Raw genomic sequence first — 72,089 nt, 5'->3', positions numbered from 1 at the left:
CTGGTTTGGGTAGAACGGAAAACATTTTACAACCCAAAACAAAAGAGTTTATTTTTATTTCTTTTTATGCATCACCTGAAAAAATCAACTTTTAAATGGAAATGTTGCTTCACAACTATAGTTTTTCCCAGTTTTGCAGCAACAACATGCACAGTCCTTTTCCATATTGTTTTCAGGTATCCAGAAAGGATTTCTTATGAAGAGGCAAATGACTTTGTTAATAATCACTATGTTCTGTGAGCATGTTTTTAAGGAGATCTACTACTTGCTACGAATACAGCTCCCCAGTCTGCTAGATTGTAAGAAGGGGAAAGCCATTTAATTTTTCTCCCTGTGCCAAAGAGGAACTCCCTGGAGTTTTATTCATTTTCTTCTGAGGAGGGGATTAATTTTATATTCAGCCGTCCGGCGCATCCCGGCAGCTCCTGCTCAGCACCAGCTTCGCCCAGACCCGCAGCGGCCCCAGCGGAGCTGCCCCGGCCGCGACTGCCCCGCCACCAGGGCGGGCAGCGATGCGGGGCCACCGCCCTGGGCAGTGCCAGCCTCTGCCCCTGCCCGTCCCCTACCAGCTGCCTGCTCCCGGGTCCTTTCGCCCGCCAATGCTAACCACCAGCAGCCAGCGGCACAGCCGAGCCCCGGGCCGTGCCTCGCTCCCCGCAGGTGCCGCTGCCCGACCCGCGAGTCCCCACACCCCGCCCGCAGGGAGACAAGATGGCGCCCGTCCCACGCCGGCGGCCGCGTTCTGCGCTGCTGCCGGGCCGCCTGCCACACAATATAAACCATCCTCTTGATCTCTCCTGCCACGCAGTGGCTGCTGTGGAGAACTGTCGGAAGACCGTGTGTCAGGCCTCGGATAAATCGGAAGGTCGGAGGGCCGATTAAGTTTCCCGCCCTGTTGTGGTTAGTTCGAAATACAAACTCACCCCTCACCCCCCCACTTTCTCAGCTCCATCTCCATCCAGGTTTGCAGACTGACACAGTGCGGAGCCAGCTCACAGGTTGTTCCCAAGCTCCTCGGCTGTTCTTTTCTTTTCGGGGGGAGATAAGCACTAAGAGTGATGAGTTTGATTTATTCCAACACCGTTACTATCTGTTAAACTGAGCAGGGGGCTGGAGCCGCAGTGGAAGCCAGGAGCGGCTGGTACTGTCTGTGGCGGCGGGACCGGGGCGGCCCCCAGGGCACCGCACACACCAGGGCTGCCAAGGGCACCGCGCACATCAGGGCTGCCAAGGACACCGCAGACATCAGGGCTGCCAAGGACACCGCAGACATCAGGGCTGCCAAGGACACCGCGCACATCAGGCTGCCAAGGACACCGCGCACATCAGGGCTGCCAAGGGCACCGCGCACATCAGGGCTGCCAAGGGCACCGCGCACATCAGGGCTGCCAAGCCCCCCTCCGCTCCCTCAGGGGCCGTGCGCTCCCCTCGCGGTGCGCAGAGCAGCACTGGGCTTGCGGCCTTAGCAAGTGCTTGTGAGCTCCAGTCCTAAATGAGAAATGGCGTTGCATGGCACCGACCCCGCTCTAGGGACTGCCACATTTGAAAGCAGAAACAACGGCTATCAGGGAGTCGTCGACCAAGAAAAGCAATTCCTATAGGTAAGTAAATAGCCCTATATCCTCTTATAGATGATTCAAAGGCAATTAAGCCTTCTCAAATTGGTTTGGCAATTTCAGCATACGTTGCTGTCAGTCAGGTGAGGGAACCCGCTGCGTCCCTTGTTGCAGAGGGTATGAAGGAGGAGTCTCTTTTGATCTGTAATTCACAGAAGTGGATTTATGGTGCCCACAGAGTCTTTGGTAAGGAGCCATCTGATGCATTTGTGTGATGAGCTGGAAACACCCAAACTTAATCACTATTTTGACCTACCTCACAAGAGGCATCAATTGGGAAATATTTCTCTTTACCAGCCCACCTTCTCTTACCTAAAGAAGATAAACAGAGAGACTACATTAGGCTAGTTCAAATTTACCCCATTGTTCAGGAAGGCTTTTAAGCCAGTGTCTTGCCTTCCATTGCATTTCTAATACTACTTGGCAGAATGCATTCCTGCTCTTCCTTGAAAACGAATTCTCTCCATTTAAGGTCACAAAGTGTACAGTCGGGATGGTATTAATTTTAATTTATATGTCCAAGAAAAGTACAGTTTAAAAATATGGCTTAGTAATGCCATTTCATTTGCTGAAAAAAATGAGTTTCCATGCTACTTGAAAAGGAAGACTGATGGCTCTGTGCTTCCAACAATTCAAATACACATGTGCAAAACAGATGGTTTCTGGGTTGACTTCTCCATCTTTCTAGTGTCCAGATTGACAAGAGAAACACTTTCAGTCATTTTTTATCCTTGAAATAAACACTTAGAACCTGTTGAGACCCTCTTTTCAGATATTACTCCATAAGGATCATATTCTGTATTACTCATTGGCACATTTTCCTTTGACTGACCAGTGGTCACATATGAGGGCCAGGCAGGAAGCAGGCCTCTGTTCTGCCAATTTCAGCTAAAGACACACAATAAAGAGGCAATACCTCTCCCAGAGAGCTTAGAGTCTAAGATAAGAGGTAACAGTAATCTGTCATTTCCCAATGTTCCCAACAAACAGTTTGAGGGTTCATAAATTTCAAAGACTTCACTGCAAAAAAAAAATTACTGCCATTTAACACAGAATTATAGAATGGTTGGAACATTACTGGGCTGATGAAGTTCACCTAGGACATTCTCTCCTGCATTTCGTGATGATTCCAGCATTAGCTGAGAAACACTTATTAGCACTAGGATGAACTTTAAAAATATTCCTTTTTAAATGGATGCACTCAGCCAAGCACTTCCCGTGTTGCCTTTGCTAATTCTGGAGCTAAGTGTATTTGAAGAGAAATGCATCTCCTTAACCTTTGTTTTCTCATTTGGCTGAGCCTACAATGATCCTGTGTTCCATGTTTGCAAAGTGAGCTTTGCTGCTACAGTTTTACTGCAGGGTCAAGTATGATGCAAATGTAGAGAGAAAGCCAAATTCTTCTTAAAACAGATGTCTTAAATTTTCCAGATGTCATCCATGTTTAGCAAATATGGATGCTGATGGATTGACCATGAGTGATCAACCTTTCACTGTGAGACCACTGGTCCTAAAGAAGCACAGAACAGTGAGAATTACCAATTACCAGTTTGTATTTGATTCTCTGAAGCATGCTTGCTGGCCATGACCCATTTCACAGTGAACAAATCTGCACTTCTTAAAAACCTGCAGTAATATAAGAACTCATTATCACAAATACCAACTTATACAAACCCTTTTTTCTTTCAGCATCAGATCCTTTAGATTAGGTTTGGGAGAGAAGCCTGTATTGTTCTGAAGCTGCACTTCTGTGGCTGCTAAGCAGTTCAGGCCTCAGGATGCAAAGAGAACACCCAGTAATGGCAAGAAATTTAGAAAATAAGAAGTCAGCCAGAACTATTTTATGAAAACTTATGGAGATTAGAGCAGGGGACACCACTGACCTTTAGATTTCTCTGATAGGGAAGGAGTGTGCTATTTACAGGAAGTACTTGGAAAGCTCTCTCAGCTTCCTTGAGACTGAGAAATTGGTTTGGCAATATGGACTGTGCTGTGACCTTCTTTATACTTCCCAGTGACTGCTTTCACTTGAGTTAGAATTCTCTTTAATATAAAAGTTTCCTTTATTTCTATTTTTCCTCTTCAAATATTCTTTTCTGCTGTTTTAAGTGGCAATTTTCCTTACTAAGTACAACTTACCACTGCTTGTTTTAGTTGTCATGTTTTACTGGCTTATAATTGCTTTTGCAACACTATGTTTGGCAGGCATTGTTCTCCTACACTGATCATATACCACTGTCATTATGACAACATGATCTTATTTTTGAGAGAGTGAGTCAACACACTCTGTAATACATAAAAGACTACCATTGTGCTTTGCATCAGTGTTTGATATCAGAAATTGAAATTCTGAGTTTAAAAGTCTTTTCCTGGCTATGTCAGAGGCATTTTTGGTAAATTAGAGACAATCGTTTTTGCCATATTATCTCATCTTCACCATCACACTGAGCCTGTCTGGTTCTCAGGCACATTGGAAATCAGCTTACTGACATTTTTAAAATACTTTAACATATTTGCAAGTGTGACTTGCAATTACTACTCTAATAACTCTATGAGCTGAGCATTGTAATATAGAGATGTTAAGGTGTTCTAAAGTGTGTGTTGTGGGAACTGTGGAAGACTTACTGCTGTTGTGACTTTCACAGTTCTGTTGGCTTAAGGGGCTGTTCTGATGTTTTATAAACATCTGGTTTTGTATGTATGTGTACATATGCATTAATGTGTACAGGACATATATTGCCTGTGCAGGGCAGTAGTGTCACTGCTGGTTGTATTCCTTCAGTTTCTGCTTCCACCTGTTGAACTTCCTCGTTTTGCACTTTGTTCCAGGATATTTGCCACAGATGACCAATTATTTCCTGGTTTTATTACCCTGTATTTGAAGCTGTTTCCTTTGCAAACCTGTGGATAAGGCTTTCCTGTGGGTTTGTTTGGCCAGCTGGTAGAACTGCAGTCATGTCAGCAGTGCATTGCTACACAGCTGTTCATGGTACAGGCACCTGCTTGTCCACAATTGGCTCCCTGTTCTGTAAGAAGGAGAAAATGCTAAGCATTCAGAGCTGACTGATGCTGTGATCTTTACTCGCTGTCTATAGAAGGATAAATATGGATACTTCTAAAAGAAATTACATCTTTAAAAAAATAGGGCTGTTAGTTATTTTCTTTTGATTTTGTTCTTTTCTGCATCTGGCCTGGAGTATACAAAACCTGCCATAAGTCCTTCAGAGGGAATAACGTACCTCATACCAATTAACAGTATGAGCAGATGATTGCAAGCAGATGTGTGAGGACTGCTTCAGATGCTGCTGACCCCTCCGTTCAGCTGGCTGTGAGCACACATTATTGTTTCCAAGGTGAAATGAGATGTGTTAACTCTCCAGGAGGAGAGACTGGCAGCAGACAGCTCTGGTTGTCAACATTTTTAAACTGCTGCTGCTGCTCTTCACAGGGTCAGAAGCGAAATGCAGGTGAATTCCAGCTCTGTAGTGATTGAAGCCATTGAGGCAAACTGCTAGTCCAAGGGGTGAAAGGAGACAGAGTCCATAGCCTTTACTCTCAGGGGGATCTGGATATCAGGAAAGCATTACCAGTAGCAAATTTAAAATGTAATGTATTTTTTTCTGTGCTAGTTACCTTAATGTACATAAGTGCACATTTGAGAGGCAAACTATTGTTTTGATTTTGATGATGACCACATGTCATTTAAAAAGTAGATTTTCTTAGGCATAGAATAATGGATTTTCTTTTATATGCCCATTCTTTATTGAAGTAATAGTATTATTAAATATCTGTTTAGTCTATTGAGAGAAGTTATCACACAAACCAGTTTGTGGTATGTGATGTACAAAATTTTTGAACTGAAGCATGCGATTCAGTGAACTGAGCAGAATTACTTAATTACATGTGACTGGTAGTGAGTGATCTAAAAATTTATGCTCACTCATATACTTGTCACACAGTTTTTCTATGAAAAATATAACTGGAAACATGCACTTGCTGTTGGACTTGGCATCCCAGCATGGTCCTGGGCAATAAACTCAAGGTGGTCCTGCTTGAACAGGGGTGTTGGACCAGATGCCCTTCAACAGTCTCCAACTCCAGCCATTCTGTGATTCTGTAGTCAGAAGTCTTTGTGTGTATTTCGAGTGTGAATTCAGCCTGCCATGGCACTGACTACATCACAGCAGCAAGCTCAGCAGCTATCAGTCTTGCACTCTGATTTTGGTTATGAAACTTAAATTTCCACCTTGAAAATACATACTTGTCACCTTTGATTAAATGCAACCTATGGCTTTCAATTTGGTCCTCTATATTCTCCACTCATAAATTTGTCTTTTTGCATAAAACACATAACTTGCATATGTAATTTCAGACTGAAGGTAATGATGTATATGAGGTTGTTTTCACTAGGATAATGGCCTCGCTGGTCCCAGAATTGCTACAGTACGTCTGCTTTCAAGGAAAAAATTGAATTTAACCAATTCAATCAGTTAGTAATCTGTGAAGTCTGTGAAGTATTTGACCAATTTAATTGCAAAGAAAGAATAGTAGAAGACTTCTCAAGGTAAAACATGTATTTTTCTAAGAAAACCAGCTATTACTTATATAGCATAAATGAGGAGAATAATATGGAAATGAGAAAGAAGCTTTTACTGATGTATAATTCTGGAGGGCTTGTTCCCAACAAAGAGATCGTGAGCAACAGCCATTCTTGCATCTTCCATTTGAAAATGACACAGGACAGGTGACACCCAGTTTTTCCCAGTGCATACGTGATTTGCATGAGTTAGAAATTAGTTTTAATGACAATGCTGACACACTGGTGTCACTAATTCTCTGTGTTACCACAGGTCTTGTGGGACTATTTAGATACCCTACTTATCATTTATTCTTTGTCTTGTCTGCCTGGCCTCTTTGCAAGTCCCTCAAAATTAGAGACCATTATAAGAGAATTTACATATTTAAATAAGGCTTCATTCACTCCCATGCCTTCATTCTTGATACAGTATTTTGCAGTTCAGTGCTAAGCATCTTGATGATAGCTAATTGAAGGTGAGGTGAATAGTGGCAGGTGGCACCTGTTTATTTCAAAGAGGTGAGTTGCAGAATAGAAAAAGTAGGGAGTGGGAAGCTAGAAGCTGAAATTTCCAGACACATGGATATACTGAACATGGGTGGCCCAGAAAAGAATGAGTGCACATTTTAGGGTAGGCCAAACAACTTTGAATTGTAACTCTGGAGCTTATTGCAGCTACTTGAATTTGACTAGGATGTTACCAGTGTATATTCTAAGAATGCAAAGGGATGTTTTTAAACAGAATGAACAAAGCTTTGATCTTCTGTATAATCAGAATAATTAGATCTCCAGCGGGGGGTGGTGCTGCTGTTTGTTTATGTTCAGACATTTCAGTTTCCTGACTAGGAGAATAATTCATGTGCTATTCCCTTGGATGTTTTTCCGAATGCTGACCAGATTCCATCTTTTTTGCCTTGGGAAGCTTTTAAGTGATGTAGCTATACCCAAATACAATTAACCATTCGTTTTTCCTCTTATTATATTTTCCTGAAAGTTAACTTGATTTATAGATTTATTTTTATGTCAAAGAGATTCTATCACTACTGATGTCTTTTTATTTTTCAGAGAATGATCGTTTGGCTGTGCAGCGCCGCCTAGTGCACAGAGCTGCTGCTGCATCCAGGGACAGCTGCGACACTCGGCACGGCCGGGAGGGATGAGGAGCCTTTCCCAGATGGCTCAAACAACGTTACTGACATCTTGAAAAAAAATAAGCTTTTTTATTTCCAGCTTTCCTTCTCCAACACATGTGTAGTATTTGCCTTTTTCTGACTTCAAATTCATTCCTAGCTTAAGTATAGTCTACTCTTACTTGCTTGGTAGTCTGTATAATATCTACGGGGCCATTATGCTACTACCTATTGATGCTTAATGTGGGGCTTTTTTTCAGCACAGGCCCATGTTGCTGTTTGCAATATAGGAGGCCACAAACTGGAACCCCACATTTCCAAGGTTTGTATTTCCAAACACCAGATTTTTACCACATGGAATGCTTTTTCACATAGTAATTTCTCTCTGTTTATGGAAATGAAGTATGTAGACAAAGAAAGTAACTTTAAGTGTAACATAAGCTTTTTCCCTTTTTTTTCCCCTTAAGTAGTGAAGATGCAAGTGGACCAAATCTGCTGTTATAACTGTTTTGGCAAAGTTTCAGAGGAACTTACAGAGGAAACAAGCTCAAAATTATTAATTTAATGCATTTTCACTATTTTGCAGGGTTTGTACTATTTCTATCCGTGGTCTCATTTAAATTGTGAAACTTCCTAAAATATTAATTATTCATCATCAGTACCATCTGTGGAAATTGATGTTTAGTGTGGAAATCCTTCATTTTAGGCTCTTGTAGAGACTATTGAAGAAGCTGTCTGTAAATCAGTTTTTGTTACAAAGAAATCTCAACAGGGAGAGATTTCTTTATAAATTAGGTTCTGTGTTCAGTCAGTTTAGTTTATGCACATTAGTTTACAGACAATTATGAAAATAAATGGCACTTTTACACTTGATGAAGTAGACAGGTACTCTTTCCAGAAAATATTAAGTAACTAAAAAGCAGTCTCTGCAGTGGCTCTGCCTCTAAGTAAACGTCATAATTCAGAGTGCTATTTATTAAACAGGTGTGGCTATCTAGTGATATAGGCAATTATTTTCAATTATTAAATCTTGAAGATGAAAAAATTGTGAAAGCAAATACATGTGTACAGTCACCTTCATGAGCGATAAGGGAAGCCTTTTTTTTCCCTAAGGCAGGTGCAGAATTTAAACCTACTTTTGTCATGAAGTGTGGCATGACAGCTACACAAAAAAGCTCCTGCATTAGCCAGTCTTTACACATATTTTGTTAATACTGTTTTACCATAAACATGTTCTCTGCAGAAACATTAATTCTTCCTGTTAGTAAGTTCTGAGTGAAGTTCCAGGTTAGAATACTTGATGAAGAGACAAGATTTGTAGAAAGCAGTAGTAATGTTCTTAATTAGTTGTGTAGCTGGCAGAATCAAGCACAATCCTTCACCTAGTTGAAGAGCAGCAGGCTCCAAAGTGTTACAGTGATACCAATACACAAACAAGGAAAGTGCAGTCTCTGACTGTGCTAACATGAGCAGTCATGCTTCATTACTTGCTGAGAGGTCATCAAAGACATAGCAAGCTCATCAGTCATATACCATATATTCCTTGTTCATCTGCTACATAATGCAGATGGCTGTAATTAAATAACTCATGTATTGTCACTGTATGAATTGAATCTTGACAGAGAGACTGTCCCTTTTCCCCTTCCATTTGTTGTAGTGTGCTAAGTATAATATTTAGCATAACATTGGCTTATATAGATGACATCAGGAAAATATAGATTTTATTCAGCTGTATTTTAATCTCTTCACTTCACGAAAAATAGCCTGTGTAAGGAGAGAATGCTTTAGAAGTCACTTTCTGTGACAGCACAGTGATTCACCAATCCAAGAGCTGATTTTAATTGACTGGTTTTGTACTATATTTTACCATGAAGGAGAATAAAATGTGTCATTATTTTTGTGTGGTGGAAGTTCTGTAAGAACAAAATCCACTGCTCCTCTGCTATACTAAGAAACCTATCAAGTTCAATGTACATACATAAATTTCACTGAGGGAGGTGTGTACTGATGCTTTAGGAAGAAGGAAATTGTGTATAAAAGATTATTGAAATCAATGGGAATTTTGCCATTATTTTTGCTGTGCTTTGAGTTGAGCCCTGTGTTTTCCAGCCTATAGATAAGTATACAGATCCAAAGCCCTTTATTCTTGTAGAACCTTCTTGAATTTATTACATGTAAGTATCCACTCCAGTCACCACTGCATGATAATGTACGTGGTATCTTTTCAAGTATGTTAGCAAAAAAATTCTACTTTGTTAACTTCTCTATTTGCTCTGAAAAGATTCTTTACTTCCCCTTGCCAATTTGCTCTGAAATTGTTTCTTTAGGTGTATGCCAAAGCAAGAGATGTGATTGAAGTACTGAACCTTAATTTTACTGTGTATCATATTAAGCAGAACAACTTTTGCTTCTCTTCATGTGATTATTTATTTCTAATTTGTTGCCTGTATTTCAGTTTTGTATGTTTGGAAACATTTGCCAGATCTGAGACTAACAGCAAGTGTTCTCAATTTGTACTGTGATCATTTGGGAGCTTTGCATCTAACTATGTTAAGTAAGTCAAAATCTGATAGGCTGGAAATAAGGTAAATGTTTTTAAATCAGTGGAGGTCAGCTGCCAAAAAAATTCAAGTAAGTGTTGTAAAATATCCTTTAAATCTGCAAGGAACAGTTTGCTTGTCATTGTACACAACTTCAAGAAGATTTGATTTCTTCAAGGAATTGATTCAAAATTATTGTTTTCAATTATTGATTCAAAATCCTTATTGTATGAAGAAATGCCAGGCCGTTGCATATATAGAGCAATGTATGTAAATTTTAAATGTATAAGCTGGAGTGTGTGACAACAGTAATGCAGTCAGAGTAAAATTCAGGTAAGAGATAACTATGAATCCTTTCATAGTTATGAAGGACTGGGTGCCAGTCCCCATTCTACCACAAAGAGAATGATTTGACCTTTGTATTTAGAGCCCCTCTTCAGTCCCCTCCAAACTGAGTGTGCCTGAAAAGGCTGCTTCATCCAGCCTGTGTGGCCAGGTTACCCTTGCCTGATGCAGAGGGCTTTGCGTGTTCACCTCACCCTTGGAACACATTAGTGTTGCTGCATAGGCAGACAATATTGTATTTGAAAAATTACATTTGGTGTAGTTGGCATTACATGGCAGTTCAGTTTAGCAGAGTGATACAGAAATCAGTTGAAATCACAGCACCAGCATAATTAGCAGTTGTGATATTCAGCTGTAGTTAAATCTCTGTTGTAGTGTGATTGTCATTACCGGTCCCTCTATGCTCACTGTCATGACTTTGGGCATCCCCAGTGACCTGGAAAGAATAAATGGATGAAAGCCAGCTCAAGCTTGTTGCTCTCTTCAAAATGTATCATTTGTCCAATTTTTATGCTTTATGTTGTGCCAAGCTACCTGTGCACTGCCCCACCACCCCCACCCCCATCCCCCAGTGTGGGTCTGGCTGGCTCACAAAGGCATTGCTCTTTATTAATGGTTTTGGAACTTGATCATTCACTGATGCAACTATCTGTAACTAAAAGCAAGGTTACCATCCAGTTTACCTGATACCAAAGTAAGTTCAGCTTCCTTTATATTACATTATTCTCTGACCTCACTGGGGTTTGCCCTTCTTTGACCTCTCCTCCACTGCAGGCGTGTGTGGGTTGGTTGCACAGCTGAACTGCCAAAACCCCTACTGAGTCCAGCAGTCAGTGCGTGTTGCTATCATGCATGGCTTTGCTTCCTTGAGCAACAGTAATAGACTAACAGAAGTCCTTGCTGAATCATGTCACCACACAGCTCAGGATGCTACAAGCAGCCTGATCTTGTTGTGAAGATGAAGGGATATCAGCAGCTACTGCTCTGTGAGCAGCAGCTCCTGCCTCACATTTCTGCTGAGCTTGTAACCTAAGCTTTTAAACTCGTGACAATTTCAATTTAAATGCATAAGCATTTCCCATTTATTTCAAGCATGCCTATAAATGTGATTATAGCTGTCTATAAACAAATAGGCCCTAAACTGTTTCTTTTTCTCTTATTTGTGATATGCTTTTAACATTGTTGTATAATCATTTGAGAAATCACTATAGTAATTAGTGGTCACTATAGAGGCATGTGGATCTGGTGCTGGGGGATATGGTTTAGTGGTTTAGGGATAGTGCTGGGTTTACAATTAAACTTCATGATCTCAGAGGTTTCTTCCAACCTTGAAAATTCTGTGATTCTATAATATATTAACATGTTGCCAACTACAAGAGGATTATTAGCACTTTAAAGTCTTCTGTGAGCTCACAAGTCACAATTTACTGCCCAGGGAGATGACAGAGTCACCAACACCAGAGACATTCAAGTGATGAGTAGGCTTGGCATTTCAATACCTCATTTTCTTTAGTGCTTATTCTGCTAATTCTTGGCTAGTTGCTCCTTTTTCTCTGAGTTTTTGCTTATTCCTTTTAGTTCACTTTCCCTGAGGCAACACTCCCTTTCAGCCAATTTCTACTATTCGGGCATAGCTTGTACTCCACTTTTCCCCACAACTTTGTTTAAGGCAGAGGCCCCTCAGATTTTGTCTCTTTCAGAAAGAAGCTGACTCTTTTTATATTGCTCTTACTGACCGCTGATTTCCATACCTACCAATACTACAAGTCTAGTAAATTTGTAACATTCTTATCTTCTGTCAACTCATAGTCCTGGTGAAGTTTAAAAGAGCCTTGTTGTAAACAACCCTTTCCAGCAAGTCAACAGTTCCTATTCCACGTGGACACAGTTACTGCCCCTCACTCAAGTATGCAACTTCTTAAGTAGCGGGTGCTTAGCAGATCACTGAATAGGTCAAATTAATAGAATGGAAGCCAAGTGAATGTAAATAACAGAGGTCAGTACATAAATAGAATCTTACTCTAAGAAAAAAATGTGTATGGTTTGATATTTATTGTGTGGAAAAAAAAATGTGGATTTTGGTGGGGTATGTGTTGTAAAGAAAGTTATTTCTGTTGGTAAAAGTTTGCATAATAAATTGCTTAGGAGGAGATTGTCTTAGTTACTAAGATAAACATCTCTCACCCAGACTAGAGAAGGGTAATTTTGCAGTAATTGGTCTTCACTAGTTAAAGTTGGAGTTTACCCTGACTGACCATTTGTTGAAAAGACAAGCACATGGTATTAGCAGTGTTCAAATCACTACGGAAACCAGTGTCTAGATACTAGAACTTAACATTCTAAATCAGGAGGAAAAAATACTTCAAAGACATATTTCTTAAAGATTACAGCACTTATGAATTCAGGTCCCTTTAGGAAATTTGCAAAATTTATGCACTTAGATCCCAAAGAACACCTTTGAAAATCCCAGCTCTCAGAGGAGACAAAATCCTGTCCCATGCATCTGATGTGATGTGAGCTACACTTAACCCATTGCGGGAGGCAGGAAGGAATTCAAGGTGTTCTTGACACAGCAGTCCTTTATCCTATGCTGAGAAAGCACCCTGCTGCTGATCACAGTAACACCAGGATTTACAGCTGATCATGATGGGAGTAGGTGAACTATCAAGATGTTTATATAGCACGCATAGCTTTCAAGAATGCTAAAATCTTGATAGTCAGTTTATTCGTTTCAGGCTCAAGTTTTAGTTTCAGTAATACCTGTCTGACCTTTCTGCCTCTTAAAGGAAAAACAAACAATTGTGCTGTTGCCACTGATGCTTGTCTACTCTACAAATATACTGACTGTCTTGCATTGTTTGCTTTGGCTGGAATTATGGCTGAAATTGTTACCTCCCATCCATAGAGGATGAGTCCATCCTCTGTGTATGAGCCCTTCATTCTGGATTATCACTGACTGCACTTTGCAGTGACTTTGCAGCCTAATCATTGAACTCTGGTCTTGAGACTATTGTTATTAGTCACTGGAGTAGGAAATCAAAACCAGTTCCAGCCATCAGCCAGGAACTTAGGACACTCTTCCTGCTGCAGTGTTACAGGTTGAACCACCAAGTTTCCTCACACATGCTCTATTTCTGGCTTCATTTCCCTGTGTAAATGCCCATGAGGAAGTATTTTTGCACTAGGAAAGATGGAGAGAGTAACATCTTCACTCAGCTTTATAAGCTAACAGTCAGGATTGTCTCTTGAGAAAAGGGTTTGGACTCAGGCTGTGAAGAAAGTTGAACATAGGGCTTGAACTTTCTGGGTGAGTGCTCTGACTAGTACAGTTGTACTGCCAACAACCAGCATACCCAGCAACAGCTGGTTTTGGAAAACTAAAATAGCTGCACACACATTTTAAAACTGAAGAGGGGCACCTAGGATTCCTTTTACCTAACTCCATGTGCCAACAAAACAGATCTCCTTAGGAAATTGATGTGCCACTCCACTTACATTTAGAGCCTTCTTAACTTTTGTGGGAGCTGGGAGGTTCCTTGCATAGGCCACAGCAGGCTTGGTAATGCTCAGACAAAGGTTGAAAAAACACAATGGCAAAGGAAATGGTCACAAAAGGAAGCACAGGAAATTCCATTTAAACATAAGAAGAAACTACTTCACTCTGAGGATGCTTAAATACCACTTGGGGACTCTCCATCCTTGGAGCTAACTGGACAAGATCCAGAGCAGCCCTTTCTAGTGGATTCTGTTTTGTGCAGGGGATTTAGACCAGGCAGTCTCCAGAAGTCCCTTCCAAATTCAATTATTCTGTGTTACTGTGAACACTGAGAATTTGAAGGCCAAACAGAAAGGCAAACTCTGACCCCAGACCCAGCTTTCTGTTCTTGAAACTCAGATAAATCCTATTTTTAGTACCCAAATCCTCACTGAGATCAAAGCAAAGAAAACCAGCTGTGAGAATTTCCTTTACACTTGCATGTATTTTCTTTCATGCATTAACATGGTTAAACTTAAAAAGAAATGCGTGTGGTGTGGGGGTGGATGGGTGTGTGTGTGTGTGTGTGTTAAAAAAGAAACAACAAAAAGAGGGAGGGAGCTGCCTTGTAAGAAAGAATTAAACCCAAGGGCTGGAAAGCTCAGAGCAATTCAAGTCAGAAAGGAAACTTTCAAATCTACACTTAGAACAGATTTTAAAGCATGAAATAAGTGGAGATGGAAGGGCTACAGACAAAAAAAAATTGTTAAATATCCTTCCACAGTTACTTTCATTTCCTTGGCTACAGTTCCTAGTTAGTCAGTCAGCCAAACTGGCAAAGAATCAATAACTGGTGTTGTGGAAGGAGAAGGCACCGTTATGATGAAGAAATTTTCCATATTCCATTCACATAGCTTTGAATAGAAGTAAGTTCTAAAGTGTGAATTATTTTTTTTTCTTTCCTTGGGATTTGCTTAAACTACAGAGTACTAAATACATATCTTTGCTTTCTTGCTCAATTTCACAGCTTATCTAATGCTTCAAGTGTTTTTAATAAACCTTGTTGTTGGCAATCAATTACTACTGGAAGTGAATGCAAAAGAGGACTGGGAATAAATGGATAGCTACATACTGGAATTCTCTGTTTGTAGCAAAGTCATTACATATACAAAATGCATCCATTACAAGCCATTAACCGAGAAAAAAATTAATTCTGATCAATAGCTTTGCTTCCACATTTTTTTATTCTGAATGGTTGTTCAAATACAAATTTTATTATGAATAGTTTTGGGAAATGGGAGAGTTAGTTTAGACTGAGTCAAAAAAAATAATTATTTATTTTACGTAGTGTAAAAGATAGTTATATAAAATTTTACTGAAATTCCCCGGTCATCTTTCCTCAGTCCTTGGATAGTATATTAATATATGTCAACAAAGCATTCCTCTGCATAATGAAAATTGTTCCAAAAATGTTATTCTTTATGAAACTTCAGGTAAAGGAAATGTCCCTCTTCTGGTTTTGGTTCAATCTTGTTACTTTATTATTATTTCTTATATTCCTTCATATCATCCTCCTGATTTCTTAAAATCCTTCATATCATCCTCCAAATAGTCCATTTCTTTCTGGTCTTTCTGTTTGATTCCATGGAGACATGCATTTAATTACAAACATCTCATGAGATGTAGTTCGGAAGGACTGAAGGAAATCAAACTATAGGCATTGAGTGAGATCAGTCTTTTTAAGTATGCCTTCTGATGGAATGGAACTACTTTGATACAAAAGGGAAATCTTAGATGGATAGTGGGACATTTCAAGAACTGAAAAGTAATCTGAGAACTCTCTTATGCTGATTCATCATAAGGAAAGGTTGTCAGTTTAATCAGTTAAAGAAATAGTAAGTTACTGCCAGAGCATGGAAAGGTCATTCAAGAATTTCAACCATGAAATTCCCCACTTGAAAACTGAGGTGTTTAACCCAACATTTCAATCAACCATGACAACAGAAGATGATAGACATGTCACCAGTCTATCACCAGTTTTTTAAAAACTACTAATCTCAGGGGTTATCTGAGGAACAACAATACCCAAGTCTGACTTTTGTGGGTGGCAAATTAATTGAAATTATTGTAAAATAGAACAAGTAGAAATTTGAGTAAATTAAAATATGAAGGAACAATCAATATGGTGTTTGAGAATGGAATTTTTATAGCAGATATTATAATCATGAGGCTGAGCATGTATTTGGATTTGTAAAATGCTTCTTTAAGAAAGGCACCTCACTAAGAACTTTCGAAGAAATTAACTTCTCATAGAATGGGAGCAAAGATAATCCATGGGCAAACAACTGGATGGGAGATCCAAAAAAATTCACAAATAACAAAGAAAGTAGGGTTCCTCTGGATCTACAGCTGTCCAGATCCTGCTGTACAAGCTATTCACAAATGACAACATAGAGCTGAATACTGAAGCAGGGAAGTTTGCAAAGATAACAGGTTGTGGATCAAAGTCACAACTAAAGCAGACAGCAAGGAGTTGAAGAAAATTTTAACCAATGCCAAGCAACAAGACAGTAAAACCTCTCATATAATGTATGCTTATCAAATTCAAACACAGGCACTTGAAACAAAAATACAAAACAGAGACCTCTTAGCTGTAGCTATTCATGAAAGGGGTTTGAATAACCAACACCATGCCCTGTGGCAAGAAAAGACAAACTGAACATTGCAATTATTTCCTTATGAAAATAATAGAGAACAAACCAGGAAAACATTATGATGCTGTTGTACCAATCTTGAATCTCAAATACACACTTCTGCTTATTGATCTCCAAGACCAGTATAGTAGCACTAGATAAGATACAGGTAAGTTAAGCAGTATGGATCAGAAATAAGGAATAGGTTCTATACAAGGGAAACCAAATAGCACATTTCTTCATGGAAAAAAGATGATTAAAGGTGGAGGGAACATAAAATCAGTCCTATAACTGATTCATTGTTTCTTAGAAGCAGAAAAGCTGTGTAGTAATTGAAATCAAACAAAAGGAAACACTTTCTTTTAAACATCACTTAGTTGTACAGAATGCTGAAACAGATGGACCTTTGATCTGACCAGTGTGGCAGGTCTTACTGTCTCATGACTGACACTTTTTCTCTGACTGTGTTCAGTGTCGTGTTGAGGCAACATCAGTTGAGCAATATGAGAAGCTCAGTATAAAAATAACATCCTTTTCAAAGTATTCTTTCCATTTGTATCCACCACCCCTCTCTACTGTGACAGGCATTGCCAATAGCTAAAAATATGCAAGCACATAAATAACATCAGCGCCTATCATGTGGCTGTGATCTGCTTGTATCATACTTGTCCACGTCATTTCTGTTACCACTTTTACCAATTCATAATTGGCAACTGCTCCTCCCAAGTACTCTGGTAAAAGTATGGCCTTGCCACATACACTGAAAACAAACTTTTTACATTAAATGTAGAACTATGAACTCTTCAAAGACAGAGGAATCAATGAAATGGTCTTGTGATCATTACTGTAGGAGCATTACACAAGGAAAAAGCCAGTTTTGAAATGAGTGGTTCCGAGATAAATTCAAACAAGTCCCTTTATATCTTTGCACTAGATTAATAGGCAGGAGGAGCAAATTTTGTAATGCAGATGTATCTGTCAATGCAATCATGGTATTTATTGCATTCTTTTAAATTACTATCTTTGCTTTGGAAGTTACTAATTTATTTTCACAACACAGCTATCTATTGGGTAAATCTATAACAATTGTGATTATCCCAAAAACCTTGTATATTTGGGATATGGTAGCATATATTATAACACAGAAGAGTGGCAGCATATGTAGGAAATCAATTAATTGTATTCCTCCAGTTCCACTGACTGCTGAACTGTGGCTACAGAAAGATACAGAAGATGAAAATGGTTTTCCTCTCCTCAAAGAAATGCGGTTAAAAAAGCTAAAATACCATTAGGTGGTGCCTAGGGATTGATGTAGAAAGAGAAGCACTTCCTTGCACATTCATTTTTCCAAAAAACCCATGAGCCTGTCTATTCTGTGCACGTTTATCTGAAGAAATTGTCAACAACAGCCTACAAATTTCTTCAAGGAGAATGCACTGTGCAGAAATAAATCAACAGCAAAATCAGACACTAGACTGAAAAAGTGCATAAAATTAGTCTATTTTTAATACATGCTAAAATATGCCTTTTGCTATTTAGGATGAATAAATTAAACTACTATTTTCCAAGTAACCCTATGACCTCCTAGGGGGTTATTTTCAGTACAGTGTTTTAGAGGGGAAAAAAAATCCCTCAGGATCTCTAAGTTCTTCTGCTATGAAAGATCTGAACTGAGATAGCTGGAGGCAAGAAACAGCATAGTTCCCAATTCTGATACCATTCAGTGTACTACTATTAGAAAAGTGCCATTTAATTGCCATTCCAAAAGCATCTCCTCTTTAAATGGCTGAAGTCTTGGTTTGCTAACAAGTTTTTGTTTCATTTTGTGAAATGCATGGATTTTAGTTAAAACTTCTATAAAATTGCATAATTTATTCTGTGCTTAAAATGCAATTGATTAACAAAACTTGTATCTCCTATTAAACTCAAATTTCTGATTTTACCCCATACTGTTACTTTTCCCATCCTTATGCCATCATCATAGTTTGTGGCTACAGGGGATTCTCTATACAATTATCTTGCAATATTGTCAGGGATCTTCTTTCCCACTTGCCACTCCTCATGCCTACAAAGAAGCTATACTGAACTAAATGACAAGCTTGTGTGCTGGAATCACCAAAATGTGATTGGGAAAGTTCCTGGGAAAACTGAGAACAATATTTGTAATGTGAAGAAGAAAAGCACCATACATGGGAAAACCAGAGACTGATACATGCCAATTGATAGGGGAAGGCTTTCAAGGCAAGCATAAAACAGGAAAGAGAAGAATAGGAAAAAACCTCTGAAAATGTGTTTGACTTGAGGGGGAACCAAGTTGTGCAGGACCTTGCCAGCTCAGAGATTAGTCCTACAGCAGGGAACATGGTACAGCAGAGATTTCAAACAAGTGATAGCTATGAGCAGGATGGCAGGTGAGAACACAACCTAAGCACAACTCATTTGGGGGTGCTGAAAGGAATTGGCAGGAACACAGCAGAGATATAAAGAGGGCAGCTATATGAGTAAAGGAGGGAGATGAGCTTGACTGGATCTACGGTTTCCTCGGTGAGAAGGTCAGGGAAGGGATTTAGGGCTGGTCCATGTCATATATAAAAGGTAACAGGAAAGTATAAATCATAATCCCTATGATTTGGGATTATAAGAAGTGAGAAGCACAGAGGAAAGCAGGAAGGGATCAAGGTTTCAGCTTTACTGACTGGAATTAGTCTTGTTTTCCTTTATCTCTAGTTGCCCCAGAATACTCTCATGGCTGCAAAGCACTGTAAGATCTTTAGGTGATCAAGGCTCTAGGGTGGCTGTTTCAGGGGACCTCAGCAAATGCCAGCTGGCAATCCTGTTGTCCCCATACAAGTACATTAAATTGAATGGCTATATTATACCACATATATGAAATTGTAGGGAATGTCTTGACATCAGGGAACTTCAAACACCTACCTACCAGAGAATAGGTGTTTACAAGATTTTTTTATGCAGAAGATTTCAGACAATTTAAAGAATTCTCACCATACTCTTTTAGTCAGTATTAAACACAAATAAACACATAGATCTGTATTCTTACAGATTATATGTTCTCTCATTATTATTTTCTCAGGTTCTGTCACTAATGAAAGCCATAAACATCACAAATAAATCCTGCATGTTAATTAGTTTAGACAATTGTTAGTGAATATTTAATATCTACAATTCTAATAATATAATATATTAACTAATTTCTATATAGTGACATGCTGCAATGATGATTAGTGAAATGGTATGCACTTACACTGCCTTTGGTAGTAATGTCCAAGTGTGGTCCTAGTTGTATTTATTTAGGACTATTCATTCTCCCTGTGGATTTAGCCCCACGGTCCTGCACCAGCCAGTGCACAGCAGAGCCGTGTCACTGCCATCACCCCACACTTCAACACCCTGGGGTGTGAAACTGCCAGACCCCCTTTGCACTTCACTGCTCCAGCCCCTCCTGGCACACACGCCATTCCCAACCTCCTTCCTCCTGCACATCCGCTGATAATCCCCACATGCCTCTAATGCCTTTGCCCATTAGTCACAGAAGTGTCTGACTTGAGAGCTCTGCTTCAAGGCCACCCGTGCTCTGCAAGAGACACTCCTAGTAGATTAGTACATTGGGCTACTAAGTTTGACTTCAGCATCAGTTTCCTTGCAGTAGAGCCCTCTGTCACTTTCTTCAATGAGCTGTGAAAAAAGAAAAATTATTCTTGTTTTGACCATCCCACCTACTTGCTGGACTTCTTGCTCCTCAGTTCTCGTATTGGAGGGGACATTAAACAACTGACCCTTGCTAACTTTCTTCATGCTTTTCAAGATCTTACAGATATTTGCCAAATCCTGTCTCGGGTGTGAGCCCAAATCCTATCTCTGGTGTCCACCAGAAGAGAGGTAATGTATACAGGAAAAGAGGAGGCTAGGCTGAGAATGTAGGATCAGAGGAACTTCTGTGTTGCTACTGAGGCAAACCCATTCCATAACAATTTAGGTTGTTTTTCTAGGTAACAATAATAGCAAAAGTTCTAGTTTTATATTTGGTCTACTTAGCTTTGCTTTTAGATAGAGCAGGGGTGGAAAGTGAGGACAGTGCACATTTCCCTCCCTAAATGCTTGGCATCTGTTACTGCAGAGCTCATCCACAGAGCCTGGTGTCAGGTTCTCACCTCTGCTTTGTTGGCTTCATCTGCAAAATGGAAGACACTAGAACCAGCTAAGGTAATTAGTAAAGTAATCTCTCAAGTTGTTGGATGTGCTCTCAATCTATTTATATTACTTAGTTGCAACTTGCATCACAATCATTCCTGTTCTGTGCAAGTCTTGAATTATTTGCATCTCTAAGACCATCATTGTCACAAATATTGAAGTGACTCATATATTTTAAAATTGGAAAAACCAAACTTATATTTGAATTGCTGACAGTACAATGGCTGATTCTAAATTACTTTCTTAAAAATACTTACCTGCATCCTTTTTTTTTTTTTTTCAGGACATTTTTTCAGGTTTCTGACCTATTTTTACATTTATTACACTTTATTACATACAGACATATTGTCACTTTCACTAGCTTTTGTCCAGAAACCTGATCCTAAATTTACATAGGTCTAGTCCAGTCAAAACAGATGACTGCTCCAATTGAAATACCAAGCTGCTGAGACTTTGTGTGTGTGTAAGGATGAGTGTCCACCTACCTGTGTCCATGTGCTGCTGTCTTGTTCTGGCTCTGATAATGTCCCTTCTCCATCCCTTTTGGCCTTTCTCTCTTTTTACTCTAAATCCACCTATATAGTTCTTATTTTTACAAACTGGAAACACCTTCAGTTCCCATACTCACCTCAGCATGTGCCTAAGGTGATGAGGAATTTATTTGAATGAGAGTATTGCAGCATATAGTAATTTTTTAGGTGATTAGGTAGAGATATAATAGAAAAATGGAGGTCGTTTTTACTCTTATGGGTTCCTGATGGACTTTCAAAACTTCCTGGAAGCAAAGTTATGGTGTGGATCTCATACTTCCTGCCTCTCTGCCCATTGCTTTCTCAAAAGACCATCAAATGTATGGGTTTAAGAGAAGCCTGTTGTAGTCTGAGCTACGAATGAAGCACTGGAAGCCGTATTTAAAAAAAATACATGGGAGCAAAAATTAGGAAAAGGAAGTCTACCATAGAAAAAGGAAAAAAGGACTCAATAAAGCTTACTAAAACTTTACAAATACAGTCAACAGGCAAAATAATACAAGTAAAAACACAAATATGTACTGCATAGGGACAGCCAGCACAATACAGATGTCTTGGAGTTCCCCTCGCAGAAGGAGGGGAATTTTCACTGCTGGATTAATAAATGATGCAGGCATGTTCTCTTCATCTGCAGTGCTTTGAAATTCTTCAGTCTGTTGATAATGAGGTCTACATATTTAGATAAAGAGTAGCATTTCCAGAGAGGCATACAGGAATTCAAAACAAATACAGACTTTGCATGACTGTGCAGTTGCAGAGAACTCTTAAAAGGAAGCTCTGCTTGGAAGACAAGGGTCTCTTCAGTACTGTGAAAATTAAGATGACAATAGGGGCTGAAAGAAAAGAGATGACATTTCTGTTGAGATAATTCATATGCACATTATGTAGGAGGAAGAGTCCCGGAATCTTAACTGCTGACCTTCACAGGTTCACGTTTGTGGTTCAGGTACAAGAACTGAGCTACTGCTTCTCAGGGATCTGTGGCAGGATGTGAAAGCTGAGTGGCAGCATCTGAGACGTGATTCAGAGGGTGTGGCTGCAAGAAAGTGCATGCTGCAGGAATCAGATTTTGGAGTGTGACAAATGGATCTGCAAAAAAATTAAAACTCTTCAGAGCAGTCCTTTCAGATCTATTTCAATTTCTTAAAATTTGTTAACCATGAGGACATGAGAATTATAGAATATGGTATTAAAGCTACTTTTATTCCTGATGTTACATTTTCCAGAGTGTGCTAGTTTACAATCTGTCCAAAAGGCATATTATTTATTATAGGCTCTTACAGACACAGAGCAGTATCAGAAGTTTGTGTTGGGTTGCTTGTTTACTATGCAGCCTTGCTTCTTTCAGAGCTGCCTTACTATTTATTCCCACAGATGTGACCCTATATTTGGCTGTATCTGAAGGGTCCTGTTAGAAGGTGTAGGTTAGAGCACAGTCAGGCCACAACCTGCCTGAGCTGCTCATCCGTCAGGTCTTGAAAAAACACTGTTTACAGCTCAAAATTTTAAGTGAAAGTGTCATTGCTTGCCTTAAATTACTGGTAAGCACTAATGAGCTCACAGACATTTGTAAAGCTGGAATAAGCCAGAAGCAGCTGCCAGTAACCTTCCCAGCTGCCCCAGGCTAAGCCATTCTTTCTACATCAGCACCTTCAGGAAGTGAACCTTTCTGTTTCTGACCCTTATGGCCTTATCCATTTCTTGTCATTCTTCCAGGCTCTCTGAGTCATACACAGCTTTTATGCACAGAGATTTTACATTAACTTTCTAAACATTACAAGAAATCCTAAACAGCATCAGTCCTACTCTTGATTTCTCACAATCATCTAGGATCACCTCCACAGATCAATAATTCCTAATAATACCAGTCACCTCAAATTTGACCCATGCAATGTGAGCTTTCTTCAGAGAATAAAATTTTAACTTTCCAGAAAAATACCTGAGAAATATCCATGTATATTATATCTGCACCATTACCCTTATGAACAACTTTGTAATTTAACAATAAATTGAACATTTTTTTTTCCTAAAGCCACATCAGCTGCTACTGCTATAAGCCCATCTTGTAATTCTTTATTGCATTCTGTGTGGGCATTTATTGTCTCTGACTGATGTAAGATAAACCAGTCTACTGTTATCTGGGTTCTCACTTGTCCAGTTTGAATACTTATAGTCAGTTTTCATGTCTTCCAGAATTTCTGCAATAATTTAAGCTTTATTAAAAGTTAATAAGGTTTCATGCTTCCTGGGATCACACATGCAAGCCTCTTTGGGACTCTCAAATTCAAGATTTTTAGGACCTGCATACTTGAATATGTTTCTCTCTAAGAAAATTTGTTTAGTATTCTTCTAAATAGTGACCAGGAAAGCATTTAGTCATCATCATATGATCTTTCAAGTATAAAACAAATTTATTTATCAAACAATTCTATTTTTTTTTTTTTGTATCACTATCAATATTTTTTTAAATTTTGATGTAATAGGCATATAATAATGTTAATATTTAGGAAACATGAGCTGTTCCTAAAACTACCAACCATGCACATTTCTTGACAACCTTATCCCATTCTTTCTGTGCTTCATAACTTGTAATGATTGCTAGGTTTGTTTTTTGTCTACTGTATGTGCTTATTTCATACTGCTGTGTTTGCTTCCCCACTACATTAGAAACATATTTTTTTCCCTCTTCTTGATCAAAATATTCTGACTCCTTTACAGACATCTTCTTTACAGCCTCCCCCATTATGATAATTTTTCTATTTAATTTTTTCTTTGCACTCAGTCATTCATTTTCCACAGGTTTTTGGGGTGCAAGTCAGAATACATGCCTTGGGAACAGGAAGACATAGAGAGTGTCCATGTGCGTGTAGTATGGATTGAAACCTGGCTTGCACATACTGAGTATAGCCATATCTATATACTCAGGCAAGCACAGACTTTAATTCCAGCAATAATCTTCACCACGATAAAGTCTGAAGTTGTTAGTTTCCCTAACTTTTTTTTTTTTTTTTTGTTCAGAAATAGTTAGCTAGGAGTTTTAGGAGCTCCAATAATGCCTTAGTACATAGAACCAAATTTATGTGTGTGACCTGAAGTTCTTCACAATAACAATGCAATTTTCTTTCCCAAAATTATTATTAGACACTGAAAGAAAAACTTATCTTGTTCTTTAGTCTTGACTGCTGTGCAAGAAAGTAGTTCTCTATGGTAAACCCAGTTTAGGCTTATTCCTATTGCATTGATCTATGTGTAGTTACTTTCTTAGGAATATGAAAGTTTAAAACTGTATTCAACACTCTATCTCATCATTTATTACTCAATTCCTGGTGAGCAAAAGTTTCTGTCAGGGCTAAGTCCTTTATTATTTACAGGAACTAATGGGGTCTAAACCTTTTAACTCAGTTAATAACAACCTCTTCTGATGCCTGAAGATATTTCCTTCTGGACACAAACTCTCAGACTGGTAGAAATGGAGAGAAGGAATTGAGGTGTGACCTGACAGACTTGCTGTCTAACTCATTACTCCAAGAAAAATAAACAGAATGTTTCTTTCTTTCCCAACTACTTTCTAGCATGGGAATTTGCTCTCAATGCCCAACCTTTTTTTCTGGAATGACTGGAGTAGAAGTGTTTGAAAAAATAAAATCCCCTTGCCAAACATAATGAGAACTGGGTTAAAACTGACAAGTGGGCACTGCTGTTGGATTGAGGTTTGTTCAAAATAACACAAGGTCCATTAAAAGAAGCTGAGCTGAAAATTTTCATAAAGCAAATTATGCAAACTGAAATCTGATCAAGTTCTTGTTTTTAATTCACAAAAACAAAACCAACCAACCAAAAAAAAAAAAAAAAAAAACCCAAAAAAAAAAAACACCAAAAAAACCCACCCAAAAAAATCAAACTGCAGTGAGCAGTGTGGTCTCTGCTTAATCTGATGGCCACAAGAGGGTACAATTTGTAAATGGTACGTGAATATAACGGTCTTACAGAGTTTTCTCTAATTGACATCAATCTTTTCTGAAGTCATCTCCAGGCTGGCCTGAGGGAAGTTTTGGCAGAGGAACAGCCCCTCGAGAGCTGCCCAGGCCACCAAGTGAAGGTAAGGAGCATCTTCTGTGCACGTGCTGCGTGGCGGCTCCCCTTCAGCCAGGCCCGCAATCCACAGCTCCCGGACATCTGAATCTCTTCCAAGGGCTCTCTGCTTTAGCCAAGAGCACCGCGCTGAGAACAACAAGCACAACAAGCTCTCAGCTGTGTCCTAGGCACCCAAACAACACTACCAAAGGCTCTTGTGTTCTTAACCAGCCCTTGGGCATCAGAGCAAAGGCCAAATGGCTTTGTCTGGGCAGATCAGGAATACCAGAATATTCTGATTTGGAAAGGACCCATCAGGATCATGGAATCCAACTCCTGGCCCCGCACAGGACTCCTCTAGAGGCACAGCATGTGCCTGAGAGCATTGTCCTGACACCTCCTGAACTCTGGCAGGCTGCTGCTGTGACCCTGGGAGCTTCTTCAGGAAGCTGCGGATCAATCCTGCAACCACTGCCTTTCCACAGGGCAAACAAAATAGAAGATGGACAAAGGAAAACAGGGCTTGACTAGAGGCTTCCTTGCGATATTAATTAATCCTGGTGAAGGCTGCTGGCTCAAACCACCCTCAATACAATTCACTTTGATAAACGAGTACCAGGACTTGTTCGAAAGCATAAAATAACAGAGAGCATGTTGCAGTGAGCTCCCGTGTACACTGTGTATCTAGAATGTACTGTGAAATGGACTCTCTTCTGCAGTGGTGCTGCTGGGGTCCCAAACGCCCCAGTGTTTTCACGTGTTTTAGGGAAATCTGTCAAACCTATGCTCAGCCATTGGCAGCAGCGGCAGAAGCACACAGCTTCTGATATGGGAATTCTTTGATCCCATCTATAACTGCGGAGATCCAACAGATATTCAACCAAAAGCTGTTTAACTTTGGGATCACTCGGCAAGGTGTGACAGGAAGAGGAAAAAAAAAAAAAAAAAAGACAAGAAAACCGCAAAGCCGGGGTCCGCCGGCGCCTGCCCCGGCCCGCGGTAACGGCGCGGCCACGACCACACGCGCCTTCCCCGCGCGGGGCCGCTGGCCCTTTAAATGCCGGCGGGCGGCCCGTGCCGCCGCTGGCTGGGAGACCCCGCGCCTCCAGTGAGAGGTGAAACCAAGATGGCGGCCGCGCAGTGACTGAGGCGGAGCCGGGGCCGGAGGGAGCCGGGCCGCATCAGCCGCTGCCGATCGCCCCCTCCCTCCGCAGGGCACAGCGTTTCTCTGGTGGACGGGCCGCCGAACGCCTGGAAGCGTAGCTACGTCGCAAGGCGCGCTGGGGAGTCGGGACTGAGCCGCCGCAGCACCGGGAGGAGGAGGAGGAGGAGGAGGAAGAAGAACATGGCGGCGGAGTCAGGCTGGGAGTGAAGCCGCCGCCTGCGACCGGAGCCCATGGGGAAGACGGGGCGCTGAGCTCGGCTGGCCGTTCACCCTGTCCCCGGACGGGCAGTATCTGCAGGCCCCGGGCAGCCCGGGCGGGAAGGAGGGCGGCTCCTTGGAGCCCCGCGCTGACGGACGGCGGAGCGAGGGGCTTCGGGCCTGGGCAGCTGCTGCACAATAGAGCCGGGCTACAGGCCGGGGCGAGCGGCCCCTCTCCCCCCTGCCTCCCTTCCTCTGATTCCCTCCGGCCTCACCAGCTTCCCCCCTGTTTTCCTCGGCAGGGCTCCGGCTTCTAGGAACGCTTGCTCCTGTCACGCTGGGCCGGCTGCAGTCCGCCGCCGCTTCCACTACCGTGGATCCCCTTCTCCTCCGGGATCCCTTCTTCACCGCCTCTCCTGCCTGCCCTTCACCCTGCAAAGAGCCTCTCACCTCTCTGCGGCTGTCCCTGCCTAGGCTTACTCGCCTTTTGTGCAGCGTCTGACTGTACCTGAAGGAGCAGCTCCCCTTTTCACGTCTTCACCTCTTGTTTCTCCCTCTTTCCCAATCCTGTTACCCTCGATAATGAGGATCCCGTTGGGACGCTGAAGAGCAGTAAGAAGAGCTTGCTTGGTGTGCCCGTGTGGGGCTGCTGCCTTCTTTCCCGCTCCCCTCCCCTGAGGGGAGCCTGGCCCCCGACCAGCCTTCTGCTCCTCCAGCGATTGCCGGCCAGAGTGGTGGCTGCGGTGTGGCAGGCGGCAGGATGACGGACACCCGGCGGAGGGTGAAGGTTTACACGCTAAATGAGGACCGCCAGTGGGATGATCGAGGCACAGGGCATGTGTCCTCTTGCTACGTGGAGAGGCTCAAGGGCATGTCCCTGCTAGTCAGGGCAGAGAGTGATGGTAAGTGTGTACGGCTGAAGGTACAGTCTTTCCTCGTCCTACCCAGAAAAGGAACTGGGTGTTGCTTTGTGTTGGTTGCGTTAATGTTTTGCTGCATAATTCAAATGGTATTCCTAAAAGCAAGTAAGCGCTAATCAGGGTTCATTCGTGCTAGGCCAAGTGAAAGAAACAGAAGATTGCCATCAAGTGCGAGCATAGTGGGCACTTAGTGAATACACAGTGTTGCATGCAAAATGCGTTCTCTCGTCGCAGATCTTGCATGCGTTTGGATATCTACTGGTCTGGTTTCAAAACTGATCACTGGATCTTTCTGGAAGCGATCCCCTCATGAAAGTTGTTCAAAACTTAGATTTTGGTTTTTAGTATTTGTTTTTAGAAGATCGTTGGATAGCTAACACCCTTCTGTTTCCACCTGCCCTTTTCTTTGGTAGCTTTTAGACTTATGTAAGACATTCTAACAGATATCAACGGTTTTCAAAGTACAGTTATGGTAATAAAGACAATACAATGGACAGAAAAGCATTTTCTGAGATGCCCTTTTTTTTTTTTAATGGAATGGGAGTACTCAGCCCTTCAGCAGTTCACGGTCTTCCTGAAAATAAATTTAAAATGATGGGTTATCAACTTCTTTCACGGTTTCTGAGAGCATGTGTCAGTAGTATACGTTAAGTAGTAATATCTAGCCCTGTAGCTACATGTTTGGGCTAGTCTTGACTATTGGTCAAGTGAGTTCGTGACTGCTGTGATCAGAGATTTTAAAATGTGTACTTCACAGTGTTAGCCTTGTACCATTCTGCTTTTAAAATCTGTCCGTGCATGACTTACTACTTCGTTAGATGTATTGCTACTGTATTTAGTGACTTGTAGATCTAGTTGTAGCTTTTGACTGTCAACAGACCTTGTAATTTTATTTATTAAGTTTTTTTATTGCAGGAAGTGGGATGAGAAGCAACTTGAGAATCATTAATCCTTACTTTTTGGGAAAGTTATGATAAACTGTACAATATGTAATCCCTACAGCAAAGATCATAAACTGATATGGAAGAATCAGTCATTTAAGGAGGATTTTGGTAATTGAGATTCTGATAAGCCCCCAGAGATATCTTGTAGTTTTTTGATTATACTTTGAAAGGTTAAACTGACACCTGATGTTTATTTATTTCACAGTGAGGAAGATGCATTTAAACCTTGAGCAGCCTCATATTGCAAGAGAAAACATTCAAAATGGAAACAGATTTAGTTTAATTTCAACATGAGGAGGGAATTAATAAAATTATCACTAAATTTTTTGGTTAATTTTTACAGTATGTTTTGTCGTAGATACTGTCCTGGCTGTTGGGGGCATGTTTAAAAACTGTTATGTCTCCTATATATTAAAATTTTTCTGTTTTTTTTTTTTTAATTATTTTTAGAAAAGAAATTGAAAGAACTGCAGTTCCTAACCTCCTTATGAAGAAATAGCTCATTAAAACTAAAGCCCATTTATTAACTTTCATTGGGATATATGTGGTTCAGACTGATTAGAGCCTGAGTTGGACTGTTGTTGCCAGCTCACTTGTAAATAAATGAATGTCTGTAAGAAGGAAGATACAAATTGGTATTAGAAACTAAAATTAAGTCATTGCTTTATCTTGCATAGCTGAGATACTCTAATCAAAGCAGGAACTGTCTCAAACTTACAAAAACACCAAATACACAGATATTTATTTGGTAGGATATACATTTTAGACCTCTGTCAGGCTGCATACTTTCTACTTCAAAGTATTGAATAATACACAGTTAAAATTCTTAATATAGTAGCTAGTATCAGTCCTGGGTAAATGTGCACTCTATTAATAGGCTAGTTTTTCTAACTTGCTTGTGTAGATACCTCATAAAATTTGATTTATATTTTGTTTACTCCCACTGTCTGTTGTTTGTGGGCTAATTTTGAAGGCAAATAGTCATTTTTACATGTGAGCAAATGATTTGGAAAAAGGTAATGCCATACCTCTGGTTTATATACTGTGCAATTTGTATTTCCTTGCATGCTTTTTTAAATAAATGAAATAGTTGACTGTGACTTTTAGCTTTTTTGCAGTTAACAAAGACCTACAAGTAGTATGAACTGAGTAGTAGAACTGACCTGTACACCATTTGTCTCCATGTTTCCATTGCATTCTTGTATTGTCTTTCTTTGTCAGCTCCTCCTCTTTGCACAATGAAACTTCTTCCTTCCTGCATTTCTAAACCAGCTTTTCCTAGCCTTTGAGCTGAGATTCATCCTGTGTACACTGGCATATTCTTACTGACTTACTCCAGGAAGCTGACAGAAAACCTTGGGATCTGCCTGAAGGTGAAGGCTCCATTTCCTGAGTAGGGGAGGTCCTGGGGATATGAGCAGTAGTTCTTTATGTGTGTGGGAAATTCCCACTCCTGTTAAAGGGCCAGTTTGACTATGCACACATCAACAGCAGAATTACCAGTGGTTTCTTGGGCTGACCATGTGGGCTAGCACATGGTTCAGTGTTTGGATTTTGCAGCTGTGACTTGTTGTAGTAGGCTGCTTTACAAGTGGTTGAGATTTTATAGTAGTCAGGGTGTACAGGTAAGGGAAGTACAATCAGTATGCCACATCCAGTGTAAGCTGTTCATTTGGAATTGGAGTAATAAGAATTGAGTAAGAGGGGTTTTTATCTGTAGAAGTGGTTTTTTTAACTTGTACTGGTGTTTAACACAATCATAAAATAAAATAATTGAGAATAAATGAGTGAGTTGTTTTGCTGGCTGCATGTCTAATGTTGCCAGGAACTAAACTGTTAAGAGTCATTGCAGACAATCTGGAATAATCAATTTTAGAACAGAAATACTGCTTTCATACCAGGTATATTACACTTTGAAGCATGAAACTGTAATTTTTTTACACTATAATAGCTATTCACTTTTTATTTAAAACCCTGAAAAGTTTCTCTGTGTGATTCCTAGTTGTAATGAATTCTACTTGAATTGCAGCAGAGCAAGAGTGAAATATTTTCTTAGAAATTATTACCTACCATGTGAGTCTGTGTGTAATCAGAAGTTTTTGATTTCTTACCCATTTATGACATGGTGTTTTAAGCTACTGTGGCCTACCTTATTCTTAAAATGTCTTTGTGCTTCTTGGGGTTTACTGCATGGTTTTAGATCACCTTGTTTTCATTCTGAGCCCAGATGACTGAAGTGACCTCTAAAGTGAACATTTCTTTCCAGTAATTTTCCAGTAATTTGTGTTAATTTGAAAGCTTAAACCTTTAATTAAAACTTACTGGTCCTGTATCTAAAGTTTTTGACAAGTGAAAGTTAACCCCTCCGTTGCAGGCCGTATTTGTGAGCTCTCATTTTCATTCAGAAGTTGTCATTTGCTGCTTATTAAGTCTGTATGTTAATGACTTCTGCCACAGGGCAAGCACCTATCCTTGGTGTTTCTGTAGTGCAGGTATCAGTAAACCTGTACAACTGGCAGGCTTAGGTGAAACTTGGCTTAAGTTTTTTTTACCTTGTGTAAACTCAAGGGACTAATTTTATTGACTTGTTTTTAGGTAAGCAACACAGTATTTATTTTAGATCAAAATGAAAAAAAGCATGGGGGAAGATGACTTGGGGTTTTTTTGTTTCTTTTCTCCCCTTTCCTTAATATTTGGGTTTGTCCCTCCAGAAGTGTCTTAGACTCAGGAATATTCACTTGGAATTGTAGAACACTTTCTTGGGCCTCAGTTTGAGCTGTTTCTTGAGTTTCTGAGGATTAGTTTCTGTGATTGGGTTGCAGCAGAACTGATTGCAGAACTTAAACCTCTGTGTGCATCTTGCAAGAAGCAGCTCTTGAACTGAAACTTTCATTTAAATGTAAACATGTTTATACTGGTGAGGGGTGACGAGAAGCACTTTTTTTTTCTGCTTTTGAGGAAGACTCCATGTAACAGTTTGGTGGGAGAGCAGCAGTGTGCCATATTAACTGGTCTCTTCCGTTTGCATGTTTGTAAACAAAGCTGCAAATTTGCTGTTTAAGACTGTTGAATTGGGATATTTGATGTCTCTAAATATAATTGAAAATAGCATTGAATATCTGTATGTAATAATCTCTTTTGAGCAAGTCTTTCCCTATACACACATTCCTTCTGCAGCACAGAATGGTGTTTTCTACTAACAAAACCCCCAGCTGTGCTGTATTGCATTACAGTGACAGGTAATAGAATTCTGCAAGTCAGCTTTCTTCTTTATAGGTGGTTTCAGATTTTTTTTTTTGGCTTCAGTATTTTGCAGTTACCTTTATAAACTAATTCACGGCTGTAATTTAAAAAATAAAAAAAAACTAGATCTGCATCATTTTGGAGCATTTACTAAAAACACAGTGTGCATTAAGGTGAGTTTTCAGCTCTTACCTAACTTTGAATAGAATTATTGGGTCAATGAAGATGAAATTTTGTGGGTGTATTTTTATGTTGGTGTATTTAGACTGGATAGTCTTAACATTTTCTAGGATAGTACAAATGGAAAAATGCCTACATAGAAAGTAATACTTGTGATAAAAACTTCTCAAACAAGTGATAATGACTTTGAATGGAAGTTTGTGGTGTTATATTTCTGTAAACTTTTTCTGAAGAATATATCTGTGTTTCAGCCATCTGTTACTGCTGCCTAATTTCAACGTGCAAGTAACAAAGACTTAACATTGCTATTACCAGGAGGGGCCTGATCCTGTAAAATTTAGTATATGAAATAAACTCACTGAATTAACTAGTAGATTAATCACTGATCTTTGACTTGTTGAACCCTTTTTGGGGAAATTATTGCACAAATGGAGCATCATATTCTCCAGAAGGATAGATTTGGAGTAGTTATTAGTTATAGAGCACAATTTAACTTTCAGTATGTTTCTATCACCAGATCAATATTATTCTTACTGTCCAAAATTGTGAGGAATGAGTTGAATCATGTGGTAGTGAGAAGCAATTCAATCCTTAAAAAGCTTGATTTGTCTTTTTTGCAAGCATCGGGCTTAGGAGAGAAGAAGAAATGCTCTTTTTTGATAAGTCTAGTAAAGAAGTGATTCTCTATGGTCTGCTTCTAGCTTAGAAAATGAAGTGTCTGCATTCAATTGCTTTCAATTTTTTAAAATAGTATTTTGTCAAACATGACATTTAAGTTATGTATGATATTATTCTAATGTTGGAATTTAGATCTGTGTTCAGCCATTAAAATATGGTGTTGAACTTTTGATTCCTGGAAGATTCTACGTCATACTTGCTGGTGTTAAATATTTCTAGACAGTAAAGTAAAGACTTTCTAGAAGTTTGTCTCCCACTTTAAATAATATTCTAAGTCTTCATGTAGTAGAAGCTGGGACTTCGAAAGCATGACTGACTCTGTGTGTCTGATGATTGTAAAAAGGAAATGCTGGGTTTAGATATTCTTTAGGCAAACCCTAAATTCAAAGCTCGAGACTATGGCCAAAGTTTGAGCAATTTATTGGATCCATCTGTAAACCTCCCCTTAGATGTTTTCCTTCTCTGTCCTGCTCTATGGTTTGTGATTGTTTTTTTTCTTTAGTTATGCACTTTACACTTAAGCAAATAAGCTGTTTTGGTAACAGAGCTGATGTGTGTCCGAAAACTGGAAAAACTAAGAAAAACTGAATAGCATATTTGGGCTTGAGGCAAGAGAGCTTTTCCTGTGTGTCTTGTTTTCCCTTGAAAGGGTATTTATTTCAGTTTTGTTGTTGAGTTGTATTGGGTGTGTAAACAGCTTTTACTCCAAGAGCAGTTGAGACAGGGTCATAGCTTCTCAAGCCAACTTCTTTAGTGAAAGTTGCCTCTTGTAGAGCAACAGACTTAGAAATTGGGAACAAGCAGCCTTCACAGGTACATTAATTTGAGAAAAGTACTTAATTGTATCTGATGATCACATACATAGTAAGTTAGTGGATATAAAAATCATTGGTAAAGCTTGTAAATTCGTCAGGTGGTAACCTTTCTTATCAGACAGCAGAATGTTCTGATAGTTCTGTAATTCTTTAATGATACACCAGTCTTGATACAAAGCAAGCGAAGTTCTGTGATCAGGTTCTTCCGTCTCTTCTTCACATGCCCCAGCCTAACATCTTCATCAGTGTCAGACAGAGGGATCGCATGCCCCCTCAGCAGTTCTGCAGGTGGCACCAAGCTGCAGTGGTGTGGTTGACATGCATGAGGGATAGGACACCATCCACATGGACCTGCACGAGCCCTGAGAAGTGTGTGAACCTCAGGAGGTGCAAGGTGCTGCACCTGGGTCAGGGCAGGCCCCCGATATCAGTCCAGGCTAGGGAATGAACAGATGGAGAGCAGCCCATATTTTAGTAATATATTTGTCTTAGAACTATAGTGATGGAACTGAGATGTTAACACTTTTCTTAAAGTTTGGCCATTTCTTAAAGCCTCAATTTAACCAGGTAAGTAAATGGAGAAATGCCACTTTAAAGGGGTGCTTGCAGCCTTACATTTTAATTATATGATTGACAGTGCAAGTTAATTTATCAGTATTTCTTTGTGTAAGCTGAGTGAAGCTCTGCAGATAGGTAAGTTTAAGTCATGCACTGGCACTAGTGCAGCTGAGTAGCAAGGTTGATGAGGGAGGTGATTGGTCCAAGAATAAAATCTGTTTAAAAGTTGTTTTTGCATAGATCAACACTTTGGATTGTTTAAATGTGACACAAGAATGCTAACATGCAAAAGCAAGGGAAAGAAGACACAGACATGAGAATGGAATTGCTGTTCTGTGTCTTAAATCAGTAAAACCTGCTGTGAAACCATTGTTCCTGAGTTTGTGTGAAGTTTTCTGGTATTAGCAGTCACAGTGGTTACTGTTCTAAGCATTAGTTTCTAGATATGCTTCCCAGTAAAACAAGAGTTTTAGCTAACCTTTAAGAACAAATGCCCCACAATTAGAATTTTCACACAAAACAACCGTAAGTAATCTCTGGAATGCAGTTGTGATCTTTTTGGTGTGCTGACTTGCAGACTTCATCATGTCTAAAAAATTTTCTGTAAAAAATTCATTACTCAGAAAAAGAAAGGTTTAAAATTCAGTCCTCAGAGCTTTATTCTGTACTGTGTGAACAGTATCTCTTCAGGGTTAAGATAGTTATTGTTGCTCACGGAAAGAGTGATCAGAAAATTCATGTGGAGGGTAAAATTTTAGCACACATATAAATAAGTGGAACTTTTTTTTTCTAGGCTCTCTTCTTTTGGAGTCCAAAATTAATCCGAACACTGCGTACCAGAAGCAACAGGTAAACATACTTTTCTTTTCCTTATGTTTAAAGGCAGGGTCTTTAATGGTATACAACCAACAGTGTAGCAATACAGTAATTTTTTTGCCTCTTGCAAATTATATTTTATGTTCTTGTGCCAGAAATAGGCAAAGTAGTTTGCACCATTTTTGTGCATTACATGGTCGTGTGTTATTTCTCTGCATTTTTGGTGAAGTTATACAGATAAATTGCACTCTGTTTTGCACCAGAAATTGCTTTGGGAGAGACAGTCAAAACGTAGTTGGGAAAATCACAAAGTAGCTGAGGTTCCTGAGAGTTGTAGTATCTGAAACTTAGTATCATCTGGCTTTTTTCTTCTTTACATTTCAGATGCTTTAACTTTAAATGTATTTTTGTTCAGGGAAAGACTAGAAGGCTTTGAAGTTATTTACATGTTTGCCTTTGTTTGTCTTTTACTTAGAAGGTGGGTATGGATTACTATTGCTCCAAAGCATTCTGTGCTCATAAAAGCACCTTCTCACCTTTAGTTTGCACATTGCTTCGATTATTTAAACCATACATTGTGAGCCCCTAAAGAATGCTCCTGAGATGAATGAGAACTGTGTAGACTTTGTACTTTACTTGCTGTGCTTGTTTCATGGATGTTGGGAATTGCCTTTGCAGGTTTAAAAATGCTGAACCAGATTGTATTTTGTTGCCTGTTTGGTCAGCTCAGGCGTGTTAAAATCTTGTCAAGTACAGTTAATGTATTAAAACACTCTTCAGTCTTTCACCTTTAATAGTTTATCACAGGCATGGACATACTGTTGTTTTGTTCACAGGCAGTCCCAGTAGTTGTGTCACTGCGGCTGTTTGTAGAATTGTATTTTGAACTGAATGGGGAGAACCAGTATGGGCTAAAAATAGCCTTTCTTGAGAAATTTTACCTGTATCTGTCTCTTGATACATTCACAGTGCACTGTATAAGCAGTTGATACTGAGCAACTGATAAGGGCAGTGTGGGTCTGGAGGGTCAATTCCAGGGAGTAAGGACAAGACCAGCGAAAATGCTAAGCAGACTTAAGTTTTAGCTGTAATCCTGACTAGCTTGAGGTCATGGTTCTGTGATAAACTTGAGCTTTAAAACTCCTGAAGTGACACTGAATATTTCACAGCTCTATGGCATAAAGTGCTGATCTGGTGTAAGCTTGCTTTGCTGGCTTAAATCGGTTAAGAGAGCACTGAGGGGTGAGTTTTGTACCAATAGACTTTGTGCCACATCAGACATGAAACCTACTTCAAGGAGGCATAAAATTGCAGGATTGGAGCAAACCAGCAGATGTGCCAGTCAGTATAACAGCATTTCGGGCTCCAGGTCAGACATACATTGTAATCTAGTGTTGCATTAATTGTAGTGGTCATTGTGAAAACATGGTTAGAGAAGTAAAAATAATTAACATGAATCTCATCAGAGCAGCTCTGTACATTCTCTGTGCTGGGGAAGGAAAAGTGCTGTTTATAAAGCTTTCAAATGCTGCATAGACAGAAATTTATATTTGCAGATGGATTGTTCATATTTAACCAAACCAGTTTCTAATATAAATTGAATATGAGGCTCCACTCTGAGCCTTAGAAATCCCAAATGTTTCTTGGTGTGTGTATTAAATCTGCTCTGTAGCCTGTTTTCTTTCATGTGAGGCCTACTTATCCTTTCCCTTAGTAAAAGGCAAGTTCAGAGTTTAAACCTGATTCTATATGAGCTAAGCTTGGAGCTTAGCAGCTGAAGGAATAGGTTTTTTTCCAGCTCTGCTCCTAGAACTCTGAACAGCTTAAACTTACTAAACCACAATAAATCAGCTTGGTACTTTAAATCCTTTTTCAAAAACTGGTAACTATCTTTGCTGGCAGAACTTTCAAACTACCTTACACAAGATCCATTGTGGAACTGAGATGGAAGAGTGAGTGAGATCTTTCTTTTTGACTGCAGAAGGTCACTTGAATCACCTCGCCACTAGTCAAATTGCAGCCCGAAATAAAAGACTTGCTTTTGAGCTTGCCTGCTGTTGTTAGTTGCACACAGATAATTTCAAGAAAAATCTCCGAGAAATCTAGGGCTTTAAACTTCAAAGTCGCTGTGTAGTGTTGTGATCTTACCAGGCTTTTATCTCAGAATTTTGTTGTGAGGATGAACCTATTTTAAGAGGTACATCGCAGTATCCATTTCTACTGTGAACACAGCATGCAGCTTGTGGACACTTTGAATATCTAATGGAATAAATGGATGGGTTCTGACTTTTGTCTGGGCTGACATGAGGTTTGTGAGAAGAAACAGTCTTATTGGGCTGACTGAAGCAATCTGTGGTTGGAAGCAAGGAGAGATAATGTGTACCAAGCTCTTGGGGAACCTTGCTGTGCCTGTTGCTTTGGATCCTTCAACAAAAGAAGCCTATAGATACCTTTGTGATAAGCAGTGAAGTCCTTCCACTGGTGTAAGAACCTTCTGCCTATGCTGATCTGTTAGTGCTAGTGTGAAGTAGATTGTCTTGTTAATTGTTGATATCACAAATTATGCAATCTCATGGTTTACATATGTGTGTTTCAATAACTGCATAGCTTAGATAATTATTTATCAAAATACTAGTGCGAAGACCTGAGGACAAGTTTGTCTTGCTGCCTCTGTTCTCTTGGAAACTAAAGCCAACAAAACCAACCAAACCCCCCTCCAAAAAAAACCCAACAAAAACTATACCTGTGAAGCTGAGCTTGTTAGTATGATTTTTGTCCCAATTGTCTGCTTTATGTTGGTGTTGAGTGTTGAAAGCAGTGACTTCCCTTTGTGGTGGTAAATACAACTTTCTGCCTTTGGAGAGGAAGATTACTTGGGAGATCTTGAGTCCTGCTCAGGGACTCATTTTTCATACGTCGGCCTGAGATACTTTTAGTTTGCACAGTCTACTTCTCAGTCTTCCCAGACTTACCTGCCATCTGGAGGTTTGAAATAATTCATTAAAGCATGAAATTCACAGACAGTCTTTTGACTACCTTTTCAGTAGTCTAATTAATTAGTCTGTCACAATGAAGAGTTGTTTTCTGCTATGTTCAAAAAGAAACATAGGTCTATATATCTGATTCTGCAACATAGAATTGCTACCAGTGGAAGTTCATTGGTGCTCTGAATCATGCAGTTTCTGGCATCAGGGCTCATCACTGTTTATACTAGAACTAGAAAAAAGTAAGCTGTATGAGGAAAACAAGCTGGAAAGAAAACAACTTGAGAAACTAATGTCCTGTGGCTCAAAAAAAGGACTTAATATTTCTTAAGTTAAAGTACTATTTGTAGGCAGAAACTTCTTCAGAAAAAGCAAAATTTGCAGAGTGAAGTAACATGAGCACCTGATTTGTATTCTTGTTTACAGCTCTGTGTTAAGTTTTTTGGCATTTTTATTTTAAAATGTTACAGTAATGGTCCTGTAACTTTACCAGGGAATATTACTGGATTTAATTACTGGGTAAGTAGTAGCATTCACCTGTTGTGACAAATTCTCTGTGTGTGGAGACACAAGGCTTGACTCCATTTCAGAAGGCTGATTTATTATGTTATATATTACACTAAAATGCTACATTAAAACTATACTAAAAGAACAGAGAGAAAAGAAAGATCAGAAGGCTACAAAGAACAGGAATAGAATAGAATGCATAACGAAATCCTGTGACTGCTCACAGCCTCGGCACAGGTGGCTGTGATTGGTCATCAATTGAAAACAATCGACATGGAGCAGTGGAAGATGCACCTGTTGCATTCCACAGCATCAGATAGTTATTGTTTACATTTCTTTCCTCAGGCTCCCAGCTCCTCAGTAGGGAAAAAAATCCTAGGAAAGGATTTTTAATAAAATATTGTAGCTACATTCACCTTAAAAGCAAATTTTGCTTAGTAAGTGGAATTTAATTATACAAAGCATTGCTGGGTCACACATGGAATACTTAGGTTTTTTTCTTGTTGTTGGTTATTTTCTTAATATTCTAGTAAAGGTAGAAGATATTTAATTGTGGGTTGGGGGGATTAAGGCATTGAAATTTCAGAATGTTAATGACAAAGATGCTGTTTTTTAAAGAAGTGATCCTTATACAGAAAAATGAATAATTGCACCAGTATATTAGGACAACACTATTTCCTACACCAGCCCTAAATGATTAAAAGCCCCTCTATACACATAGCATTTACCTAGGGAGAAACCTGATACAGATGTGGATGGGGTAGAGCTTTTTGGTATATGTTTGCAGTGCTTTAAAAATAGAACAGTAAAGACTTGTATCCTCAGCTTTTTAGATGCATCCATGTGCATCTTGTAATAGAGTGATGAAGTATGTATTGCATCCCTTTCTGTGCCTGATACAAAGACTTGAGTTATTTACAGCTTCCGCTTACAGAGTCTTGCCTCTGCCCTAGAGGTGTCTTGTGTCCTTTGCTTTTGCAGTCTCTTTTCAAGTTCCTCACAAGAATAAAAAGCTAAAATTCATCCAGAGTACTGTCTACTAGCTATGTATCATGAAGGTGGCCATTCTTGAATAAAGGAGAGCAGACTTATTAATAAAAAAGCCACGTTTTGAAACTATCCAAAAGGGCACTGACTGAATGCTCAGAGAAGATGAACTTCGCACCTTTGCTGTCATGACAAGCAAGCCAACAGTGAAACTATTACAATAAAATTTGTGCATATTGTAGCTAAAATAGTAGTAAGGAAGAGTGTGTGGCTTTGTGGGGTGAGGGGATAAACAAGGGGAAGGGTGGGCTGCTCTTGGGTTTGGGGTGGGGTTCATTTATTTTAAATTAACATAGGTTTCTTTTCCTTCATTTCTGTTTTCCTGTGTATTTTGATTTTTCTGCTTTTGCTGAATTTCCTGGCTTAGGGACAAATTTGGGAAAAAACTTCCAAAGGGGTCCTTCTAGAAAGCAGATTCAAGCAGCCTCTCCCCCAGCTGATTTGGGAAAAGATTTCCTAGGTGAAAAGTGGGGGAAAAACCATTTATTTAACAAGCAAAGTATTCACAAGCATAAAAAATGAATAATATTAAACAATAAAACCCCTCGCTCTTCTGCAGAGACGGCTTCTACAAAGCAGATTCAAGCAGCCCCTCCCCCAGCTGATTTGGGAAAAGATTTCCTTGGTGAAAAGTGGGGGAAGAACCATTTATTTAACAAGCAAAGTATTCACAAGCATAAAAAATGAATAATATTAAACAATAAAACCCCTCGCTCTTCTGCAGAGACGGCAAATTCAGGAAGTCCTTGTCGTGGGGTGTAGCTTGGCTTGCTCAGTCTCTTATCAGTCCCTCCTGTGCAGGGAAATGCCGCGGCCTGGGCCACAGGTGTGAGCTCACGGTGTTCTTCTGGGTTTTCAGTCCAGAACAGGGCTGAGCAGTTCCAAGAAAAAGAAAGGCCACAGTCTGGGGAACATCTCAGCCTCAGCTAGCTAAAAACTAACTGAAAAGCAAAAGAGAGTTCTCTGCTACTTCTCTGTGCTGCAGGCACGGCCTGGGCCCCAGCGGGCCACAGGTGTGAGCTCATGGTGTTCTTCTGGGTTTTCAGTCCAGAACAGGGCTGAGCAGTTCCAAGAAAAAGAAAGGCCACGTCTGGGGAACATCTCAGCCTCAGCTAGCTAAAAACTAACTGAAAAGCAAAAGAGAGTTCTCTGCTACTTCTCTGTGCTGCAGGCAACAGAGTCTGTGAGAGAGAAAAGCTGAAGCTCTTACGTCTGTTTTGAATACAGCCACCTCAGACATTCCACCGCTGCTTCTTCTTCCCCCCCTTCACTCTCAGATCTAGTTTAGGGGTGCAAAACTTAATTCTGGGTTAAACAGACAAATGAGGATATAATTCAGCATTATAAAGTCACCCCAGGACACTGAGTATGGCCAGTTAAGTCCAGTTTCTGCTGCAGAACTAATAAACTGATTTTATTCCGTGTGATTCATGGGAATACAGCTATGAAATCACTAACTGAAACGTTGTGTATGACTGTTGAGCTTTCACAGAAGCTAGTAGAACACATTCTGAGTATGCCTTTGACATGCTAATGAGTTTTTTGAATAAATTGTTAGCACATCCAGAAAACCAGATTCTAGGTGAAAAAGTGCGTGAAACCAAATGCAGAATTGAGACTTTATATTACATTACTTGGGTGGGTTCTTTTAGCTTGAAGGGGGTGCAAAACTTAATTCTGGGTTAAACAGACAAATGAGGATACAATTCAGCATCATAAAGTCACCCCAGGACACTGAGTATGGCCAGTTAAGTCCAGTTTCTGCTGCAGAACTAATAAACTGATTTTATTCCGTGTGATTAATGGGAATACAGCTATGAAATCACTAACTGAAACATTGTATATGACTGTTGAGCTTTCACAGAAGCTAGTAGAACACATTCTGAGTATGCCTTTGACATGCTAATGAGTTTTTTGAATAAATTGTTAGCACATCCAGATAACCAAATTCTAGGTGAAAAAGTGCATGAAACCAAATGCAGATTTGAAACTTTATATTACATTACTTGGGTGGGTTCTTTTAGCTTGAAGATTCTGCCACGACCTACCACACTAACTCTAACTTTAAAAGTCTGGGTAGTACACATAATTTATTTCATAAAGGGAAACCTGAAATTATGAAGCTGTACTTTTGATTGGAAGTATTTAGATAGCAAGATGCTGAAGGGTGGGTTGGCATGTCCAGGGAAGTGTCTGTGACTAAACAATCTAAGAAATTAGATGCGGCACTAGCAATCAGGCAGTCCAAGAGGGGAAGAGACAGCCTGGCTGTGTTGAACCTTGTGTGGGCCAGGAAAGTGTCATAAGCCTGAACCATGTGAGGGCTAGTAGGAAGAGATTAATTTGCTTTTTAAGGCTGAAAGCAATAATTTATGAAATACTTAGTGAATTTAGGGCATCACTACTTCTTGAGTGTAGATTAAATCTCATAGAGCTGCAAAGAGAATGTTTTGGAGCTATGGAGAAGACCTGTCCCTGGACACAAACAGTAGTGAGAGTCCATTGTCAAACAGTGGCAGTTTTGTTAATTTAATCATAGCAGAGTCAAATCCTGAATACTAGTTGCTCTGAAATTTTCATGATGAAATCCCAGAGCTTGCTTTGGAGATTTGTGTGAGTGCTGTACAAGACACCTACTAATAAGCTTTCTAATAGTTAATTAAAACTGATTTAATGTCTAGTAAAAGTTGACCTTCAGTGAGTGCTGTGGCAAGAACTTTAGACTGATAGTATGTATAAAGAACTTTTTACTCTTGAGGTAAGTCAGAAGCCTTTTAGCAATAGTTTCAAAAAAATAAAAAGTCATAGGGTAAATAGTAAACCCTGTCTTTCTTCAGTGCAATTGCCACTGTTTCCTGGGTTAAACTATTGCAGGTTAGCTTCTGTGGCATGATGTCTTAGATAAAACTGTAGCCCACAGCAGTGCCTCTGCAGAACCTCTGACTAACCAGAACTTGCTTCATTGTGGGCTTGATGCAGCCAGCAGAGAGAAGCAGCACAATTGTGTTCTCAATTTTTGCCTCGGGCTGTGCCCTTACAAGAAGCAGAGTGTACAAAGCTATCCTCCACCTACAGAAATGATTGTTACCTCTTTATGGGAATGTTAAGTACATAGATCTCCTAAAAGGAGGCCATACTCAGAACTTCTGGTTAAATTTTAAAATTTCCCATTTTATGTGCATAGTCATAATGGCCACTATTGTAAGAGGCAACAAATTCATGTAAATGGTCCTATGGAGACAGCAGATTTTGTCTAGGCTAAGATAGTGATGACATCTCCAACTGGCACTATTGCCAAGATATTTTTTTTGCAAAGCAGCAAATGATTTTTCAATCTTTGAGTAAGTTCATGAACTGTACATAAATAGCTCTTGAATATCACCCTATTTAAAAAAGATCTTGCCAAGAACTGTGATGCATCTTGAAAATACAAGGAGCTAGAATGCTGAGGTTGTCACAGAGAACTCAGTATAAGATCCTTCAATAATAAAACCTTTGTCCAGGTTTATGGCAGGTGACACAGTGTAGCTATGATTTAATACGGCTGTTTAATATTTTAATTCTTTACAAAGAACAAGATAAGAGAAATTTTAAGACGTTTTAATTATCCCATCCAGTTCCTTGTGTGTAGATGTGTGTAGATGCTAGTATTTTTATATGAAATGCAACAACAGAGGATGTGTCTTTGCCCTGTCGGAGCCAGAAATCCTATTGTGAATCAAATGAAATTGAAGATTTTGTGCTCATCAAGATGTAATGTGCAAGACTTATCTCCTTACCTCTCTAACCAATAGCCACTATTACTAAGCATATTTATCCTTACTTCTGTTTTCTCTTTGAATGGAGGAGGCAGTATTAAGACTTTTCAGTTGCTTTCTGGTAGTTTCAAGAAGTGATATTTGACATTTGGATGCAACAGATACTCCAGTTGCCTAGCTGAGAGATCCAGAGTAGTTAGTGGACTCAACTTACACTGAGGAAATGTCAGATCAACTATGTACAAAGATTTCTTTCAATAAAATAAACAGAAAGTAGACTGTTATTGATGTGTTCTTTTATCCTTAACTCCATCTAGAATTTCCTTCAGTCATTTCTTCATACATGTCTAAGACTTGTACTGTTCTTTTTTATGGTTATAAGCTTTGTAGGATTAACAAAATGAAGTTATAGTCACAATTGTCTGTATTTAACAGTGAATTTAAGTTAGACAAAACTATATTGCACAACAGAGTGAAATGCTTTTTGTTTCATGTTCTCTTTTTAAAAGCCCTTTGATTCAAGAAAGGTTGTACAAACAAATACAGTTTACTAAAGATCCAGAGAGTAGCAATTGGTAGATTTCTGTTGAGGAGCCATAGTAGATGAAATCCTTCTGTGCTAAGACAGCAGATGCTAATAATTTCAAATTTTAATGTTGGCAGTTGGAAAACACTTTTCTAATACTGATAAAACAAACTCGAAGATGATTGTTCTACTACTCAGATGATTTCTTTAAGCAATTTTTTGTTTTGTTTTCCAAAGAAGAAATAACTAAAAAAAAAATCAGACTGTATGGAGGTGTGAACTTCCATGTTTAGTAGTAAATGATCTTGTTAAAGGGAAAACTTGCTGTGCTATGGCCAAATAAACTTTTCTACATCTGTGACTCTAATTTTCAAAAGCAGGTTTAACTTTCTATCTTCTCTTTCATTTTTCTCTGCCTGCCGTCCTTTCCGTGTCTTGATCTGTTGCTGGATTTTATTCAGAGACTTAGAGCTTTTGTTTATTGAACTTAAGCAGTTAGTGTAAATAGCACTGCCCATAATAGTGTACTTTTAGTCATTTCCCGATTTGTTAGTTGTGTTCTTTATCAAGAAGAAAATACATTTTGGTCTTTTGGAAATGACTTACTTAGAAATCTAACCGCTTTCACCTGGATGGAAATGTAATTAGATGGGAATGTTGCAAGTTCTGCTAGGATCTACTTAAAATTTGGTGTTAGGGTTGCTTGTTTTTTTTTTAAATTAAATAAGCTCTACTCAGTGTGAAGCTAAGGAGAGAGTGTCCTTGAAAATTACTGCAGTAGAAATACAGTTGGAGAGATAAATGTATTGGAATTTGAACCTCATACCTATACTTAATATGCAGTAAGGTGCATACTGTTTTTTAAAGATGGTAAAGAGAAAAACTTTTTCTTTTGGACCTTCACTTTTCAGATTTTTGCAAACTGATTTTTTTTTTCTCTCTGTTGAAGTCAGCAGTACCGGGTGCTGTCAATCTGTTATTACCAGAGAATTTGCTCCATGACCTGTTTTGTAGAGAATAAACTATTAATTATGATTTTTTTCTTCCTTTTGTATTTTGGAGGTGGTCTTCCTAAATCCCCTTCTTCTGTGTACCACCTCTTCCTCAACCCTTTGGAAAAGGAAAAGGTAAACTATTTGCCATTTACAAAGTAAAGCCATTAGTGCCTCTGAAGCAGTTATAGCTGCTCTGGTAATGGCAAATTGATTATATTGTATTGCTTGACAATCCCATTGGAGCTGGCTGATTGTGCTGTTTAGATTACAGTTTAGTTTAAGGTGTTTTCTAGTAAGTGCACATCAAAATCTAAATGAAAGGTTTCTTTTTATTGTCACTATTCATTTTAATATCACTCTAAGCAAAATCTGTACTTAATGAAGAAGAAATTCTGTATGTTATGAATAAGAAAAGATTCTCATGTCTCTTGTCCTAGTGAGCGAATGCATGGTTTAGCACTTGGCTGAAATAATGCAGTTTCATGGAGCTATGTGTATTTACTGTGGCTATATTTCAGCTGTTACAGGAAGACAAAAGACTAACAATAAAACTCAATTCAGTACATGAAAACAATGCTGATTTTATTTTCTTCTTTTATTAATTGAGTTTTATTTTCTATTTAGTTATTCTTAGAGTTATTTAGTAGACTCTCTGTAAACTACTTCATCAAATACCTTGTCAGTGTGTGGCATTGCTGTTTGCAGTACAGCTTCCACGTTCATGTATTGGTTTTGCATGCAATATGAGGGCTCTGATAAATTCTTGAACTATCCTAGTAAGTTGATGAGAGCTTCAGTGTCTGGGAAGTGAACATAGCTAAACGTGGTTTCAAGTAGTTTCTAGAAGTCTAGGGCAAAACTTCCTTCCAGAATTGTAGTTCGGAATAAGTGAAACTCTCACGTGTGGTTCAGTGTGGTGGGTGCCTGTAGTCCCAGGCAGTGAACTGTGGTGTTTCTCCTCTTTAAAGTTTGTAGCCATGTGGGGACTAGCTTTTAAACAGCTGTTCTGTGCATTAGCAGAGTGTCTTCTGGGGCCTACAAAAATGAAAAAAAAATTGTGACTTTCATCCTACAGAAAAAGTACTGTTTTATGTGGTCCAAATAAAACATTAAAGAAACCCCTAACATAAACCCCACAAAGCCTGTTGCTTTTGTTACTGTATTTTATTAGAGAATACATTTGAGGTAGAAGTGCATTTTCTAGGTCAAACTTTTTGATATTTACAATATTATGATCACATAAAATAAGAGCAGAAAACTTTGATATCTTTCTGGAACTACTTCTGATTTATGCAGGAATGTTTTTAATCATATAAACATATAAAAATTTAATGAAGTGTGATGGTTACATTTGTATTGGAATACTGTCCCATCATAATAAGGTGTCAGGCTGTTTTTATTTTAAAATTTTACTCTTTAAACACTATTTAGGTTGATAAAATCTGAAATATATTGCCTGAAAATACTTTTCCTCTCTTTAAAGGATACCTTGATTGTGTGGTCTGAAGCTGAAAATTATGATTTGGCACTTAGCTTTCAAGAAAAAGCAGGTTGTGATGAAATATGGGAAAAAATATGTCAGGTAAGTTTGATAAATGTAAGATTGAGACAACCTAATTAATCTAAATGTTTGTGTTCAAAACTTACAGGCTGTTCTGAGTTGGAACAATAGTAGATGGAAAGTCAAAACTACTGTTATAGCCAGCTCTCCCAGATTTTGAATTTTTCAATTTAAAAACTTTCTCCTTCCTCCAGAAATTTAATACAGACCTAATCTAAGTTTTAGGTACTTTGTTAGAGCATTTTCAGGTCTTTCTACTCAACATAACTTTTTTGATTAATCTGATAGTAGGAGATAGCTCATCCCTGTATCACTTCAAGATAGTGTTTTAAGAAATCAAGCAATGTATACCTAGCATGCATATATTTTAACATATGTTTTACCACTACAACCAGATGACTTTATAGTCATTGAATCAGTGTTGATTGTGAATAATATTTATTTGGATATTAACTATTGACATAAAAGAGTTATATCAATATATTCACTGATGTTAGTTCACTTTCTCAGTTCTTGTTTGGGTTTTTTCTTTCCTTCCAAGCATTACAACTTCTCTTAATTCTGTGCTACAGTATGTGGCATTTCTCTAAATTACTCTAAATCTCTCTCTGCACTCTCTTTCTGTTCTTAACAAACATCTAGCTTTCCCCACTCTGTCTTTAGAAGTTTGTTCTTAGTGATTTCAGAAACAAAGCAAAAGAAATCTGGTTTCACAATTACATGTGTATAGATTATTCCTTTGTTTTAAGAATGAGTCTTTTCAGCAGTTTACCACTTATGTAAATAAGTACAGAAACATTTCCAAGAACCTTAGCAGTCAATGGCCCAAAAGCTGGAGACAGAAACAAAGTAGGGAAAGGGGGAAGTTTTGTTCTTAGGAAACACCCAGATAAGAAGCCCAGTTTCCTCATCCTCATGTACAGATCTAATATTTTTGTAGGAAGCCAGTGTCTTTATATCCTGTTTTGAGGCCATGCTTTGTAATTGTGTCTAGTGTACTTTATAGATCTTAAGCTTCCTCAGTCATTAAAACTTCTTCTAAAAGGAAAGCTTTGATACCATTTATAGAGAAAGTGGCTGCTGCTGTATTAGCAGAACAATATGTGGGGTTTAGCACCATTCTGAGTATAGGCTTGCTGATATAAATGAAGTATTATTTCTCCCAGGGGTTTTTTGCTGAATTTCAAGATTAAAAACTACAGCACCTTCTAGTGTTCTGCACAGCAGTGCTTTTCTGAATTTGACATCAGGTTCCAAGCAGATGCTAAAATTAAGCTGTCATTAAAGCTGATACACTCTGGTACCCATGCATCTGTGCATTTTTTTACTAATTCATGATTTCCACAGTTTCCTTATATCTCTGGAGAGATCTTTGTAAGTCCTGTGCATTATTTTTCCAACAGTCAGTTTTCCTCTATTATTTTGTCAATGTTGGTTTGAGCTTTTTTGTTCTTAAGAGAAGATTCTGTGCCTCTGTTGAGTATTTAGAAAATACACAGTAACAGATTTTGACTTGCAGCTCTCCAGAGCTGAGAACAACAGATAAATTAGCAAGACTGGCCTCTCTCCCCTGTTTGAGATAGTGGAAGCTTTGAAAAGCATCAAGAGCAGTTAATAGCCTAGAGATAAATGTTTAAAGCTATCACTAGAATAATGTAATACTGATTTGCATTTGAAAATCTGTCTGCAGAGAATAAAGACTGGAAACAAACAGTTCAGTGGTCTCTTAAGAAGTTGCCGTCCATATTAATAATTGCGAATTTCTGGGGTTTTTTTAAGTACTCAGAAAATGTAGTTTTTTTCCTTATTCTTCCTCCAATTTTTAAAAAATAAATAAAGTTAAATGTCTAATGTAGAAACAGTTGTATAAAGCTTTCTATTTGAAGAAATCTTCTCATTATCTCTTTTCTTTTCCAAACCAGCTATACTCAATGTCAGACTAGATTTGCATTTCTATTTTGCCCATACAAATTAAAAATGTGTGATACTTAAAAGGTATTTTTTTAAAAGCATTCAAATAACAGTACATTTAAACTCCACTTTTTGACACATTTTGCAGGTTCAAGGCAAAGACCCTTCTGTTGATATTACTCAGGATCTTGTTGATGAATCTGAGGAGGAACGCTTTGATGATATGTCATCACCAGGTCTAGAATTGCCATCCTGTGAACTCAGCCGACTAGAAGAAATTGCAGAACTCGTGGCATCTTCCCTGCCATCACCCTTACGTCGTGAAAAACTCGCACTAGCACTGGAAAATGAGGGTTATATTAAGAAGCTCTTAGAAATTTTTCATGTGTGCGAAGACTTGGAAAACATTGAAGGACTACACCACTTATATGAAATTATTAAGGGAATTTTCCTTTTGAACAGGACTGCACTTTTTGAAGTCATGTTTTCCGAGGAATGTATAATGGATGTAATTGGATGCCTAGAATACGATCCGTCTTTATCACAGTCACGGAAACACAGGGAATTTCTGACTAAAACAGCAAAATTTAAAGAGGTGATACCTATATCTGATCCAGAGCTGAAGCAAAAAATACATCAGACATACAGAGTACAGTATATTCAAGATATGGTCCTACCCACTCCCTCAGTTTTTGAGGAAAATATGCTATCAACACTTCATTCTTTCATCTTTTTTAATAAAGTGGAAATAGTTGGCATGTTACAGGTAAGTTTCAAAAATTCATATTCTGTTACTTGTGCTTGGGCAGAGAAAGTTGGGTGATTATTCCTGGAAAGATTGAGGTACTTCGGTGGAACCTCCTCTTCTGTGATTCTGTAAGTGATTGTGGAGTGCGACAGAAAAGGCATGGATTTGAGTACTGAGTTGTCAAATACACGTCCTTTAATTTCTGGATTTGGACTAGATTCTCTCTAAGTGATTTAAATGGAGCAAATCTGTAGAATATTGAATGAGGTTCTTTGGAATGAAGAGTACTGTTTGCACTTTGAATCTTTGATTTTAATAGGAGTTTTGAGGGTTGCTGTTTTTCTATTTTGCGACTTTTTAGTCACTAGACTTAGGGATATCTTTTGTCATGTTACCATGAAAAAATTACTTTGCCTAAATTTCACAATATAATCTACCACGATGTAGCTGTTGCTAATTTTGAAGTAAATTAAATTGGCTGTTTGGAAAGTACAGATTCAGAACATAAGACCATTTTCGGTGCTTGAATGTTTTCTTCGTTTGTCTTAATAAATCCCTAAATAATTCTGCTTGGAATTACCAGTTTTTCATTAAATATGTCTTACTGCAAATGTAAAGAGATTATTTGGTGCTTTACATATCTTACCAGTGTCTTAGGTGTTCTGCACCAACCGATGAACTTTCTGAACTGTGCTAGAAGTTGGTGGCACATCTCTGTAAGGGGAGCTTTCAGCTAACTCAGCAAAGTTTTGCAGCGCATGTATTTTAGTTTGTAGAAGTTAATTATCTTATTTCTCCCAAAGTTTGACAAATGAATAGTCACTGTCTTCGTGGGGGCTGTCTGATCTGGAGAAATGGACCAAGTGTTAGATGTTACTGATTACTTTAATTATGTTTATATTCAGTTTGACTTTCAGGATGTACCCTGTATAATTTCATGGAAAGTATATAGCAAATGAGAGTGAAAATTCCTTTTGCAAGCTCATAGAACTAATAATTGTCAAGACTAGGCCTCACAACTTTTCCTCCATTGCACTCGGTTATCAGAATACTGATATTCCCTAATCCACTCTCGTGGAGCTTTAATCTGTCAGGTGAAACACCTCAGGCATCTAAAGTAGTACCAAGCTCCAGCTTATGCCCAGGTGAACCAAACTGTTCATGTCTGGATGTGTGTCCTTGATAAACAAAGTCACAGTTGCTTATCTAAAATAGTCAGAAGGCCTTACGCATTTTGGAGTTGCCACTTTGAAGAAGTTTACAAGTGTGACTTTGAGAGAATGTTCAAAAAGACTCAGTTAAGGGGTCTCAACTGGAGCATCCAGTATAACTTGTGTCTCAAGAATGTCTTGCCCTCTTTGCAAGTGTTGCTAAAAGCAAATTTCTGAAGAATATACATTTTGACTTGAGGAGGAGGAGGAGGGGAAGAATTTTTCAGGAGTCTTGGTGACAGTGGCTGATTCTGAGAGAGATCTTGGTCTTCAAAAAAGAAAACTGGGCAAGGAAAAAGAGGGTCTGATCTTGCAAAGTCATTAAGGGTGTGTTTGGCAGACATCCTGAGATAACTTTATTGAGGACTAGAGTCTGATGAGTTTCCTTTTTTCTATCTCTTACAACTTGTGTTACGTTAATAGATGTAGGATAGGTTTAAGTTACGATATCAAGGTTTTGTGTTGTTGCCAGACTTGTTAGCTGCAGTTCACAGTTGAAATAAAGTCTCAGATCTGATTTTGATTTGTTGTGTGACAGCAGATTTTGGACCGTTATCTTCACTGCTGTTCTCTGTAATTGAGAATAAAGTCTACTTCATGTATGTTGAACCAGAAGAATTAACATTGTATTTCAAAGTTAGAGAAACATTTGGAATTGTTGAAGTGCTTCCCACAGCTTTGAGGAGCCCAGAATGAGAGCACACAAGAAAGATAATACACCCTGTGCTATACTGCATTTCCTTGTACTTTCACAGTACAGCTCTCTAGCAAGGAGGGAGAACTCCCTGAGTTCATAAGCAAGAATCTTTTTTAATCTGGGAATTGAAAAACACTCACAAATTATGTGTCCGTTGTGCATAACCCAAGGTTTCGGCTTACTTACCTGGGATTTATTTATTCATAAAGCAATAGGCCAGGTTGCACCTTTCTTTAATCTCTGCACTCTAGTTTCATTTCATCCCCCATTCCTATAGTCTGTGTATAAAACATATGATACCATTCCTTCCTATTTCTTTACACAGAATAAATAATGCTCTAAGAACTGAATTAAAAGACTGATTTTGTTGATTTCACTTCTGTAACTAATTCCTAAGGGCTTTCTTCCATTCGTGTGTGGTTTAACATCATGCATTCCTGTAGCTGGTATTACAATACTTTTGTGTGTGGAGGGGGTGTTATTGCCTGAAGGATGTCTAGTTCTCTGTAGTTCCTGGAATTTGTTATTTTAGGTCTTCTGAGATCTTGGTGCTCTTAAATACACCTTACATGTGTATTTAAGAAGTGATTTCTTTCAGATGTCATTATTAATTGAAAAGACTCTGGGTTGCCTCATGGTAGTTTGTTGGAAGCCATGGACGAATCTCAAGTTCCTAGTAGATTAATAAAAAAGGCTTTTAGTGCCTCTGCTGTTGACTTCAGGTTGTCTTTCTTGGACCATTGAGGATGTGATGAAAGAGATCTCTTTTTGGAAAGTTTCACTTGGCAGGATAAAAGTAAACTCCCTGAGTAGCTGATATGCCATGGCATCCTGCAACTCTTCTGTGTACAACTGACTTGTTGGGTATTCTGTTCTTTTATATCTCTGGCTGTGAAGGAAAGGAAAAGAAAAACCTTTAGCTCCTTCATGGAAAAGAAGTGAGCTGTAATGAGACTTTTCCATGTCAGGCTGTGTATTAACCAGTGGCACCTTGCAGTACTCTCATCTCAGTTAACTCAGCCAGACTGTAGTTTCAGAGAAGTGAATACAAGTTTCAGGGAAGTTTGTACAAGACTGTACAGATTGTGTCTTATGCTTCTTGACAACCTGAGTGACTTTACTCAAAACTACCACTGTGTTTTATTTAAGGCATTTACTGTCAAGATAGGCCATTTATGGTCATTAAAGGTCACTGGCATTTAAAGTCAGTTTTTCAGTTACAATTAATATTGAAGATGAGAATATGCTGATTCTTCAGAGTTCTTGCTTTATTAGAGAAACTTTGCATGTATTTAAAAAAATTAATTCTGTGGTCATGGAACATACTTGCTTCAATCATTTTGCATTCTTTGGTAGGTAAAATAACTGTTGTCCTTTTGTGCTAAAACCAAAAGCAGAAAATAGGTAACCTTTGGCATTAGGTTATGAACCATATTCTTCCTTCCTTCTTCATAAAGGTTAGCTTTCTCATAAGCTTTATAAAAATACTTGTATTGATGGGCTTTTCTGAGACCTGGAGGTAAGTTTGTTTGTGGTTTAATTTTATAAGATAGGTAATTTTAAATGAGCATGTCAGCATCTCACTAAACTAGATACTGTTGTTGTATGATGAATAGTAAAGCCATGAAAACAGTATTCCCAGACTGCAGAATTAACTGCTGTGAAAATTACTCAATTACAGATTTTCTCAATCATAATGTGTTAGATATGAATTGCATTTTTTTGCAATTTCAGCCCCTCCTAATATGCTCTTACTGCTTGGGGTCCAGCCTGTTCTAGTCTTGAGATATCATAGCCACCAAGAAACTTGCTGAAACATGGAGTTGGCCAAGTTTTGAGAGTGGGGGTGGGACAGGTAAGTGGTGTTTCTTGCTTTATATGACGCTCTTTTGCAATTTAAAAAAATATATATACTGATGAGCATACGGGAGGCCACCAGTTCTTTCCCTTTGTGTTATTAACTAGTTCATAAAAAAAAAAATCTTGCAAAACTGCGCCATAGAGTGAGCAAACACTATTTCCTTCTGTTCTTTCCCCCTTATCTCATTGGTGTGTTATTTTTGTCAGCAATATCATGCAATATCTTTATCTTCCAGAGTAAAGAATATTGTTAGGATTACTTTTGGGTATGTGCATTTAAACTTCAAGGTCTTTAATTTTCAGGAAAGTGGAGAGCAGAAGGAGAAAATTGGAGATATTTAAAAATAGTTTTTGTGCCTGGTAGAGCAGTGATTAGATGGTATTATTGTACTGGTAAATCAGAATTTTTAAATACAGAAGTCATATTACTGATAGTCCCTATATCCCTTTTCAAGAGCTAAAAAATTCCAGGTATTTAGGTGTATCTGTATATTTTACCGTATTAATGTGTAATGATAGTTTTTAATTTTGAAAGTAGTTTTACAGATAGTTGCTTATTCTTAACAGAGTCCTGTGGATGCAAACATAATTATCTGTAGTTGTTTTAGGGGAAGAGTTATGTTAGTCCATACTGGTAGTTTTGCCCAAATCTAGTTGGCTTTCTTATACTAGTTCGCTCAGGAAAACTGGAGATTTACTTCCAGCAAAATTCACCTTGCAATAAAGTGTAAAACGATACCACTTTCAGGGGGAAATGACTTGGTGAAAGACATTTGCAAGTGGTGCATGCTTATCATTTTTGAGATTAACTTCTTCATTGTAGAAAATTATTTTTTCACGTGTTGAGAAGCTACAAAAGTCATTTGGCGGATCTCGCTACTTTTCCAGCACGTTGATTCAAGTGGAAGTAGTGCATGATGAAGGCATGTGTGGAAAGGCAGTCTGATATAAAGGAGATTTTAAACTAAGAAATCTTTTATGTGGTAGCAGGAAGGAATGTGTGTTTGAAGTGGTAATTATCTGTTTGCTAGTAATATTTTCTGAAAATTTCACTTTATGGTCTAAAATACTGTTTCTGCCCAAAATGAATATTGAGGTGGAATATAGGATGGAATGTGTGCTTCTTTGCACTTTAGGTGGTGTTGAGTTTCTTTGATTTTTTTTTTTTTTTTTGAGAAAAGTATGTTTTATATCATTTATCTGTAATCACAGACACAAAAATACCTGATAACTGAATGTTAATTACATTTAAGAGAGGCCTGGTTTTGAGGAATCCTTTTTGTAAGTGCCTTTCAGGAGGAGGAGGGCTACTTTGGAAGTTGAATCACAAATCTAAATAGTGTCTTTTTTTGTGACCCTAGCTTATCTGTGGATTTTCTTGTTTTTAAAATCATAAATGGTTGAGTGAGTAGTTGGCCTGGCTTGTTTTTATCTTCATGAGCTTTGAAATGTATTAAATCTAGAAGCATCTACTTAGATCTTGCAAAACATAAATGAATATACTTAGTGTCTGGTATACACAGTTTAAGTAGTGCACTTCTGATAATTTCTGTGGCTGGGGAAAGTACCTAGAATCCACAATTGCATCATAAACTATTGTTTGCAGTTTGGTGTTCTTGGAAAACAGTTGTGACCTTCACAGCTTCTAAGGTACAGCTGAATGTGTTTTGATACTTGTCTGTGTGAAAAGACCGCATACTGCAGAGAATTGTGCATTTGCTCTGTGTTCACAGACATACATTGAGGGATTTTTGCAGGTTAAAAAAAAAAAGAAAACATTCAAATTCGTGTAATTCTATCATCCTGTGTTGATGCTTTGTGACTTCTAAAATATGTGAACTCTGCTTTCAGACTGTGCATTTCCATGGGTCTTGGCAGTATTGTTCAGGAATGCTTCTTTAGCTATATTGCCCTTGTCACTAATTTTACAGCTTGAGAAAAAGAATCTTATACTTAGAATGTTCTTTGCAATGGCACTTTTTCTATATATGTGAGAGGATTGGGTCTTTTCTCATGAATGGCAACCTGTCTGCCTGTCATTAAGCATCTGGAATGAGATAAATGCTGAATGCTTTTCAGGGCTAAGCCCAAAGTGTGAAGTTAGTAATAAGTTGTTTTTGTTTTCTTGGAGTAAGTGCCATTTACTGCATATTATCCACGCAAGGGTGGGATGTTTCAATCACTCATATCCATCTTAATTGTCTGATTTTAAAAAGGTCGTGGTTGTTCCGGAGTCTAGAGATTTCAGGTAATGTTGTTAATTTAAAAGTGCAAGGTATTTAATGGAGTTTGGGAGAGGACATGACATGGAGATATGTTTCAGTATTATATTTAATGCAGAATTGTAAAATACTGTAGTCTGTATTTGGAATGCTGGAAGATAGTTATGTACTGAACTTCTGCAAATTCATCCTGAAACATTAAGTGCCAGCATTGAAGCCTTTATCACTTGCCAGTTTTAGGTTCCCTCTACAAGTCCCATATGTTTGCCAGCCCAGTACCAGGGTGAGTGGGTTGCCTTCTGCTGCAGACAGCCACATGTTGGACAGGTCAGGGATGTAGCAGGATCTGGTCAGAGAGCTGAGCTGGGGGTCCTGCCCAGCCAGCTCCTGCCTGTGCTGCTCTGGCATGTAGTGCCAGATGTGCAGCTTCCCCTGCTGACTGTCTCTGGGATGCTGAAGTGGGTCACAGTATCTCTCACAGTACAGGGTCTCTCCTCCTTCCATAACGTAAAACCCCCAGTTTGATGCTTTGAGTAATATTGTAAACTATGTGGCCTTCTCTTAAATGCACTGCTAATCATGGGAAAAAACCTGCATATTCTTCAAAAGAACTGAGTTTTATGGGGTTTTGTTTTGTTTGGTTTTTTTTTAATATCAGTGACTGAATATGTCAGTATGTCTACTGTGGGTTGCTTAGGTTACCTGTGATGTCTAATGAGTTAAATATTAGAACTGAAAACTTACAAAGCCATATAACAGCTGGATAGCAGGTAGTCAAACACCCTTGCATTCTCCCATCAAAGCTTAAGGTATGTTTCTTGAAACCGAATACCTTAATAGTCATTTTGGATGTATTTCACTGTTGATACCTGGAAGTCAAAATTTACATCTGTGCTTGATCCTCCAGAGTGAGTTTTGGTATACTTCAAGTGAGGCCTCTCTTATCTCCTTCTGTTTTGATTTTGGAGTCACTGAAACAGCACCTGAACTTGTGTCCAGAAATCACTCTTTTTCATAGTCTGTTGGGTCAGGTTAGGAGCACAGCTCAGCATCAGACAAGAGAAAACGTGGCATATTCTAAAGATAAGGTTTACTTTACAGTGCAGTGAGGATATAGTAGCTCATGCCAGCCTGTTGTGGGTTTATCGGTGTTGTGCAGTGCCATGTAGAGATGCTGGTTGTGTTGTGGCAGTGTTGTAGCAGCCTTGGCATGGTGTGCTATCAGAAGAGAGGTATGCACTTCCTCAGCAAGGCTGCATGGTGAGCCTGAATGAGGTACTGAGGTAATTCACAATATAAGACCGTTTTTGTGTGTGTATCTGAAGTACTTTCATGGGTTTGCTTTATGCAGTGCAAACATGAGCAAAGACAGCTTGGATTTCTGGCACTGGTTTTGGGATGGAGGGATGTTGCATATCGGTGTGTTACTGACTTCACAAGAAGCAACAGTGGCAGCTTTGTGAAAAAATGTATTAGTACCTGATGTACTGGAACCATTCTGAAGCAACTGCTGCCTTACAGGAGAAGATTTATTTCTGTCTTAATAATCTCCTAGTTGTTAGGACTGTAAAGGTTATGGAAAGCTAAATATTGCTCTTTCTTTCAATCTGAAATACACATTTTTGCAGTGTGTTTGGAGCCAGAATGTCCAATAAATTCTGTATGCGATAGGAACAGTTGTTTTGATTTGGTCTCTAGAATTCACCCTTTTCACAACATTGAGGGGGAGGAAGCTCACTTCATTCCTGCTGTTAGGCAGCTTTCCCTTCATTATGTCCTTGCTTTTGTTCTGCTTCAGAGATCTAGTAGCATTCCAAAGATATGCATGTGTGTGTGTCTGTGTAGGGGTGTGTGGGGGACGTTGTTTATAAATGTATGTAAACAGCTGACCAAGGGTAGTGTGATTTAGGGGGACTGGCATGTGACAAGGGGGAAGGAAGTTGAAGAAGTCGAGGACAAAACAATGAGAGTTGCAGTAGAAAGTAGGAAAAGGGCAGCTAGACGGCAGTGCAACAAATGTAATTGAGAGTGAATTGTTCGGGGGTGGAGGGATGCTGAACATGATTAAAGCTCAAAAACAATATGCATATTAATGTACTTGAATTAGAAAGTTGATACTGGCGTGATTAATTACAGTATACAAACATATGTTCTCTTCATTCCAGGAAGCATGGTCTAGAAGAATTTTAGATTAGACTTGGATGCCTTTTTATATTGTCAAATAAACAAATGGTATTGTTTTGCTTTTGTAGGAAGATGAAAAATTTCTGACAGACTTGTTTGCACAGCTAACAGATGAAGCCACAGATGAGGAGAAAAGACAGGAATTGGTAAGAAATGCGTAAAATATGTGACAGTTACCACAAAGTGACATGTGAATCCTTTTTTTTTTTTTTTTTTTTTTTTAATTACTAAACTAGAATATTCTTGGTTTTCAGGTAAATTTTCTGAAAGAGTTTTGTGCATTCTCACAAACACTGCAACCTCAAAACAGAGATGCATTTTTCAAAACTTTGTCAAATATGGGCATACTGCCTGCACTAGAAGTCATATTGGTAAGTCATTTTAATTCTATTTGTCATAACAATTTTGTTTATCTTCAGAGAGGCTTTTTTAAAAAGTAGCTTCAGCACAAACTTCAGCAAGTGGTTTTCTTTTTGTTTGCTTTATTTGGCTTGTCCTAGCCTAAGATTCAAAATGTTCAAAATATTTTTGTAAAACTTTAAAAGCTTTTACAATGTGGCATTGGTAAATAGCCTGGCATTCTTCAGTTTTTGTTTTCCTATTTGCTTTCCTAGCTTTGGTTGCTTTTTGGTATCCAAATAAGTTAGAAAATAGGGAAATAAATCAAAGGGCAGGGAAACCATAAAATTTATTTTGTCCAACTGTTGTCACATTTACAGAGAAGTACGAGTTGACTTAGTTTTAGAATATGGTTTAGCGATAGTTAGGTGTGATTTGTGAGAAGGAATTAAAGCTGTATTTTTTCTGGTTCCATTTAACCCTTTCAAGAAAACAAAATTATTTTATTTGACTTTTCCAGGGTATGGATGATGCACAAGTACGAAGTGCAGCCACTGATATATTCTCATATTTGGTTGAATACAACCCATCCATGGTACGAGAATTTGTCATGCAGGAAGCGCAGCAGAATGATGATGTAAGTAAAGAGTCCTCAGAAATGGCTGTAGTGTTTTGGAAATTATTGGGGTTTGAAGTTACTGGTGTATATTTACAACTGTGAATGACACGAGACCTAATTTCAAAGAAGTAATTTGGAATTTGGTAGCGGGACACTGAACTGCTGTGTTCTAAAGAGTTCTCATAGATGAGTTCACCTGCTCACAGATACTTGCTGTATTGTATAATTTCAGATTTGGCGCAAGGGAGTTAAAGAGTTCTCGTAGATGAGATGAGTTCACCTGCTCACAGATACAATACTTGCTGTATTGTATAATTTCAGATTTGGCGCAAGGGAGTAGCATTTGAATTGATTTTTTTTTCTCCTCTCTTAGGATATATTACTCATTAACCTCATTATAGAACACATGATTTGTGACACAGATCCAGAACTTGGAGGAGCAGTGCTGCTCATGGGTTTGCTTCGTACTTTAGTTGATCCAGAAAATATGCTTGCCACTGCCAATGTAAGTAAATACCTTCAAATGAAATTACGTTTGGTTTTTTTAGGGTATTTGATGATATGTGTTACACATTTTTTTTCATTCCTTAGAAAACAGAAAAGACAGAGTTCTTGGGTTTCTTCTACAAACATTGTATGCATGTTCTGACAGCCCCTTTATTGGCCAATACTACAGAGGACAAGCCTAGCAAAGGTAATGACACTCTGGATTTTGGGCACATCAAGGCTGTTGAATGTCAGTGTTTAGAATAATTGTCAAATAATTTTCCATCTAAAAGTTTGAGTCTGAGATTATGAAACATAGTTTAAAGTAAAATGCTGATTCAATATTTAGTCATTTGAATAATGCATAAATACAAAACTCTGCAGAGAGACCTGATTTAAGAAGTGAACAACATTTGCTGCAAATTTGGCTTTAGCAAAAAATAAAATATTTGTACAATTTTTAGGAACTCATGAGGCAGTTCACTGACACAGACTTCTAATCATGTCTAAATGGTTTCTTAATGTCAGGGATTACTAGAAATGTTGCAGCATTTCCCCTGGGAAGGTGTGCTGAATTTGAGAGTTGTTTCTTCAGCTTTCTTCAGTCTAAGAAAGCAGAGATCAGTGATGAAGTAATTGTTCATGCTGGCTACTAGCAGCAGTTCTTACAAGTGTTAAAAGACCCCGAGATATTTCTTGCATAGTTCTTTAGTTAAAAGGCATTATAGATCACATTTTTGGTGTAAACTTAGTCAAGACACTGCATATGGGGTGACAGTTTATGATCTAGATTTGTAGGCATCATAATGTGATTTGGTTAAATAAGCCTGACTACTCGTGTTAGGGTTAAAGTCTGTACTCTGAACCATCAAACACCAATTTAAGAGAAATGTAATTGGTTCCATATTTTAAGAGTTTCCTGCCATATCTGTATTCTTAGAAAATACTCAATCCATAACGAATTTGTTCACTTTCTGTTTTAAAGACTAAACATATTCTGCAGCATGTTCCATAAAATGTCTGTGGGAAAATAAAAAAACTTGTAAACAGTAAAAATGTTTACTGGAGTGCAGCTGGATATTTGGAGTTAGCTTCTGAAGGCAGTATTCCAGATACGTTTAATTATTTTGGTTTTGTTTTATTGCAGATGATTTTCAGACAGCACAACTCTTGGCATTAATACTGGAATTGCTAACTTTCTGTGTCGAACATCACACCTATCACATAAAGAACTACATTATTAACAAAGATATCCTGCGAAGGGTACTCGTTCTCATGGCCTCAAAGCATGCTTTCTTGGCATTGTGTAAGTCTGAAAGCTAAGGAATAAACTAGAGTTTTGTGGATGTGAACTGATGCATATCTTCACTCTGCTGGAAAAAAACTGTTCATGGGTCATGACAATTTTTTACTGAATACAGAAATTCTACTGTTATAGTTTATGTTTCTCATACTAGATTATAGTTATATCAGCTACTGTAAATAATTTTGCATTTATAGATACATTTTTATCCTTAAAAAAGAAGGATTTTGCTTCATGTCAGTGGAGAGGGGAATTGAAGAGATGGTATGTCAGTTTTGAATATACTAAGAGAACATTGTAAGTTTTGATGGCTTTTTAGTAGAAATTATGAGAGGTACTTAATTAGAGCTATGACTACCTGAATGCATTAAACTGCACAGAATTTCAGTGTGCTGCTCTTCAGACTGGTAGTTTCTTGACCACACTCAGCCTAGTAGTGTCAAAGCAAGCAGTCAACTTAATTCTGGAGGCAAGTTGGAGATTTTCTCTGTAATTCTGCTGTGCACATAGAGTTAAAAAACCAAAGCCTTCAGTTGACTGAGCAGTACCATACAATAAGTACCTTTTAGATTTTTAACCAAATTACCTGTACTCATGGCTGCTAAGCAAAATGTGCTGCTATGTACTTTCTCTTTATGCATAGACATTCTCTCAGTTGTCTACACTTTGGAGTTTCAGAAAGAGCTTTAAACTGCTTGTAAATCAAGCCTTTGCTTTACTATGTGTGTGAATAAAAAGTCATTTATCAATTTTAAAATGAAATAGTTTCTATTCTAATCTGATAGAACTAATTAAATCTAACAAAACATTCAAGTAATAGGGATGATAAGCAAATTTCTGAGTTCTTTTTACTGAGAAAATGTTTTACCTTTACCATAAGTAATTTAAAAAATTGAAAATAGATTTTTATATTAGTATTATAGTTGAACAATACTATATGCAGTCTTCAGTGAACAGAGGTGTTGTCATTTGTGTAGTTCTGATGGAGGATTTCTTTATGATAGAACTGGTAAGTAATATTCAGCAATGTAGTCAAGACTATTGAGAAGCAGAGAAGGACTGAATATTGCTGTATATGAACTGAGGATGTAAATTGCTGTAACTAATGCTGAGTAATTTCTGCAATTTTGCTTTCAAATATAAAAACTTTCGACAACATGTGTGTTTTAGGTGCCCTTCGTTTCAAGAGAAAGATAATTGGGCTAAAGGATGAATTCTACAACCGTTATATAATGAAAAGTTTTTTGTTTGAACCCGTGGTCAAAGCATTTCTAAATAATGGTTCTCGTTATAATCTGATGAACTCTGCCATAATAGAGATGTTTGAATTTATCAGAGTGGTGAGTGCTATTATATGCTGAAGATAATTACTGCATTGTTTTGTTTTGTAATTCAAGGTTACTTTTCTTTTTGCTTTTGCCCTAAATTGTGCTGTCATAATGGGACTGTATGATGCTGTATTTATATGAACCTTTTTTTATATCACTATTACATATTTGTACATGTTATTTCTTACATTCAAACAGTACCATTACTTGAAGATTAAATGCACTTGATACTGTACTCACAATACCCAGATTTGCAAAGGCAGCACTAATCAAATTTCATCATGCAGATTGGATGGGCTTGTTATGACAGGAATGTAATTAGAAACTACTGCTGCAAACCCATCAAATTTAGCTGTGCTCTGTAATGTCAATTCAATGGAATATGGAATTATACAGAAGAGATCCCAATCTCTTTTGATTATTTTAATGGAGTGTTACCACATTCCTTCCATGGGAAGTCTCTTAAATATTCATGCCAGTTTGGCTGTCTGCACAGTACTATTTCCTTGCTGTTGTTTGCATCCAGATTCTGATGAGATGCTGTACAGACTGTAAATGTGGTAAATGGGGCCAAGCTAGGGTGCAGAGAGTTGTGGAGGAATAAGTCACCACACACTGTCACCTCTTGAAATCTGTACTGTTGATCAGCTCTTTCTTTAGCTGGGACTCAAGGTAAGAATAAGATGACCTGATCATCATGGAGGAGTTAATTAAAAAGTGGTTTTGAAGCTATGGAAAAAGTTCACCTATATAGGTGGTTGTGACTTGTACAGTGGTGTATTGGGTTTGCAGTGGCAGTGGTGGGCAGTGGCTAAAGGGGTGGTTTCTGTAGAAGCTGCTGGAAGCTTCCCCTGTGTTCAATAGAACCAATGCCAGCTGGCTCTGAGATGAACGTGCCGCTGGCTGAGGTCAGAGCAGAGATTCCCCTGCAGCCATAGTGATGTCCATGGTGATGGTGATGTCCATGGTGAGGCAGCTGCCTCCCTGTGGCCCACTGGAGGTCTGTGGTGGAGCAGAAATCCACCTGCAGCCTGTGGAGGACCCCAGGCAGAGCAGAGACCTGAAGAAGGAGGCTGTGACCCCTGGAGAAGCCTGGAGTGCTGGAACAGGCTCCTGGCAAGACCTGTGGCCCTGTGCAGAGAGGAGCCCACACTGGAGCGGCTCACTGACAGGACTTGTGACCCCACAGGGAACCCTTGCTGGAGCAGCCTGTTCCTGAAGGACTGCACGCCATGCTCTATCAGTATAAAAACATCTCTCAGTTACAGTGGAAAGACACTTTAGGATTGGGTTTGGTACAGGTTTTATCAGGCTTTAGGTTCTGTAATGTTTTGAAGGAGATACTGCTAGAAAATTGATGTTGTTTTGCTAATCAAATACTTGAGGCTCTAGATTTTTAATTATACATAGACTTATATACTCATTTTTACGTAAGTTAATTACTACAGTGCTTGCTATGGCTTTCACATTTCAGATACTTTTTATATTGTATGAAATAAATTAATTTGAATGAAAATAAGTCACTTTATGTTTGTTTTTTCCTATAGGAAGATATAAAATCGTTAACAGCTCATGTAATTGAAAATTACTGGAAGGCACTGGAAGATGTAGATTATGTGCAGACATTCAAAGGACTGAAACTACGATTTGAGCAACAAAGGGAAAGACAAGATAATCCAAAACTTGACAGGTAAAATACACTAAATGCTCTTAATAGCATACTGATGCTATAATTCTCTTATCAGACTACTGGTGGGTTGTTCTCTTGTTCTGGGAAATACTGATAATTTAGACTCCTGCTTGCAGTTCAAGCCTTGCTGAATTTACTTGATTAAAAGTGTGATTTTCAAATATGCTTCTATAGACTTTTCAACAACTTTCAGCAAACGTTAGTTGCTGGACCCCCAGTCATAATGCTAATTTATCATATCTTAAACTTATGTGCAGTACTTCAATGAAGCTGGAAGCCTACCAAGTATCTCTACCAAGCTGATTTGTCTAAATAACAGATTTCCACTGCTAATTTGAAAGACTGTCAGTTGTGAATTAGCATTCTGTGGATTTTTCCTTCAAAAATTGACATGTCAGATTTCCTTTCATTTTAATTGTGGGAGGAGATATTTCGATAAGCTTTATCAAAATGCCTGAGGAATAGAACGTAGAAAGAAATTTTCAGAGAATGCTTTTTTGTCCCTGTTAGATCTGCTGATGGAGTAAAAAGCAATCTGATGCAAAGCTTGAATCGCTCTTTCTGTTTGCCAGGGCAAAAGTTCCCTTCCTTAGTACACAGTTGCTCAGGTTTAAAAAGTTGAGATGTATAAAAATAGCAAGTTTAGGCCTTTTTGCTCCATTTATTTTTGCTTTATGTCTAGTTTCATTAAAACAAAATGACTGCTTATGTGAACAGATGAGTTACTCTTCAGAATTGTTAGCAAGATCTGTTCTTGTTTTGCTGTCTTGAATTAGTTTGAAAACACATTAAAATTAATTCTGATTGGTCCTACTGAGATATCTTGACATTTCAGACTTTTATTTCCTGCCACAAGATTTCTTAATACTTAAATTTGAGAGTTGTACAATTAAAATGGGACTATAAGTGTAGATTTCTTTTAATACATTGAAGCACTTTAAAGAGCATGTGCAGGATCTGCAGTTTTGAGTACTAAGATGTTAAAAGTGAGATGTTATTATTTTGGCTTATGTCAGCAAAGCATATCACTGAAACAGCTGTGAAATCCAAGGCTGTGATTCTTGCTTACATTAATTCATATGTGGGAAAGAACACCCAGCTGCTTTCTTCAGTAATTTCCATCCAGTATAACAAGTAAAGTTGTAGTTTTTTTTCTTGGCTTAAGTTGAGATAAGTGGTTGTGCTGCATGAGTTCATCCAACAGAAAATAGAGCTTTAGGAGGTCTGTAGCTCAGCCTTCTTCCTACATCTTATGTAGTGGCTGCACAACTCCTGTCACAGTGCATATAATTTTTAAAGTGAAAACCCAGAAATAATAAAATGCACAAATAACAAAAATCTATTTACATATTTTAGCAAAGAATAATTCAGTAAGGAAGGAGCCCAACATGTTGTTGACACAGGCCTCAAAAGTATTCATTAGAGGTCCACTTCAGTCATAGTTTTGTGCTCTTAGCAGAACTTGAGTTTAAATAAAATGTAAAACAATGCAGTATTTATAGATGTATGATAATGCTTACCTACAACTAGATTTATTTTTAAAAGTACATTTAGCATTTTTACTCAATAGCTTGTAATATTTTAATTTTTCCCTTCTGGCTTTTTCCTGCAGTCAGTAATGCAAATGTCTAGGTTGTATTATTTACATTTTGATCCCAGTAACCAAAAACACTACAGACACTTCGTGAAAAACATAAAATTTCATCCAGTAAACTGTGAAGGGCTTAATCAAGAATTTCATGCTGCTGTTGGAAACTGACTGTTAAATCAACATCTAGCAATGAAAATGTTTTCAATGTCTCTTCCACTTCTCCTGCCCATTCTTCAAGGGCCACATCCCTGTCCCTCTGCTCCAAGACCATAATACTGCTTCTGTGAGAAAAGAGAAAAGGGAGGTGGAGCTGAGATAAACCAACATTGGTAATAGATCAAATAGAGAGAGAGAGGTAGCAGTTCATATCCAAGGCTCTGAAAAATGGAAAATACTGATAAGTGACCAAAAGTTGTAACAGGTGGATGTGGCAGAGAGAGAGCTTTCTCTTCAATTTATCTACTTAAAATTGGAGTAAAATTTAATTGAGATTTTTATTATGTTTTTTTAACTTGTTGGATGCTGAATACTAACAGGTTACAAAGTAAGCTCTTTGTTTTACAACTTTTTATTTATCAATGCAAACTGGTAAACCAAGCATGGGTGCAACACTTCAGTGAGATTTATTAAAATTACTTTTAATAGTGCTGTTTATATGCTACAGAATTTTGTACTGATAGAGCGGTCTGAACGTGCTGTTAGCAGAGTTGTACTTTATTTGATTCTTTGTACAGAGAAGTTTTTAATGATATTTCATTGAAAACACAATGGTTTGCAATAGGGAATGATTTGCTGATGTTTTTATTGCTCTGCAATGTATGGATTTGTGAGTTGTCACTGAGTGTCAAGTAGAAGTTTTATTATTAATGTAAGTTGATTTTTGAATCTAAGCTTTTAAAACCTCCTGTTCTGCAGCATGCGCTCCATTTTGAGAAACCACAGGTACAGAAGGGATGCAAGAACTCTGGAGGATGAGGAGGAAATGTGGTTTAATACTGATGAGGATGATATGGAAGATGGAGAGGCAGTGGTGCCCCCTTCTGACAAGCCTAAAAATGATGAGGATATTATGGACCCTATCAGCAAATTCATGGAAAGAAAAAAATGTAAGTGATGAGAAGATGAATGCCATAACTTTTACTATTCAGTCCTACTGCAATGAAGGATTTGCATGTATTTATTTTGAAATTGCAACATCAATTTGGTAGACGACATATTAAAAAATTTTGTTGTCTTTAGAGACAGAATGATACAAAATACGTTGTAGATTTTTTAAAGCATTTGAATTAAAATCTTATCTGATAGTCAAGCTTTTCAGTGTTTTATTTGGGTTATAATTAAATGTTATGTGTTAACTCAAACTTTTCTACATAAATGATCAGGTGATATCATTGGTAGAACAAAAATTCCTGGCCAGTGACAACCACTGGTAGGTGGTACAGTAGCAAGGAAAAGGTCTATGATGACTCACTTAACTGAGTTGTACATAAAGTATTAAGCCTTTTCCCAAACAGTGAAGTGATTTGTAGTTAAATGTTTCACTCAATAATACTGCTTTATTTTTTGCCTTTTTTTTTCTTTGCAGTGAAAGAGAGTGAAGAAAAGGAAGTTCTTCTGAAAACTAACCTTTCAGGTCGCCAGAGCCCGAGTTTCAAGCTTTCTTTTTCCAGTGGTACAAAATCTAACCTTACCAGCCAGTCATCTGCAAGTAATCTGCCTGGATCTCCTGGGTCCCCTGGGTCTCCAGGGTCCCCTGGCTCACCTGGATCAGTTTCTAAAAGCACATCTCAGATGGCAGCTATTACAACTAAGGTAATTTTGCATGGTTGTAGGTTGACTTTATTGTTACAGAGTAGGAGTTTGCTTTTGCATCTCTCTGAAGTTTGTGTGAGTCCCAACAAGTTAAGCAGTAATGGACTGTCTGGTTTATGTGTACTTCTTGTCTGACCTTCAGCATTTTTAATGAGATCTGCTGTATATGAAAGAAATAAAAATAAAAGCTCTTTTAATGCCCAGACTAGTCAAGTAGGAAGCATGCCATTAGTAGTAGTAATAGCAGTCTTAGTAGTAATATTTACAGTCAAATACAGACAACACTGTACTCCTGTGAAATTGCACAGGGGTATTGGACAGGTGAAAATACATATTTTAGAAACATAGCCAGATTGTGGTAGATACCACAATGCCCTGCATATCCATTGAGGATTTCTACTATCACCATTTTAATATTGTTCAGAATTCTATAACTGACCTATGTGGAAGAAATAAATTGCATTGAATGGTGATTGCTGTAAACCAGAACAATTTTTAATACCTGAGTGTGACATTTTTGCCTTTGAACTAACTTATAGTTTTGATTTGGAACATTCTGAAGTACAAGAAGATGGCCACTTTAAAAGAGCATTGTAACTTGCAGTGAATATTCACAGCTAGCATTTTTAAATACATTTTAGGACACAGATATCAGATTTTTTGAATAAAAATGTTCGAACTTAGGAAAGTAGAGTGCTATTTTCTCAGCACAGAGGGGCAGATAAGGTAATGTTGATACAGTGCAGTTCAGATAATGAGAATTTATTTTCATAACAAGTGTTTCCATTTCTAAAAGGTGGGGTATGTATATCAGTTGTCAGATAGTCTTGGAATAACACTGATTCATCCTTGTTTCGTGATGCTAGCGTACTGCTTGTTCACCTAACTTCTGGTGAAGGTAAATGGGGGGTTTAGGGTTTGGGGGTTTTTTCCTACTCCACATGGCTTAAGAGTTTGTATTTGGATTGCATTCTCTTGAAAACACCTGGATCAGAAGAGTTTGGCTGATGGAAGAACCTAAGGACACTTCCTCTAAATCCTTCTCTGGAGGAAACTCCTTGAATAACCTAAGAGTTAGTCAAGTGCTTTTTAAAAGGGATGGAATTGGCTTGCAAATCCATTCAATCTATTAGAGGTTTTTCTCTCCCAGACAGTGTAATTCCTTGAGTCTGAAATGGAGTCTTAACATTAGGAATATATTGGATACAGTATTGACTCCACAAATTCAAGTAGTGGTGACAAAAGAAAAATGTTCAGATTAGAAAAGGGAGCATGCAGTGCACTGAAAAACACTGCTGGATTCAGGCAGAAGGTATCTTCTTTCAGAGTAAAACATGCCAGTCACAAGCTAGAAACAGTGTTGAAATTGGGTTTTTCAGTAATTACCTGATGTTGTTGCTTTAGGTGTAGTGTACTCAAGTGTTACGTGTATGTGATTGTACAGAATATGTGTAATTATTTTTTAAGTTGTATTTTGGTATACAGTTGACTGAAATGTTCTGGTTTGGGTGTCCATTATTAGGCACCTGAATAAGTAATAGGACCTTTGAGGAAAGTATTTGATGCTTCAGATACTGCAACATAGTATAGTTAGGGGAAGTTTCAGAAGTTCATGTTGCTTCTTCAAAGGTCCAGAGTTGCCAAATCTTAAATTTGTGGGTATTTGCAGTACAAGAGAGTTTTTAATGATACTAGATACATTTTCATTTTCAACTGACAAGTTATTTAAACTTTGTAACCTGTAAACATCATTCAATTATATTATTCAAAAAAATTGCTAATCACTACACACTTTAACTTTTGTGAAGACAAACTGTGTTCTAAAAGTATCATAATTCAAAAATTCAAATTGAAGGTATCCTGCATTTGTTTTTGAAGTGCTTCCAGATTGCTCAATGCAGTCAGCTGTGCTCAGTAAAAATAAACTGTGTTTATTTACGTGCTTATTTACATATAATAATAAATAAAATAAAATAAATAAAATAAATATTATTATTAATAAAAAATAAAATAAAAATAAATAAAATAAACTGTGTTTGTTTACATGTTTATTTACATATAAATACATGGAGGTGCAGTGACACTTAGCAAAATCATGTAGATTACTTAAATTTCAGCTGGCAATATTTCCAGTTGGATAGGTAAAACCCTATTTTGGATTTATTCATTTAGACATGTCTCAAATAATGTCACTTTCATTCACATTGAAGGATTTCTTTTTGTTCTGAATTATTTTATTCAAAACCTTCTGAACCAGTGTGCTTGTGGCAATATTCTGTGCAAACATCATGTTACAATGCAATCATGAATAATCAATGTAAAAACATTCTCTTAATTATAATAATTGCATTTGTCTTTGTAGGGAGGCCTCGTTGGGCTTGTAGATTATCCTGATGATGATGAAGAGGATGATGAAGATGAAGATAAAGAGGAAACTTTACCTTTGTCAAAGAAAGCAAAGCTTGAGTCATCATAATGGCAACTGCTGAAGAATATTACCAGTTGGGGAAGGATTTTTTTCCAAAAACAAAACAAACCCACAGCAAAGCAGCAATCTTTTGTGAATTACTGTGTATGACACAGATCAACCTATACAAATGGATTTCTGCCAATCAAGTGCCAATTCAAAGGAACAGAAGAAGGAGAAATACTTCATTTAGGGGAAAGACTTATGCCTTTGAGCTCTCCAGCTTGGACCACATGTTGCCCTTTTCTCAGGGAAGGAAATGGAAAACAAAACAAAAAAAAAAAAAAAGAAAAAGAAAAAAAAAGAAAAAAAAGCCAACAGGGCAGGAGTTTTGTTAGTGGAACTCTGGATTGGCTGGTCAGTTGCTACAATCAGAATATGCTTTCTTGGACCATGTATGAGACTTCTGAAGAAAAGGCGGGTTTTGCCATAATTCTTCACTAGTTAAGAATGCCAGCAGTTTCTTTGTATAAAAGAGACCTGCCTTTGAAATCATACATTCTGAACATTTTACTCGAGCTACAACAGGTTTTAAAAACCTCTGCGGGGGAGGGCCGAATATAAAGTTTCCTCTTTTTTTTTAAATCTGTTCCCTTTGCCCTTTAAACTGCAGAAATTTTTTTTGAGGTGGGGGATTTGTTTGTCCCTTCTTGATTAAAGATTGAGTGGAATTCTAGATGTGGTCACTTTTGTGTCATAATTTTTTTTGCCCCCCTGAGTGTATGCTTAGTTGTTGAGTATATATTTGGGACCATTAAAATTTTTTGATGTAATATAATCTCACTGTTGTGCTGGTACCTGTTTCACACTGTGTAATTTTGTTCTGCATCACAGTTCTTAATATGTTGAGGATTTTATGGAAGATGGTATCGTTTTTATTGGAGAAAAAAATCTTGCTACAATATGGATAAAAGCAATACTATTTTGTGACTAAATATTTTATATTAAATTTTACAGCAGCACCTGTTGAGAGAAGAATCAGGGAAAGAGGATGAAACTTAAAAAATTAAACCTATATATAGGAAATTAGTATTCCAAAGAGACTGAAATTTTATAATGCAGAACAGTGATGGCAACTAACTCGCCAAAATGCAAGATGAATGAGTTAGGAATACCAATATACTGGCTCATTTGACTTAGAAAAATAAAAAAGAAATAATTAAAGCTAAAGGAAAACAGCATTAGACAGCATTTTCTACAAAACAGTATTTTCTAAAAATCTCTGATTCCCTTTGGAATACCAGTTTTCATGAATAAAAGATGGTTGTAAAATAAACTCTTTACAAGGGCACCATCTTTTGAAATGTATTCTGATACTCAGTTGAAAGGCAGCAATTAACTTGGTCTAAATCAATGACCACCTTCTTTCCCCTTATCCCAGAAGTCTAAGTAATACTAATTTGAAATCAGGCATTGTATCCTAGAAGATGGCTTTGCACAGCAGCGCTTCCTATGAAGGCTTGTTTATTCAGTTCCTTTCTTACATCTCTTTTCAAGAGCTGATTTCCTTTTGGGCATTCAAAGCACTGGTGTTGCAACAGTTATGATGTTTAATACATAAATGTATCAATACAAATAGAAATAAGAGAAATGAGAATCTGAAGCAGGATCACAGGTGATCACAGCCAAGGGAGGATGAGCACTTTGTTTGTGAGTGTTGTAGATGGTGTGGCAGGTTCTGTGCCAACCACAAAAGGCAAAGTTTCAGTGGTTGGGCTTTGTGAGTACATACCAGCCAGTTTGGATTTGAATAAAAGTGTGCATTAGGGAGAAATTATTAGCCATCTTTTCCTCAAAGAAATTCATTTGTGATCACTTTCTAAGGCTGAGTTTTTACAATGTATTTGAAATGTCTGTGATAGGGCAATTCTCAGCAGTTTTACAGAGGTCAGGAGTTATGCACATGGTCACTATAGGATTAGACACAATCTGCTTCTGCAGGCTGAGTTGCTGTTGCAACAAACTGTCTGAAACTTGATTTTTGCAACTTTGGTGTCAGAGCAGACATTGTAACAAGGAAATCTGCAATTTTGCAGGTTTTCCTAATTAGTCAGAACCTAAATCCAGCTGAAGCTGTCAAACTTTTCTTGAGCATAAAGCTCTCAAAATTCATCCATACAGTCATCTGCAAGTCTTCCAGACTCTGTCTCAGGAAATCATTCTTCTGAGTTGGTCAAAGGAAGAATTTTCTTAAAGATTTTTTTCTGTTCCTTGAGCAATCGAGTGCTTGAATCTTGTGGTGTTTGATGCTGCAGTTTTCCAGACTTTTGGATTCTTTCATAATACTTGTAGGAATCTTGGATTTTGAAACATCACATTTAACAGAAGAAACATTATGCTGAAGTTACTGGGCTTGGTCAAAATAATAATGAAATCAGGAATTTTTTAAAGTTTTTATATTTTTCTGAAGCTTTAAAAGACTGGTAAAACATTAGACTGCACATCTTTTAATGCTGTCTAACTTGTGGTTATCTCATGCTCATAGCCTGACAGGACATGTCTGCACTGATATAATGTATTCATGGAAGTTGGAAGTAGATGAATGGTGGGTATACTCTTGCTCAGTGACATTCATTTTTGTATTCATGGAAATCCTGAAATGTATTTTAGGGGGAAAAAAATACTGAGATTTCAAGAGGTGATGGATAATTTTATTTTAAGAAGAGTGGGTTTGGTGGAAGAAATGATGTTAGGAAACAGTATCTGTTCTAGATCTTTCTTTGGGCTGATTTTTAAAACCATTTGTCCTCATCCCAAGAGACCTGCATATATTTTGTACTAAGCATGGCTCAGTCATCTTAACTGCATTTTAACTGTGCCTTGAAGTATGGTTTACTGAAGGGCAAACCCTTCAGTATTTACAGACAAGGGCCAGGGTGTTTGAATCATCCATGCAGGCCCCTCTCTTCCTTCAGTGGCTGAAAGACTTGATGCTGATTCCTTGGATGAACTTCCAAGCTTTGAGCCTAGACTTACTGGGAATACCAGACAGAATGTATATGCACTACCTGCTGCCTCAAGGAACCCACACACTAATGAAAGTAATTCCAGGTGATCTGGAATATTTCCAGATTTTCTTCTCATGTGTGCAGTGTGTGGCTGTATTTGGGTTAACAGTTCACATCAGCACAAAAGAGATCTCCTGTATCATGAAGGTGAAAGGATCTAAAACCTGGTGTATCTAAACAGTGAGTTGTCTCTAGAATGTGCTGTCTGTAATGTGCCTGCTTGGCAACAAAGATCAGGCCATTCATTCATTCATTCATTCATCTCTCATGGGCCACCCAGGTGAGGCATCATGTTCTCATGGAATTAAATGCCAAGTTGGCCCAATCCTTTTAATGTGCTAAGGATGGAACTGTTCAGATTGGGTTTGCCTGTGTTTTTGCATCCCTGCAGAGGTGTTTAATTGGAGAAGTGATGGAGCTCTTGTTCTCATGTTGCTGCTGTGGTGCTGTTAGGCAAGCAGCTCCTTTTCAGCCCAGCACAATGAAGTTGGTTGCCTTGCTAAATGATGTTTCCCGGCATCTGTAGAGTG

The 72,089-nt window shown here is 38.2% G+C and overlaps 1 protein-coding gene across 1 annotated transcript; it reads left to right on the top strand.

The window, feature by feature from the left end:
* Window positions 1-26,290: 26,290 nt before the first annotated feature.
* PPP4R3A (protein phosphatase 4 regulatory subunit 3A) lies at window positions 26,291-69,227 on the top strand. Its single transcript, XM_041471863.1, has 15 exons — window positions 26,291-27,453; window positions 34,683-34,738; window positions 46,006-46,104; window positions 48,143-48,760; window positions 56,985-57,062; window positions 57,171-57,287; window positions 57,776-57,892; window positions 58,248-58,379; window positions 58,466-58,568; window positions 59,508-59,666; window positions 60,834-61,003; window positions 62,539-62,681; window positions 65,188-65,378; window positions 65,858-66,084; window positions 68,447-69,227. The coding sequence occupies exons 1-15, from the start codon at window positions 27,312-27,314 to the stop codon at window positions 68,558-68,560; spliced, it is 2,466 nt and encodes an 821-aa protein (XP_041327797.1). The 5' UTR covers window positions 26,291-27,311; the 3' UTR covers window positions 68,561-69,227.
* Window positions 69,228-72,089: the final 2,862 nt, after the last annotated feature.

This window comes from Pyrgilauda ruficollis, unplaced genomic scaffold, assembly GCF_017590135.1.
Source record: "Pyrgilauda ruficollis isolate IOZ18807 unplaced genomic scaffold, ASM1759013v1 scaffold28, whole genome shotgun sequence".
NCBI lineage: Eukaryota > Metazoa > Chordata > Aves > Passeriformes > Passeridae > Pyrgilauda > Pyrgilauda ruficollis.
Note: the sequence above shows the minus strand (reverse complement) of the source record. Positions and strands in the feature narration are given on the sequence as shown.

Excerpts from the sequence above, each read along its gene's own strand:
- PPP4R3A (XM_041471863.1), top strand. The coding sequence starts at position 27,312 with ATGACGGACACCCGGCGGAGGGTGAAGGTTTACACGCTAAATGAGGAC. Across the intron at positions 46,105-48,142 it reads TATGGGAAAAAATATGTCAG|GTTCAAGGCAAAGACCCTTC; the intron begins GTAAGTTTGATA and ends CACATTTTGCAG. Across the intron at positions 62,682-65,187 it reads GATAATCCAAAACTTGACAG|CATGCGCTCCATTTTGAGAA; the intron begins GTAAAATACACT and ends CCTGTTCTGCAG.